Raw genomic sequence first — 72,089 nt, forward strand, 5'->3', positions numbered from 1 at the left:
TGAAATGCCTGGCCTTCCTAAAGGACTCTTCGATCCCTCACAACTGCCTTGGAGGACGAACCTGCCTGGGGGAAGGGAGAAAGAAGGGAGTTGTTCCCAGAGATAACAGGACCAATCTTGGAAGAGTGATCTGAGACTTAATTATGAATAAGTTGATAGCATATTAATGATAACAAATTTTGGTTTCCTTACCACTGATCCTTTACCATTTAGCATGAATTACACATTTCCTTTCCTCCCAAACCATAGTTTTTGCATCTCATTTTAAACCCTAGTCAGTAAGAGTCATATAGGTTTATATTACTCAAACTAAGCAAATCAGCATATTTTAAAAAATAGTTTAAAATTTAACTTTCTTGCTAAAAATTCAAACCATAAATTTTGGATCCTAACTATTTTCAAATGAAAGCATTAAAATGTCACAAACCAGTTGTGGGTGTGGTTTTCCAAGCAGCTAAAAGTGTGAACAACCGTGTGGGAAGAAACTTTTCCAGTGCGGGCACCTCATAGACGTGAACACCATGCAGGAAAGAATTTTTTTGTGCAAGCAAGGGAGCAAACCAGAAGCAAGTTTCAAAGACACTCTGTGATCGACCCTGAACGATGTTAATGCTTGGCTCTTGCCACAGGTCAGACTAGTGGTAGTGTGGTTAAAATCCACATCTTGGCCTCTTATACTGAACTCTGACCAGGGCAGCCTGGCAACCTCAACTACATTATGTCAATAATTTATTGATCTCTACTCCAATCAAAATTCCTCCCAAACCACAAAAAATATGGGGAGCACAAGAAACAATACAATCCTAATAAAAAAAAAAGGAGCAAAAAGTTCAGGACAAAGAGCACATTCCCTGAATCAGCTCAAGAGGTTGATTATACAATACACAGAAACACCATACTAATAGGTAATATCTAAGTGGGAAAGAAGAGATCACTGCCTATTAAATTCCCCCAGTATCCTCCCTGGCAGTGAGTGGGGAACACTGGTAGTGTATTGGAAAGAATCACCTCCAGACTGCCACAGGGATGAAGGAGAAACAGCACAGAAACTCCCACCACAAGAAATGACAAAGAGAAGCTCTGAAGCCTCAACAGTGAATATCCACCTACACAATCCCTCTGATTAAAAAAAAATTCAGAGACAAAATGATGAGGATGTTTAATGTGCTCAAAGAAACAGTGGAACAGAATACAATAAAATACAGGAGAATATGAGAGCAAAAATAAGAAAACTATAGGCAGAAATGTCATTATTAAAAAAATTAGTAGGTGAAAAGGAAAACTCAATGGACGCTCTCAATAATTGAGTACTAACAGCAGTTGAAGACAGATAAGTAAGCTTGAAGATGAGATGCGGAAAATCTCAAGGCAACAGCAGAAAATGGAAAAAGACCTCAAAATAAATCAATGGCAACCTCAAAATAAATCAACGGAAGACAAGAGAACTTTGGGATAAATTCAAGAGGAACATAAAAATCACCAGAATTCCAGAGCGACAGGAAGGCAACCAAAAAAATAAAGTTACCATTGAAGACAATTTTTCTGGAAAGGTCTCAGTGCTAGAGAACACAGGCATACAGATCCAGAAAACCTGAAGTTTACTAGCTAAAAGAGACCTTAATAAAAAGACTCCAAGACATACCATAATCATAATGGTGAAAATCATAGAGAGATACAATACTGAAAGCAGCAAGAAAAAAGAAGTGCCCTTAAGACTTACAGCAGACCTACTGAATGAGACCCCCTGGTCCAAGGTCAATGGTGGGGTACAGTTTTAAAAAAACCCAAAACTTAATGAAATGAAAGGGGCCCAAAGAATAATTTACCCAGCCAGAGTTTCACTCATATTTGAAAGACATTGATAGCAACACAATAGTAGTTGGTGATCTCAACACCGCTTTGTCATCTCTTGACAGATCAAAGAGACTGAAACTAAGCAAGGAAATAGTGACTTTTAAAGAAGAAATGGGAGAGAGAGGACTAGTATATATGTATATATATATGTATCTGTATATATGTGTGTGTATGTATGGTTTTTCGTCCCCCCAAAGGCAAAAATACACATTGTGCAGTATACATGGGGCATTCTCCAAGATAGAGCTCATGCTGGGCCACAAAACATACCTCCATTAAATTAAGAGGATAGAAATTGTATCAACTATGTTCTCAGAGTATGGTGCACTGAAAATAGAAGTTAATCACACACAGAAACAGAAACTCAAATCAAACACCTAAAAATTAAACAGCTCACTACTGACAACCAGAGTGTCACAGAGGAAATAAAAAAATTTCTGGAAACAGATAAGAATGATGACCCAAGCTACCAGAATGTGTGGGACACAGCAAAAACAGTGGTAAGAGGAAAATTTATAGCTCCACAAGACTTTATCAGAAAATAAGAAAGGACTCACATAAATAACTTGACTTCACAGCTTAAGGTCTTGGAGAATGACCAACAAAGAAACCCAAACCAGGCAGAAGGAAGGAAACTTAGAGCAGAAATTAATTAGCAGGAATAAAAAAAGTCCAAAAGATCAATGAAATCAAGAGCTGATTCTTTGAAAAAATAAAGATTGAAAAAACCACTAGCAAGACTCACAAAGAAAGAGTGAGAACCCTAAAACTGAATCAGAAATCAAACAGACACTATAAAAATTCAAAGGGTCATCAGGGATTACTTTGAGAAACTTTATGCCATGAAACAATTGAGAACTTTAAAGAAATGGATAAATTCCTTACTACTATAACCTCCTACAGCTGAACCAAGAAGATATGGAATACCTAAAGAGATCTATTGTCATTAAGGAAATTGAAATGATAATCAAAAGACTTCCCAAAACAGAAACCCAGGCTCAGATGGATTTACTAGTGAATTCTTTCAAACTTTTGAAAGGTTTAAAGACCTACTGTCAACTTTTTCAAGCTTTTCCAAAAAATTAAAGAAACAGAAATACCCCCAAACAATTTCTATGAGGCAAATATCATCCAGAATATCAAAAGCAGAAAGACATCCCAATAAAAAAGAGAATTACAGGCTGATATCTCCTATGAACACAGATGATGCAAAGATTCTCAACAAAATTCTATGAAATAGGATCCAAAAATCATCAAAAAGAGCAGAGATTATGACCACATAGAATTCATTGCAGGAATACAACTGTGGTTTAACTTAGTCATACCACATAATACACCATGGAAATAAAAGACATTATAAAAACTGTATGACTTATCAATAGATGCAGAGAAGGCATTTGATAAAATCCAGACCCATTTATAATAAAAAAAAACCTCTAAACAAAATGGGAGTGTAAGGAACATTCCTCAGTGTAATCAAAGCCCATGTAACCACAGCCCATGGCAAGCATTATTCTCAATGGGGATAAATTAGGAGCCTTCCCTCTAACATCAGGGACAAGACAAGGATGCCCACTCCTACTGTTCCTACTCAATATAGTACTGACAGTACCTGCCATAGTAGTTAGGCAAGAAAAGAAGTCAAACTCTCACTATATGCAGATGACATGATACTACACTTAGAAAATCCTAAAGACTCTACCCAGCAAGCTCCTAGAAACAACAGATTTGTATAGTAGAGTGGCAGGTTACAAAATCAATACCTAAAAGCCCATGGCTTTCCTATAGACAAATAATGAAAGAGAAAAAAGAGACATTTAAAAAACAATCCTGCTCACAATTACGCCTCAGAAAATCCAGTACCCTTGAATAAGCTTAACTAATGAGGTGAAGAACCTGTACAAAGAAAACTACAAAACACTGCTTCAAGAAATAAAAGAGGACACGAGGAAATGAAGACACATCCCTGCTCATGGACTGGGAGGATTAACATCATCAAAATGTCAATACTTCCCAAACCATTATTCAGATTCAGTGTGGTCCCTATAAAGATACCCATAATTTTTTTTCAAATAAATATATCAAACACTCCTGAAATTCATATGGAACAATAAAACCCCAAATAGTTAAAGCAATCCTTGGCGGGGGAGACGTTGGAAGGCATCATATTCCTCATCTTCAAAATGTACTACAAAGCAGTTGTAATTAAAACAGTATGATATTGGGATAAAGAAAGACCCACAGATCAATGGAAGAGAGCTGAATATATGACACAGACCCCCTAAAATGTTATAATTTAACCTTTAATGTGGAGCAAGAAAAGCCTCTTATATGAGTGATCCTGGGAAAACTGGGCACCTACATACAAAAAAAAATTGAACTTCTATCTTTGTCTAAATCCAGGCACAAAAATCAGATCTAAATGGATTAAAGAACTCAATATCAGACATGAATCCTAAGGTACATGAAGGAAAATATTGACAGAACCCTCCATGACATTGAAGCTAAAGACATTTTCAAAGATATTATGGACCATGCAAGTGGAAACAAAGATAAACAAAAGAGACTACAGCAGAGAAGAAATGAACAGAAACTTCCTCAAAGAAGAAATATAAAAGGTCAAAATTCACATAAAAAAACCTCTACATCACATATCATTATGGAGATGCAAATCAAAACAACAAGGAGATGTCATCTCATACCATAGAAACTGGCACAAATCAAAAAGAACAACTACTGCTGGCATAGATGTGGGGAGGAAGGAACCCTGATTCATTGTTGGTGAGAATGATAACTGGTCTAGCCTTTTTAGAAAACAGTATGTGAATTACTTAAAAAAACTAGAAATTGAGCTCCCATATGACCTAGCAGTACCACTCCAGGAAATATACCCTGGGAGTGAAAAAACACATAGTAGAAATTCAACCAGAATCTGGAAACAACTCAAGTAGCTGAGATTAGATGATTGGATAAAGAAACTTTGGTACATCTACAGTGCAACACTAGAAAAAATGGGAAAAAAATGTTAGAAAAAATGAAGTCATGAAATTTACATATACATGAATGGACATATAGAGTATCATGCTGAGTGAAGTGAGTCAGAGAGAGAGGGACAGACAAAGAATGATTCATGGGATATATATACATATATACATATATATGTATAGCATAGTTTGAAAGTATGTGAGTCTCTCTCTATACATATATAGCATAGTTTGAAAGTAATATCCAAAGACAGTAAAAACTAAAACAAGGAGTATGGGTTCATAGTTGTAACATGTGGATTTGGGCAAGAGTACTTAGGACAGAGAAGGGACCACTATGACAATGATACTTGGAAATGATCACTCTGGATCTGAACTGAGTGCTGAAAGGAGGTAAAGAGACATATAACTTAGTTATATAACATATAACTTTCAGTACCTGCATTGCAAACCATAATGTCCCAAAGGAAAGAGAGAGACAGAGAAGAAAAGTATCTGCAACAGCTGTATGGGTGAGAACTGTGGCAGGAGGGAAACTGGGGACACTGATAGTGGGAAATGCACACTAGTGAAGGAATGGGTGTTGGAACACTGTTTGACTGAAACCCGACCATTACCATCCATGTAACTGTGTATCTCGTGGCGATTCAATTTTTTAAAAAGTAAAAATAAGAAATAACAGAAGTCAAACTAAATAAATGAAACTTCACAGGTAATTTTAGAGTAAAAGAAACAAAAGCATTTAATGATCTGTCCTCTCTGTATCCAGGCAGTGAAACCTTCTCCCTCTAAACAGTACCGCAAAGTCATTTGTCCCTCAAAAGGTATTCTTGTTGTGAAAAGAGAATAAGTTAGTGAATAAAGAGAAGAGGAAGAGCTAATTATCAAAGTATTTCTACTCTGGAAGTTTCAGAGGTACTTCTTCAGAGACTTTTAATTTTAGAAACCATTTTGCCCTTTTCAGTTCTAAATATTACACAAACCTTGTAAAATCGTGTACTCATAAAACTATGAATCTGACTGGAACCTTTAAAAGTACTTTTAGTAGAGAAACTAATGGATTAAAGAGATTATGAAAAAAAGAGACCAGCGCATTATGATGAAATCAGTGTACCATGTTTATTGGATAATGTTAAATTGCTCTGATCTTTAAAACAAAAGATTGCATTTTATTATCAACTGAAAATGCCACTCGCTTGCAGGTATTTCACTGTTTCTGACCTGACCTTAAGAGTTCATAATAGAATTTATTTTTCATTAGTAAAATAATTTTAATTATTCTAGATTACATTTTCCAAAAATATATTTCAGTCAATCACTAAATATTAAAAATAATGGACAATGTTAAATCTTGGGGATCACCCAGTTGAGGATTGGTTGATGTCCTTAGAATTTGTTTTTTTCATACAAAGACATACAGAGTCACTGTGAAGAAAGATTGGCTGCATTTTCCAAAATTAAAGCTCTTAGTGAGAGAAACACCATTAAACTAGTGTAGTGAGAAGATAGGAGAGACATAAGAGGAGCAAAAAGAGTGTATTGGCTCTATTATCTGAGTGGTACACAGGTAGCTTTCAATTCTATCATAGTCAGCTTCACAGTTTAACGTAATGATACCTAGGATTTTGTTTTTCTCCATTACTCAGATTTTCTTTGTACTGGTTAAATATGTAAAGAAAGAAAGAAGAATGGTAAAGGGAAAGAAAGGAGGGAGGGAGTGAGGAGGACAGAAGGGAGGTTAGGGCAGCTACATGAAAAAGTGAACTCTGACCACTAACGCCAAGCACAAAAATCAGATCAAAACGGATAAAAGACTTCAACAAGACCTGAATCCATGGAATAAAACGTAGATAAAATCCTCCATGACATTGAGGCTAAAGGTACCTTCAAGGATGAAACACCACTGACCAAGCAAGTGGAAGTAAAGATTAGCAAATGGGACTACATTAAACAAAGAAGCTTCTGCACTTCAAAAGAAGCAGTGATCAGATACAAAATCAGCCCATGGAATGGAATAATTTATTTTTAATCTCATTACTCTATCTAGGATCATATGGCTGTCCAATGATTGCAGAAACTACTGGCTAGGTCTAGTCATATCCTACAGGACTCCAGAAATCAGAAGAGAGAGGAGAGGCAGTGAAGTCAAGGGCAAACCTGATAAGATTCGTTTACATTTGCTGTAACTGTGTGTGTCTCCTCTAAGTGCGGGTCTGGTCTTTATGAATTTCTGCTTAAATTCTGCTTTGGGGTAAATCATTCCTAAGTAGTCAGCCAGGTTGTGTTGCTATGCCATTGCCACATACCCAGTGTTATCACTTCCTCAAGCTTATCGCAACTTGAGTTGCCTTATATTAAAATTGGGCTCTGTGGAACACCATGATAATTTGGTTTGTTGTAGGAAAGGAAAACATGTGGGGGAGATAACATTGGAAAGATATATGAAGTTTTCCTTGAGGGATGAGTCTTATTTCTCTATGCATAAGGTTTAATTGGATTTTAAAATATGCTATTGCTGAAGCACAGGTATACAAAACTTTGGGGGGAAAGCATGAACTTGCCTTGCTGTTATTAACAGATAAAGGAAATAAAATGATATTAGTCTAGTTAGTAAACATGTCTATGTATGACATATTTCATGTTTCATGACAGGAGGCAAAGGTCAGCAAAGCAATTACATCAACGATGCTGCATCCAAATGCTTTCCAAGGTCTCGTGTAGCATGGCAATAATATAATTTGAACTTAGAATTATAAGGTTGAATTTGTGGCTTGAGACTACACTCTGAGATTTTTATTTGTTTAAATGCAATGTTTGCAATGCTTGTGGCCTTCAGATGCTTCTACAGAGATTGCTAGGGTGTGTACTGAGGTTCTCAGTGACCACCAGGCTTACGCTCATGCAGTTCCAGAGACTGAATGCAAGACCTTGCACATGACAATCATGTGTTTCACCACGCGAGTTATCTCCCAGCCCATGTTTTATTAAGTTTCGCTTTTATAAAAATTAAACTATATTATCAGAATGTGAACATATTTGAGTTTTAATAAATATATTTTTGAAAAATTATTAGGTGACATACTATTTTATAATGCATTTTGCCTAATTTCTTATCATTATTTTTAAAGAAGTAAACTTATATGCATCATATTCACCAAATAACAAAATTAAACTTAAGCTGATAACAGAAAAATAGCACAAAACTTTCTGAATATTCAGAAATTAAAAAATATACTACTATGCTGCTATTCTATGGGTAAAAGAAAAAAACTCTCACAAGAATTGGAAACTATTTCGAACAAAGTTTTAGAGATAAATCATAATATTAAATGCTTACTTTAAAAATGAATATTCTCCAGTCACTGTCACTCCATTGCTCATCGATTTGCTCGAGCGGGCACCAGTAACGTCTCTCATTGAGAGACTTATTGTTGCTGTTTTGGGCATATCCAATACGCACGGGTAGCTTTCCAGGCTCTGCCATGTGGGCGCGAAACTCTCAGTAGCTTGCCGGGCTCTCCGAGAAGGGCGAAGGAATCGAACCCGGGTTGGCCACGTGAAAGACGAACACCCTACCACTGTGATATCGCTCCAGCCCGTTCTCCAGTCAATATACTTAAATTCTCACTTCAAGAACCTACAAAGGAGGGGCCAGAGCACCAGTACAGCAGGAAAGGAGCTTGTCTTGTGTGTAGCAAAGGTGGAAATTAAGAATTCTAAATTAATTGTTCTCCTTTTCTACCACACTTCCATTTTAAACTTTCTTTTTCTTTTCTCTTTTTCATTGAGATACAGTGACTGTGAGATACAGTTACAAAACTTTTATGATGGAGATTCAGTCATACAATGTCCCAACACCCATCCTTCCACAAGTGTGCATTTCCCACCACCATGTCCCCTTATCCCTCCTCCGCCCCCATCCCAGTCCACCTCTACACCTCTATACTCTATGGAAGTCACTTTTCTTCTCTCTCTCTCTCTCTCTCTCTCTCTCTCTCTCTCTCTCTCTGTCTCTCTCTCTCTTCCCCTGGCCCCATTTGGGCATTATGGTTTGCAATACAGATACTAGGACAACATCATGTTTGGTCCTTTGCCCACTTTCAGCCACATCTCCCATCCAAAGCGATCCCTTCCAACTATCATTGTCATAATGGTCCCTTATCTATCCCAACTGTCCTTTCCCCCAGCCCTTGACACAGGCTTCCAACTGTGGATCATTTGTCCTGACCCTTGTTCTACTGTTCTTGGGTGTTAGTCTCATACTTTGTTTTTATTTTTGTTTTGTCATTTTAATATCCCACAAATGAGTGCAATCATTCTATGCCTGTCTTTCTCCTTTTGACTTGTTTCACTTAGCATGATACTTTCCATGTCCATCCATTTATAAGCAAATTTCATGACTTCATTTTTTCTAACAGCTATATAGTATTCCACTGTGTAGATATACAATAGTTTCTTTAACCAGTTATCTGTTCTCTGGCACTCAGGTTGTTTCCAGATTCTGGCTATTGTGAACAGTGCTGCAATAAACATAGAAGTAGAAATGTCATTTCTTTTGTTTTTGGAGAAAAATAAAATTTAATAATATACATACAAAGAATTTACGGGAATGTATATTTGAAAGCCAATGGAGGCAAAACAAGGTTGTACCCTTATTTATTGATTGATTGATTTTTTGATTTTTTAATTTTTTTCTCCTGCGTGTTTTTGAACTAGAGTGGTATATTCCTAGAAGTGGTATTGCTGGGTGAAATAGGAGCTTACTTGCTAGTTTTTTGATGAATACCCATGGCAACAGTACTCTTTATCCCTGCACCAGCACTGATTGATTGTTCTTGTTCTTTTTGATGTGTGCCAGTCTCTGTCATGTAAGTTGGTCTCTTTGTTACTTTAATTTGCATTTCCCTGATGATTAGTATAGAGCATTTTTGATGTGCATTTTGGCAATTTGTATTTCTTCTTTGAGAAACTTTCTGTTCATTTCTTCTTACCATTTTTGATGATGTCAGAGGGTTTTATCTTTTAAAGTCCTATCAGTGCCTTATATATCTTGGATATTAATTCCCTATCTGATGCATATTGGGTAAATAATTTTTCAAATTTCATAGGCTATCTCTCTCTGTATCTTTGTCACCATTTATTTTGAGGTGCAGAAGCTTCTTAGCTTAATGTAGTCCTAAAGGCATCTTTAAAGATGAAACACCACTGCCCAAGCAAGTGAAAACAAAAATAAACAAATGGGGCTAAATTTTGCTTTTATGTAATTTACTGGGCTGGAGTAATAGCTCAGGGGATAAGGCCTTTGCCTTGCATGCGGCCGACCTGGTTTGATTCCTCCACCCCTCTCAGAGAGCCCGGCAAGCTACTGAGAGTATCTCGCCCACATGCAGAGCCTGGCAAGTATCTGTGGCATATTCGATATGCCAAAAACAGTATGGAGACGTTACTGCTGTCCGCTTGAGCAAATCGATGAGCAATGGGATGACAGTGATACAGTGATACAGTGATGTAATTTACTACCTTAAAATGGAGCTTCTTTTCCTTTTATAGAAAAATAAAAAAAATTCTTGGTAGAGTATTTTTAGTCAGAGGTCTTTGTCATTCAGTATTTTGTATTCATGATGCCAGTTCTAACCTGTTTGGTTTCTGTGGCAAAATCTGATGATAATGCCAATGGGGCTTCCCTGAGGTTCTCCGATGTGCAACTCTTGCGTCTTTCCTGTTCCTTAGGATTTTCTCTTAATCTTTGACTTTTCTCATTAAAATATGTTTTGGTAGGTACCATTTAGGCTTACTTTGGAGATTGTATTTTTATTTCATTTAAACACTGGCTTACAAAGTTGTTCATTAAACAGTTGTTTGGGTCATTAAATTTTCCACCAGTGTGACCTTCCCATCACCAGTGCCCCTAGTAAGGCTTCCAGGATAGAGTTGTCTAATTTCTTTCTCAGCTGGGTCAAGTTTATAAGCTTTCCTTATTTGACCACCTTGCCTTGGTTCATTTCCACACTCACTATTTGTAAGACCTATAATGAGAAGTCACTTACTCATCGAGTAATTCTCTGTTTTCTTAATTTATTTAGCAGATGGAGTAAGATTAGCTTCACTCAGCATGATACTCTCAAACTCCATCCACAAAGCAGCAAATTGCATGATTTTTGTCTTTTCTTATAGTCAAATACTATTCCATTGCATGTATGTAACATAGTTTGCACTATTCTTTCTTATTCTCTTCCCTTGTGGTTTAAAATTTGTTATATTTGTAGTGGCCAGGTTCTATTTGTTTCTTCTTCTTTGCTTCATCATCTATATATTTTTTTTTCTAAAGCTTCCATAAGGTTTATATCTAAGGTTATAATAATCTTACATTATATTGAAAACAATTAAATATTTGTTTATTACTCTTCTCTCACAATTCTATTATTCTCTTTCTCTCATAATCTGTGTTTTTCAGATTTCTAACTAATTCCAAGTGGGATTTCTATTCCATTTATAGAAGGCTTATAAATATTTCCTGGAGGGATAGACTGGTGGTAACTGATTCCATTAAATGTTACTCTGAAAGTCCCTTTATTACACTTTCAAATTTGGATAAATAGGTAGGCAGAGTGATCTTGGTCGGAGACCTTTTCCTTCAATATTTTTTATACATTATACAACTCTCATTTTTGACTTGTAGAGTTCTGTGGATAAATCTGATGTTTTAGTCCTCTAGGGATTCACTTACATATAACTCTTTTTCTTTTTGCTTGCTGCTTTTGGATTTTCTGTGTTTGCTTTATGCCATTTTCATTATGTTTGGTGAGTGTCTAAGTTTATTTTATTTGGAACTCTTTGAGCTTGCTGGACCTGGTCTTCTCCCAGTAATTTGCAGAGCTCTATTACATAAGGAGTTCTTCTTGGGCTTTTGCATTGATCCACTATTGCTTATGAGTTCCTATCTCCCCATTATGTTTGCTCTTCCCTGGGGGTCTTCACAAGGGTCTGCTGGGGTCTGTGCTTGACTAGGCAGTGACCAGAATTTTGTCATTGAAAGTGCTTTAAAAATCTTGTCCCAGTGCAGCTTGTTATCCCAGGGTTCCTTTCCTCTTGAGGGATTCTTTTTCCCCAAGCAATATGCTAGCTCTCCTTTTGCCCCTTTGAAGGGACATGTCTATATTATATATGTGTGTATATATATGTCTACCTTATATTCAACTTCCAGGTTGGTTTCTGTGTCAATTTATCAAAGCTTTGGTGTAGATTTGCTGTTTGTAAAGCAGAATGCAAGTGCAGTTTCTCTCTATTCTGCCACCTGGGTCCCCTGTGGTTAGATCTGAACATTTTACGATTCATTGAAAAGATGAGGAAGAAGATTGCACTGCTGGTAGGGATGGAAATAGATTTTTAAAAAACTGTTCAGGATGAGGGAGGTGCTGCATGGTCTCTCAAGCATCACTAGGCAGGGTCTTAGAAGTGCCTTGAGCATCATTGGGTGACTCTCATGCCCCTGGTATTCCAGAATCAGACCACCTCCACATCCTCAGTCCCTGGCCCAGTTAGTTAACTATCTAGGAGCTGCCCCTAGGCTCCATGAGCACTCCCTAGGAGACACAAAAATGTATTGTAAAAATTTATGTATTGCCTCACAAAGATGAACAAAAAAGTTTCAACCCTTTCAAAAAATGGGGAGAAAATGAACACACTTCTCTGAATAAGTGAATGTCAATAGGCACATGAAAAAGCGCTTATTTCTTATGAAACAGATCCAAATCAAGGTGAAAATATCATCTCACAACAACTAAAATGGCACATATAAAAAATACTGAAACAAAGTGTGTTTCTGGGGATGTGGTGAAAAAGGAACTTTCATCCACTGCTGGTGGGAATGTTGTCTGTTTCAACCCATATGGAAAACAATGATTTTTTTATTCTTTCTTTTTTTAATTTTTCAATTTTATTTTCATAAAGTTGTTCACAATAATTGATTACATTCAATATTTCAATACGAATCCCACCACCATTACACCTTCCCATCACCATTATTTTGAATTTTCCCACCACCACTCTAGCGTGCCCCACAGGCAGATAGTAAATAATTTATTTTGTACTGCTTGTTATGAATAGTATGAGATGTCCTGTGGCTGCAAACACATAAGTGGCTGCATGCTCCTGGAATTTAAAATTTTTAAATAATTGGAATTCAGAGGAATCTCTGTGGCATGCTTCTCTCATCCGAGATTCATTTGTGAGTTTCTGAATCATGGCTGTTAATGCCCTTAAATGGCACCCAGAGGCAGTTCTTGGACATGACTGCCAGGAAACAGGAATGGTTGGGAGATGGGGGGAGGTCACCCACCCCCAACTCTGTGAAGCCTGGAGTTTTCAGTCATAGCTCCCACACATCTGGGTTTTTCAGCAGATTCATTCTCATCTATGGGAGGCTCGGCACAAGCCTGTGAAGATGGCCTGTGAGCATGGCAACGATTGGGTTCTGGAGGTTTGCAGCTGCCTGTGTTCATTTGGAATAGACAGAGGGACATACCTGCCCAGCTACAAGGCTCCCTGGTGAAATCAGCCTGGCATGGGCAGTGTGGAGAGACACATCTGCATGAGAGCGTGCTGCTCTCCTCTAAGATTCATTTGTGAGTCTCTGTTTATTTCTTATCAGTGATAAGAAATGTAGAGATTTCTTAGTAAACTAGTAGTTGAGCTGCCATACAACTCAGCAATTCAACTTTTAGGTATCTACCCTCAGGACACAGAAACTTTCATTTAAATGGACATGCACACACCATTATTCATTGCAGCATTTAGTAGCTAAGGTAATGAAGACGTGGTGAATATACTAAATGGAATAGTATGAAGCTACAAGGAAGGATGAAATCATGAAATTTGTTGCAACTTACATGGAATTGGTGTTAATTAAAGTAAGTCAGGAGGACAAACACAAGATGATCTCATTTATCTGTGGTTATTTAGAATAATTGACTGAGAAAATTAAATTATTTAAAAGAGGAATGCCTAGATCACGCTTGACCCCAGAGTATAGGAAAAAGAAATATATAGAAGGAAAGAAATTGAGGGGAAGTGAGATAAGGTGGACAGGAGCTAATGGGGTGTGGGAGGAGTGGAGGGGTTGCAAAGGTCAATGGCCCCAGGTGCACTGATAGTGAAAGGAGTATACTTCTATAGCCAAACCTCAGAGGCAAGAACACTAAGAACACGAGATCCAAATGACAGCGACAAAACTGGAAAATATGGCTGTGAATATCAGAGTGGAAGAGGTTTTGGGGGTGAAGATGGAGAGACACTCCTGAGAACTCCAGTGAAGGGAAGTTGAAACCCACAGGACTTGAATCTATGTTCAAACTCGGTCTAATATCCCTTTGCCCTTGCAAGACGATCAAACAAAGCATCTTCATTATATATTCATGCAAGATTCATGCACCTAATGTGAAAATATATTAGTTACCTCACAAATACTTGGACACAAGTACATAGTACAGGAGATAAGGCATTTTTCTTACATACAGTCAATCTTCCCTAGCATCGCTTATGGTCCCCAAAACATTAAGAACAGAGACAGTACACTCTGAGCACTGCTGGGTGCTATACAAAAATAAACTAACAGCACCAAAAAAAGTTAAGAAATATTTAGAATCTATTTTTCAGTCCTAGGCTCACTTTTTGTTCTACTAGACTAAAGGTTACTGAAAAAAACGTCTTCAATTCTTCTTTGCTTTATTGGCCTCCTAGTAGGCGCTACCAGTAGGAATTTCTAAAGGAAAATTCTAAGCGGCAAGAAAAGGAAGAAGGGTTTACTTTCCACATTCTACCGCTAGCAATAGTTAGTAATAACCTGCATCTAGTAACAACTTGCACCTTCTTCCAGCACTCACGGTTCCAGTCTCACCAAATTGCCTAAAAGCAAACCAAATCAAAAACTTTGGCTGTCCTAGTAAAAGCTCCACTTCATTCATTTACCAACTGGTCCTCCTGCTGACCTTGGAGAATCCATGGGGCCAGCCCTTTCTCAGAAGTTCAAGTACTGATGCATGGAATTTTCCCCAAGAAAATTCTGTAGGGTCCCTTCCCCTAGCTTAGGTGTTCTGGTAAACGCCTTTTCATTCTGATCTCTAAGTCTTAATAGCAGTAATTACATCCTACTCTCACTAATCCCTGGATGTCTATACACCATGTTGGTCTTTCAGCTTTCTGACAGGCAAGACAAGTCCCTTATAATTGTAATTCTAATTATTGTTCTATTTTCTCATGATTTTCCTTCCTGTTACATCATCATAGCAGTAACTTGATCTGGGGCCTCCTATTTTGGTCAATGTTCTTCCCTCAAGGGACATTTATGCTCAACCCATTTAAGTCCTCGAAAGACACATATCTACCTTCCTACTTGCTAATTATTTTTAGAAGTCTACTATGTACTCCAAACATGTCTTTCCAAAGTGTATGTCCTCACTCCATACAATTGGCTTGCACAGCCAACCGTATTGGATTCCAGGCACTGTATATAACACCCTAAGCAATGCCAGGAGTGATCCCTGAGTACAGAACCAGGAGTAAATCCTAAGCACAGTTAGGTTTTTTTCACTAATCCCAAGCACCAAAAGAGATAAACTCCAGATGCATCTAGCTGTTCCTGCCAGAACTCCTCACCTCAATCAACTCACATGCTAAATCCAAAATATTAGACACCATCATTGCCAGTCCCTCCAATTTCCTACAATAATCTGTCCACACGGTGTGCTTTACACTTAGGGCCTTTGTAATGCCCATGCCACACTCACTCATCTCTGCAGCAGAGGTTTTTGAATCCGGGGACTCTTCAGCTTCTCTGATTGCACACAGTTCACATGCCCTGACCATAGGAAGGCTTTCCCTGACCACCAAATCTGTTTGATATTTTTTTTATAAATAATAAATGACTGAGTCAAAAATGACGGTACACAAAGATCTATGATATTTTTTGCAACAGCAGAATTCATGGCCTTTAAAAATATGTATAATGAGACGAAACAAATGTTTTCTGTAGAAATTCAGGTGTTCTTTTCTAAAAATAACATGCATAACCACAAATCAATGCTTAAAGGCAGATGGGTAATGAAGGGCAGCCAGGAAATTTCTATAATTCACTGTAATGAGTATGGTAATGACTCCCATTATAAACCAAGCTGCAGTTTGACACACTGATCTATTTCAAATAGCAATAATATAATTATTTTATATATTTTTCAATGCTCCAGAGCTTAATTTAAAGGGAGAAATTTGAGAAAGCTTGATTGATGGCATTAATCTTGCTCGGTTATTCAAATGAAGGTGGACTAAATTTTGTTAACAAATACCTATTCAAATGTTAGATGTCATTAGAGAGAAAACAGTCCTGAAGTCCAAATACAAGTAAATATCTTTAAAAGTATGAAAGAAGTTCCATGATCATGATTGAAAATAAATTTTTTTAGCCCCGACTCTTTCAAGTCTAACTTTTTTGATAGGGCCTGATGCAGGATGTATTGCACTGGGCAGAATGACATAGGATGTTGTCACTATATTTTAAAAAATTCAAGGATTGAATTTTATTTTGCTATCAAAGCACACACTTTTATCCTTAATATTTACTTGCTCCCAGAGGTAGTATGAAAGAGTATTTCCACAAAGTAATACAAGCAGAAACATATTGCAAATCTGTAATATCACAGACAACAAAAATGCTCTGTGTTGCTATGGGTCATATGAAAGCTCAGTTCTTCATTTTTTGAGGAAAGTACAAATCATTTTCAGGAATCACTGGATCAGTTGACATTCTCACCAGCATTACCTGAAGGTTTCTGTTTCTCCATGTCCATGACAACACTGGTTGTTCTATGTGCCAGTTTCAATAGTATGAAATGCTGTTTCATTGTTGTTTTGACATGTATTTTCCTGATGTCAAGTGATGCAGAGAATTTCTCACACACCTTTTGTCCAACTGTATGTCTTCTTTGGTATATGTTCATATTCCCCATTTTTAATAATAATGTTTAAGATTAATACTTAAATTATTTTATTTATAATTACTAGAAATTCAAAGCAGAGTTTTCACTAAAAAGGACATGAGTCAAATGTTTTGGACAAATTCTGATCTGTAAGACTTCTCAATAGACTTCAGAAAAATGTGCTGGAGACTTATTTTCCAAAGTTTATTTTTGGAAAGATTTATCATTATTATTTTGGGAGGTTTATTTTCTAAAGCATATAAAATAGGAATAAAGATGATCTTTCATACTACCTCTGAGAATAAGTGAGTATTGAGCATAAAAAATGTGTGCTTTTGATAATAAAATAAAACTCAATCCTTGAATTTTTAAAAAAATACTGACAACATTTGGTCTTGGAACAAAAAAGATAAAACTGAAAGTGTGGTTAATGTTTATAAAATTGAAGAGTTAAATGCTTTAACCATTCCCCAGGGCCCCAATTGAAGGTTGCTGTAAAACAATTCCAGCTAAAGAGGAATGTTCAAAGAATTATATACAGGAGAAACCATTATTAATAGCATTGTAAACTATAGAATCTAAATTAAAAATTTTAATGAAATAAAAACAAAGAAGTCGGCTAATATTTAAAAAAAGATATTCTGATATAAATTTCAATAGCAGTGACTGGAGAGATGTGTAGGGGTTAGGGCACTTCCCTTGCATGAGGCAAATCCCAGTCAAAGATAAACACTGCATCTACCCCCACCCCCTATCCCAGCGCTGCCAAGAGCGACTCCTGAGCACATAGTTTGGAGTAAGCCCTGAGCACTGCTGGATGTGGCCCCCTTCAAAAATGAATTCTATAGTGTATGCCCTGACTACAAGGAAATTCAGAGTAATAAGGTCCATTAATGCTTTCTAAATTTTTGTATTTATAAATTACTAAAAATATATAAAGATACATATCAAATATTATGACAATAATATCTGTGTGCATGTAATTCTATAAAAATATAAAAAGACAAGGTTTTCCAAGACATTGGATGCAAGTATATTTGAAAGCTAGAAACCTAAATAAACAGTTCCAAAAAAATATGTAGAGAACAGAAACCATGCAAGAAATAAAAAAAAGTCAGAAAGTAGACTAGAGACTGAACACAATGGCCACTCAATACCCCTATTGCAAACCACAACACTCAATTGGAGAGAGAGAACAAAACTGAATGCCCTGCCACAAAGGCAGGGTAGGGTGGGGGAAGATGGAATTGGGGGGTGGGAGGGATACTGGGCTTATTGGTGGTGGAGAATGGGCACTGGTGGAGGGATGTGTTTGCGAACATTGTATGAGGGAAAAACAAGCTCGAAAATGTGTAAATCTGTATCTGTACCCTCATGGTGATTCACTAATTAAAGAATAAAATAAATTAAAAAAATAAATTAACAAAAAAATTTAAAAACCTAAATAAAAATAGAAACAAAACACCATTAATATCTACAGAGATAAATGATCATGCCATCAAAATAAAAACAAAATACTATAATGAATATTTAGATTACAAGGCTTTCATAATTTAAAATATTTCAGTTGAAAATGAAAACATGATAATCTTCAGAAAGATCTTAGAGAATAGTCAGACAATTGATGAAGTATGAGGTTGACTATGATAAAACACATAAAAAGTAAAGCAAATAAAAATAATTATTACTCTAGAGAAAGCAAGATGTGTGGGAATGAGATGGCACTTATAGCTTACTGAAGGTCTCAGCTAAAAGTATAATTTCATGATCATAAGAACCAATTAATATGTATTAATTTAACCAAAATAATTAATACAGGAGGAAAGAGGATTGAACAGACTATGCACATGGAGAGATGGGAGGGGTGAATGGGCACAGCTTTTCGGCCTCACCTTGCACAGTGGACAGCCAGTTAGATTCTAGTACCAGAACCCCCCCAAAGCAGGAAAAACAATGAAAAGTGCTACCTGGAGCTGTAAAGCAAGTGAACACCATTGACTAAAAAATGGGAATGATTTATCCTAAGGAGAACAAAAAGTAAATGGAGGAACACCATTGTTTCATGATAAAGCTTGCAAGAGCTCTTGTTTCACCTGATTACCTTTAGTAACAATAACTGCAACTAAGTTGCAAAGGCAACTTGTCTGCAAAGGCAGAGTCTGCAACAGGCCTAGGGAACAGTCCATTCAAGAAAGGATGCAGGCTGGTCCAGTCGGGCATCTCCTGGGGGCTCCAGGGCAGGGACTTATGGAAGAGTCAATGCTCAATGGGTAAGTGGAGGCACACTGCACACTACAGTCAATGATGAGACTAAAGAATTCTTGGTTTGGGGATGGGAAGATAAGACAGCAAATAGGGTGCTTGTCTTACATGATAACCCCAATCTCTCACGGGAACCACATATGATCCCCCGAGCTCTGCCAGGAGGGATACCTCAGTATCCAGTAGAGCCAGAGGTTTACTACACTGTTGCTGATAAGGTTTCATGCATAACCTTTCAGCTCGCCCTGCTCCTCCTCCATTGTCTAGTGTTCCCTCTCCTGTTCCCCCACCCCACCAAGTGACATGCTTCCTTCTGATATCAGTTCTCATGCTCTATTGTCTTTGAGCATTTGTTATTCTCCTACTATATCTCACACATATGAGAGCAATAGTTCTGTGTCTGTCTCTGTCCCTCTGACAAGCTTTAATCAGCATAATCCTCTCCAGAACAATCCACATTGCAGTAGATTGCATGATTTTATCTTTTGTATGGTTGAGCAATATTCCATTGTGTTTATGTGTCATTGTTCCTTTATTCAGTCATCTGTTCTTGGGCATTAGGTTGTTTCCAGACTTGGGCTATTATGGATAATGCTGCAAGGAACACAGGAGTACAAATCTCTTTTATCCATTGTGTTTTGGGAACTTTGGGGTGAAGTCCAAGAAGTAGAATTGTTGGGCCAAATGGGAGCTCAATTACTAGTCTTAGGTGGTTTTGTTTAAGTAATGTTCATAGTGTCTTCCAGAAAATCTGGGCCAGTTGACATTCCCACCAGCAATGAATGAGGAATGAATGAGGGTCATTTTCTCCCCACATATACACCAATTTCAGTTGTTCTTGTTCATTTTGATGCATGCCATTTTCTGTGGTGTGAAGTGGTATCTCATTGTTGAGATTTACATCTCCCTGGTGATTAGTGATGCTGAACACTTTGTCATGTGCCCTTTGGCCATTTGTATATCTTCTTTGAAGTAGTTTCTATTCACCTGTTCTCCCCATTTTTTGATGGCATTGGGTATTTTTATGTATAATTCTGTCAGTGCTTTATATATCTTGAATATAAACTCTTCATCAGGAGAGTGATATGCAAATAATTCCCCCCACTTTGTTGGTTGTCTGTATTTCGGTCACCACTGCCTTTGAGGTTCAGAGGTACAAAATCGTCTTAATTTAATGCAGACCTATTTATTTATTTTGGTTTCTGTGTGTTTTGTCAATGGCACTGACTCCTTAAAGACACCTTTAGACCTCTAGCTTCAGTGTCATGGAGAGTTCTGCCTATATTTTTCTCAAGGTAGGTAGTGAATTTAGTCTGACATCAAGTTTTATTCCATTTTTATATGACTTTTGTGCATGGTGCTATAAAAGTACTGAATTTTGGGGGGAGGGGGGAGGATATGTGGCCAACCAGTTTCCTGAATACTGTTTGCTGAAGTGGCAGGCTAAAAAAATCAACACACAAAAGCTCAGGGCTTTTCTATACACAAATAGTGAAATAGAAGAGAGAGACATTAAAAACAAAAGAGAACAATCAATCCCATTACAACTGTGCTTCAAAAATTATCAAGTACCTAGGAATCTTCTTAATGAAAGAGGTAAAAGACATGTACAAAGAAAAGTATAAAACACTATTAAGGGAAATAAAAGAGGACTGGAGGAAATAGAGACATTCCCTGATCATGAATTGAAAAGATTAATGTTGTCAAAATTTTAATACTCCCCAAAGTATCATATACATTCAAATAAATCCTTTAAAAATACTGATATTTTTAAATTTTTTAAATTTAATTTAATTTTATTTTTGCTTTTTGAGTCATACCTGGCAATACACAGAGGTTACTCCTGGCTAATGCACTCAGGAATTACTCCTGGCAGTGCTCAGGGGACCATATGGAATGCTGGGAATGAAACCAGGTTCGGTCGTGTGCAAGGCAAACACCCTACCCACTCTAGCCCCAGATAATGATATTTTTTAAAGAGTTATATCAAGAGCTTCTGAAATTCATATGAAAAAACAACACCTCTTCCTCTCCTTCTCCTGCCCATTCCAAGTAGCCAAAGAAATCAGGAAAAAAGAAGATGGGAGGTATCATTCTCAACTTCAAACTTTACAATGCTATAGTAAGTAAAGCGGTATAGTCACTTGTCATCACTTGTCATCCCGTTGATCTTCAATTTGCTTGAGTGGGCACCAGTAACGTCTCCATTCATCCCTGTCATGTGCTAGTGTAGCCCAATGATATCTGCTGGCTCCAAAAACAGGAAGAGCCTCAAACTTTTCACTCAGGGTTTTGACGAAGAAGTCTGCCCATCTCATTGGTGGGTGGCCACGAAGTCTTTTGACGTCCCATGGAATCCAGTCGGTAACAGCTCTAGTCCAGCGGTCATCTCTGAATCGTATTATGTGTCGGGCCCATCTGATTTTTGATGCCTTGGCAAACCAGACAGTGTCCCTGGTTCTTGACCATCAACGGAGGTCAGAACTCTGGATTCCTTCTCTCACTTCAGTGAAACGTGATACTCTAAGCATAGCTCTTTTGATTCCTCTTTGGGATACCTGAATAGCGTTCTCATCGTGTTTTCATAGGGTCCAGGTCTCTGAGGCATGTGTTAGTGCAGGAAGAACAGTGGAGTCGAAAGATGTGCCCAGAGCCAGAGATTCTTTGTCCTCTTAACCACTTCTTCGACACTCTTAAAGGCGTTCCACACTGCTCTCTTCCTCCTTTGAAGTTCTGGCGCCAAGTCATTCCTCATGTTGAGTTCTCAACCCAGGTACACATAGCTGCTGCACTCGGAGATGTTCATTCCATTGAGAGAAAATGGAACGTCAGGGACTTGTTCATTTTCCATAAACATTGTTTTGCTTAGATTCAGCTGCAGTCTGACCTTTCCACACTCACGGTAAAAGTTGGCCACCATTTATGCCACTTGGCTAATGTTTGGTGTTATGAGAATGATGTCATTAGCAAAGCAGAGGTGGTGTAGTTGCCGACGCTCTATCTTCATTCCCATTCCTTCCCATTTTAGCGGTATGGTACGGTACTGATATAATAGACAGACTCTCAGATCAATGGAATGGAATTGAAACTCCAGAAACAGATCCTAGCTAACCTTCCATAAAGAAAAAATAAATATGAAGTGGAACAAGAAAATACAAAACATTTTAAAATCACCCTGTTTTAATTACCTTCAAAAGCCAGATTACATTTTTTAAAATTTGCAAATATTTTTGGAATTACAAAATAATGCTGTTTTAGTGAAAACTTAAAAAATACAGAAACACAGGATCAATGTTAATTATAACATTCAAAAATAATTGTAAAATAGTTTGTATATTTATACCAGTAATTTAATTCAGATTTATGTGTATGTATTCTTTTTGCAAATTTTGAATTATACTATACTATACTGATGTTTTATAATCTTACTTTTAAATTAAAGAAATTAATAGCTTCTTTATTATTAAATATATCTCCACTATCATTTTAATGATGGCATATGTTTAATAGATGTGTTATAATTTATTACTGGGTATGATAATTCCTTCTGTGGTTTCTTTTATACAGCTATCAGTACAATATTATACATAAATCAGGTAAGCACAGTATAATATTAATTCCTAGAAATTGTGCTAATTCCTAAAGGCAAAGAATGAAATAACAGTGGAAAGAGCAGACACTCTGGTGTAAGGTGCAGTATTGGAACACTGTGTGCGTGAAACCCTCCCATTAACGGGACTGTAAATCACAGTTCCTCAAACGAGATTTTTAAAAATAATCTAACTCACAGAATTTCTGGAAAAAAAGAAGATGCAAAAATTTTAAGCTCATCAACTTCCAAATTTCTCTCCAATTGACACAGACCAGTTGCCTTCATTTCATACTTCTGGTAACTCGATTTTAAAAAATTTTTGGAAGCATTTAATTTCTAACTAAATAGCTTACCTTTAAAGGAAAAGTAGATTTGTACCTAGTGAACAAAAGTTATGATAAATTGGGTCATACAGTTGGAGTCAAAATAATCTGATTACAAGGTAACAACTAATTTGCATTTCGCCAACAGGCCTTGGAGAACAGGTATATTCTCTAACAAGAGAAGAGGCAGGAGCAGAGCTTTCTGGCAAGTGTATTGCATGTGTAAATTATGCAATCCCCAGCATTGAAAAGAAAAATATCTGTGGTGGCATATTCAGATTGATGGTTTTTTTTTCAGAATGTGTGAAAATGATTCTCATTAAAATGAATTCCCAAAGTATAGAGCATAGAGATGGTGACAGAAGTGTACACTGGAAGGCGTTGCAAAATTAAGTAAATATTGCAGACTAGATTATTGAAGTAATCTCAACTAAAAGCCAGCAGAAAAATAGGTGTTGTTTTTACTGTTGTTTTCACTTGTCCCTTAGTAAAAAGGGCAACAATCAAAGTATGCTTTTCAAGAAAGCTTCCTTGAAAGTGTGAAGACTGCTCTTCAGTTATTTTTGCATTTTTTATTTTTTGGTTTTTGAACGACACCCAGCCTTGCCCTGGATTTGCTTTTGGCTTTGTGCTTGGAGTCACTCCTAGCAGGGCTCGGGGACCCATATGGGTTGCTGGGGTTGGAAGCAGGGCGGGCTGCGGGCAAGGCAAGTGTCCTCCTAGATGCACTCTCCAGCCCTGAGTGGATCTAACTTTAGCACTGAAATGGGTGCTTAGGATGTTTGCACAAAGATGGAACAAAAAGGAGTCTAACTAAAATCTTTCCAAGTCAGGTGAGTATAAACCAGGCACAGCTGGCAGTGATGACCCCATCAGGTCTCCATCAACGGTCAATCCTGCTATCAGAGGCGCTGGAATTTGGCCTCTATTTCTCATCCATCTCCTCTGGAGTTTTGTCCTTGTCTGACCCCCTCCACCTGAGGTCACCAGGTGACTCACCCTCAGAGCTGGGGGCACAGACTTGTTTCTGCCATTAAGAGCTTCCTCCCTTCATTCGATTTCACCACCTCCCAGGCATAGCTGGCGGAACAGGAGATAGTGGCCACCGTTCACGGCGGAGAAAGGGCAAGGCAGACTCTGCAGTGCCAAGGCCATCTCTGCACTGGGAGTTGAGCCTCCGTGGATAGCGCTGAGCTCCCACAGCTGGTAATATTTGAGTTAAAGTAGTGGAGAGGACAAAGTATGTCTGCAGCAGGAAGTGAGGCGAAACCGGCAGAAGCAGCAGTGCGGAGAGTTGCCCTAGCAGCGACTGACCAGGCCTGGATCCCAAGCCCATGAGAAATATCTGAGCAGAGTCGAGTAATCCCTGAACACCGCCAGGTGTGACCCCAAACCAGAAAAATTAGAAGAAAGAAAGTGAAGGGGAGAAAGATCAGTCAGCACCTACTCTTGGTAAGGGCCTTTCATGATTCCCAGCCTGATTAGATTCCACAGCTTTCTCTGAAGAACTGCTATGCCCCCTTCAACAAGTGAAGTGAGTTCAGATAAAGGAAGTAACAGTCACAGAAAGCCAGCTAATCACTGGGAAGTCAAAATGTATCCTTGGACCTGAATACTTCTAGTAACCCTTTCAAATGTACACTTTTCGTTTTCTGTTTGCTCTTTCTGTCAGATTTTCCTCTCCAAATCGAATTTAGACAGCGAGCAATTAGGAGTTTGATATATTACTTAGGAATTCATACTCTTTCTAACAATTTAGAAGGAGTTTAATACACAATTCATATGCAATAGTATATTACCTTTTAAAATTTTGCTTGCATCTGAACAAGGAAAAACTATGGAGTGAAATCAGAGGGGGGGGGGGGCGGGTGCCACACCTGGCTGGTTCAAAAGTAGCTCTTGGCTTTGCACCCAGAAATCACTCCTGGTCGAGTGCAAGGCAAGGGCTTTACCCACTGTTCTACCTCTCTCGATCCAGCCATGAAATGAAATTTTCAAGTACAATTTTAGATAGAGTGATAATTCTCTATAGAAGACACTTCAAGATTATATCTCAAAAGAAAAGGTTGAGTTTTCCAGGGGTCCTCCTAATGGTCTCTGTTCTGGAAGAACCCAAAGCCAGGGCATGTGTCTTTATCATTTGTTTTAAAGACACGACAATTGTGAGCCTGAATAAAAGAACTTTTGACAAGAAGGATTCAAAAAGTGTCAAGACTTCAAATATATATGTGAAGAAGAAGATGATAAATGAAGATTTTCTTTGTATGGAGAGCAATATAATTTTCTTCCTTTAATCAGTTTCTCAAAAACATCACTGTAAACTTTAATACTCCTTTCAATCCCCATTTTATTAACATGAACACAACATAGAAACAAAACATTTTTTGTTAAACATTAACAATATTTTGTTAAATAAAATATTGTTAGGCAGTCTTCTGCATGCAGGTTCTGAGAATGCTCTAATTGTGAATTTTACTAAAAGTATATTTTCTGAATTTGAATACTAAATTCTTAGTTTTGACATTATGCTGATTATGCAGCTTAAAAGCATACGTGGTTATAGTTCCTGAGCTCTTGGGGGAAAAGAAATACGTGAATTCTGAGCCTGAAGAAGCATTCGGTTTTCATCCTCAATGACCAAAACACATATTTATTTAACATTTATTATGAACAAAAATCTGAGTAGGACAGTGAAAAGGTGAAAGGTGAAAGTCCAAAGTCTTAAAATCTAGTTTGGGGGCCAGAGAGATAGTACAGTGGTGAGGCACCTTGGTTCAATCTCTAGTGCGAGTTGGTCCCCTGAGCACCACTGGTGCAACCAGGCTCACCCCACATCCTCAGACCCTCACATTGGATGGCAGAAATAGGTGGCTGAGAATTGAGAGGAGAAACTTCCAGGCCTCCTGAAAACTCTTTGAGAGCTCCAAAGAACAAAAAGCAAACCAAGCAAAGCTGTTTTGGAAAAGAGAGATGACCATTCATCTACCTGCATTGTAAGAGCTCACAGCAATGCCAATGGCATTCTGCTGAGTCACCCTTCAGTAATTTCATTTGAACCTGTGACTCCACATAAAGGAAAAATATGTCTCCACTTTAGCCTGTTTCTCCATGCAAAATTAAAATATGCTTTTTCAGACATTGGGGCTATGTCATATTCAATTTCACTTTTTTCCTGCTCAAAGATTAATTCAAACATGAGGTGAAAACTCTTCAAGCTGCCAAAACATTAGCTTTTAACATTGCAATGGGGGATGTTCTTTGTAAAGGTCTTATAATATTTTTTTAAAATAACTTGGAGCAGGAAGTGAGTCAAATATGATTGTGTGGTAGGAAGTGATCTTGGGAGGACTTCAAAAACTTATATTTGCAATCATGAGTGTCCACGCTAGTATTCCATTTGAAGAGTACTGTGACTTTACTTAGGGAAGAGTGTTGGGTTAGAGACAGTTCTATTGATCTTTTATTAATTCACATGAAGAGGTGTTGCAAGATACAAAATTGCATTTTACATTCACTAATAAAAGTTGTGCCACAGTCATTAGATATTAAGGAGAATAATTGCCTGCTCAGTGGGCAAGCTGCTCCAGAGGGAGAAATACATTTGTCAGGCAGTTGTGTTTTCAGCTCTGGCAGATGGAATGTCACATTCTTTGGTGAGTTCCTCCACCCAGTAAAATTTAATGGCCTGCCCTCCTCTCGGATTGCTGAACAAATTATTGTCCATGATAGTTTGATGTCGATTTGCTTTCCAAAGCCTCTCAACTTTAACTAATAGTTGCAATCCAAATTAACAATAACCAAGGAAGTATGGAAATTATGGGTGCATTCTGGTAATTCACTCCAAACTAAGCTTGTTATCTGCATGAAATACAACTGTGGCTCCATGAATAATTCTCAGAAATGTTGAATTTAAAATGAGCAGAGGGTAGGATAAACAGTAGTTGAATAATACTTAAACTCCACCATCTGGTATTCTAGTATTTTAATGCAAGCTGAATTTCTTTTATTAGGTGTTTATTTGAGACTCTTTCAGTATGGATTCTTTCCTCATGCAGAGGAAGCCTCATAAATTGGAAAGAGTAAAAGTAAGGGTTTAGAACAAACTTCTTTATAGTAATTCTCTTAAAGAGAAACACAACTTTCAGAATCTCTGTCATTTTCCAGAAAAAGCAGTTATAATTCAGAGCACTTATTTATATGGTGAATGTAGAGGAAAGAAGTTACTTAAGTAGTGGCATCTTTTTAAGAATAGAGGGTTACTAATGATAAAAAACAAACAAATGAAATAATAGTAGAAGAAAGAAAAATAAGAAAACTAATAAATAATGAAAATATAGTAACGGTCATGGGGAGAAAAACAAGAGAATAGGATCAATAATTTTTGAAAACTGAAATGATATTATGAAAAATATTTAATGGGCTGGGGCACCGTGACTAAAAAGTAAATCAATGCTATCTCCACTCCTACTACACGTTATATTGAGCTACACCAGTGTCTTTAGATGAAATATGTATGAGAATTATTTTTTCTTCCTCCTGGTGGGAGAAATGAATTATCAAGTTATACAGAGGAGACAGGAAACAATAATAATGACATTCATACCTAGTTCCTGCTGCTTACCAAAATATGTTCACATGCATTATTCCTATTTTAGAAAAACACTGTATAATATAGGGCTAACTGATCTTTTGATCTCCATTCTGTATTTTACAAATATGTTCAGCTGAGGAGGGACAATACTATGAAATTAGTTTTATTTTTCAAAGCTCTCAGCTTTCTTATATTTCAATTTAACTCTAAATCAAAGTATCAAGGATAACCTTGGCACATTCAAAGACTATCAACTTGAAATGTACCTGCTTTTCATTCAAAATTCAGTCTTTTAAATTAATTTATTGAATCCCTGTAAGTTTCCTTTTAGGCACTGTGGTTTATAATACTGTTGCTGAAAGAGTGTCATGCATATCAATTTTTCTTCTTTCAGAGCCCAGTGCCTGTTCAGAATGACCATGTCCTTCTATCACTGTTGTAGTGGCTCCTGCCCTAGCCTGTCCCACCTCTCCCTCCAGTGGCAAGCTTCCTACTAAGGACCAGTTCCCCTGCCCTTTGTTTCTACTGTCTTTGGACATTAATACTTCCCTTACTATATGTCTTCATATCCTGCAAATGAGAGTCATTATACTGTGTCTGTCCCTCTCCTTCTGACTCATTTCACTCAGTAGGAAACTCCAGATCCATGTATCAGCAAATTTTATGACTTCATCTTTCCTAATAGCCACATAGTGTCCATTTGTATTGACTGTATGTATCATAGCTTTCTTGGACACCTGGTTTGTTTCTAGATTCTGGCTATTGTGAATAGTGTTGCAATGAACCACAGGAGTAAATAGATGTCTTTTCTGTATTGCATGTATGAGTCCTTGGGGTACATTCCCAATAGTAAAATTGATGGGTCATATGGAACTGATGGGTCATATGGTAGCTCAATTCCTAGCTTTTTTGAGAAATGTTTATATTGTCTTCTAAAAAGGCTGGACCAATTGACATTCCAACTAGCACTATCTATCTGCATCCATGCTCACACTGAATGTTTTCATTTGTGGTGAGAGCCAATGTCTGTAGGATGAGGTGATATATCATTGCTATTTTGACATGCATTTCCCTGAGAGTGATATAGAGCATTATATCATATCCCTTTGGCCATTTGTATTTCTTCTCTGAGGAAGTTTTTATTCATTTCTTTTTTAAAAAAAATTTTATCTTATAAGTTAGTTCACAATATTTGATTACATTTTATATGCCTTATATATCTTGGTTATTAACCCTGTATTCAAACATAAATCCCACCATGGCTTCGGCTGCCAAGCCTGGGTCCCTTAGGGCAGGGAGGGCTCTCATCCGCCCCCATATGGGGTGCCCCGAGTGAAACAGCCTGGCATGGAGTCCGCTGGCATGGTTATGGGGACCTCATGTTATTCTCCCTTCTGGAAGAAGTAGCTGTGTGATCTGGGTGGTGGCCGATGATGAGATTATCTGGCACTGGCGGGAGGTGGCTTATGGGCATGAAACCTGGGTGGCCAGAGACTGGGGGAAGCAGGCAGAAGATCTCCACTCCTGGTTCCACTGAGCCCAGAGTCCAAGGTCACAAAGTTCCACATTACCTGGGTTCTGTAGGACTGCATTCATGCATGAGGCTCAGCCTGAGTGTGTGGAGTTTCTGTTCATTTCTTCTCCCCATTTTATGATGGAGTTGGATTTTTTTTTTTGTAAATTTCTACCAGTGCCTTATATATCTTGGATATTAACCCCTTATTGTATAGGTATTTGTTAAATAACTTTTCTATTTCTTGTACTGTCTTTGTATCTTGGCCACCATTTCTTTTGAGGTTCAGAAGCATTTAAGTTTAATGTAGCCCCCACTTTTTTTTTTGCTTCCGCTTGCTTGGTCAGTGATCTTTCATCTTTGAAAATGCCTTTTACTTCAATGTCCTGGAGAGTTCTGCCAAAACTTTCCTCTATGTACCTTATGGATTCAGGTCTGATATTGAGGTCTTTAATCTGTTTTGTCCTGACTTTTGTGCCTGGCATTAGAAAGAAGTCTGGATTGTTTTTCTTTGCCTGCAGCTGCCCAGTTTCCCCAGCACCACTTGTTAGACAGGCTTTCTTTATTCTACTTCATGCTTCTTGTTCTTTCATCAAAGATTAACTGGTCATATATCTGAGGGTCTGTACCAGTATATTCAACACTTTTTCATTGCTCTGTGAGTCTGTCTTTATTCTAAACTATGCTGTTTTAATTATTACCAATTTGTAGTACAGTTTGAAGTTGGAGAATATGATGCCTCCCATCTTTTTTTCCACCAAATATTGCTTGCTACTTGTAGTGGTTTATTGTTCCATATGTATTTCAGGAGTATTTGATCTACTTTTTTGAAAAATGTGACAAATATCCTTATAGAGACTGCTTTGTATCTGTATAATGCTTTGAGGAGTATTGCCATTTTGACAATTTTAATTCTCCCAATTCGAGTGGGAAATGTGTCTCAATTTCCTCACTTCCTCTTTTTTAACTTAAAGCTTTTGATATCACTTTCTTCTATTTAACTATTTGTATATTTAAAAAAGTCATGGATTATTGTGAATTGATTTTGTAATCTACCACTCCACTATACAAATCTATTGCTTCTAGGAGCTTTTTGGTGGAATCTTTAGGATTCTCTAAGTATAATATTAAGTCATCTGCAAATGGTTATAGCTTGACTTCTTCTTTTCCTATCTGGATGCTCTTACTATCATTTTCTTGCCTAATTGCTATGACAAAAACTTCCAGTTCTGTATTGAATAGAAGTGGTAAGAGAGGGCAACTTTCTCTTGTACCTGATCTTAGTTGAAGGCTTTTCATATTTTCCCATTGACTATAATGTTTGCTGTATATTTGTGATAAATGGCTTTATGATAAATGAGTATGTTGAGGAAAGTTTCTTCAATTCCTATTTTGTTGAAAGTTTTTATCATGAATGGGTACTAGATCATCTCAAATGTTTTTTCTGCACTCTTGATAGGACACATGGTTTCTGGTTTTTTTCCTTTTACTGAAATGGTGTACTACATTGATTGACTAGTTAAGCCATCAATTCATCCCTGGGATAAGTCCCATTTGGCCATGGTCTATAGTCTTTTTTGGGATTTGATTTTCTAGTGTTTTTTTCCTTTCCTTTTTGGGTCACACCCGGCAATGCACAGGAGTTACTCCTGGCTCATGCACTCAGGAACCACTCCTGGTGGTGCTCAGGGGACCATATGGGATGCTGGGAATCGAACTTGGGTCAGCTGGATGCAAGGCAAACACCCTACCCGCTGTGCTATCGCTCCAGCCCAGGTTTTCTACTGTTTCTTTAAAGGTTTGAAAGAACTCGCTAGTGGGCCCGAGCTTTTGTTTTGTTTTGTTTTGTTTTGGGGGAGAAGGGGATTTTTCAAATTTCCATTTTGATTTCTTTAAAAGTAATAGGTCTGTCCAGGCATTCCATATCTTCTTGATTCAGTCTTTGGAGGTGATACAAGTCCAATAATTTATCAGTTACTTCTAGATTATCTCATTCTAGAAGTAACTGATAAATTTTTACTAATACAATAACTTGAAATTTATAATTTGTGTATTGTCTAAAAGCATGCTTATACAAGAACAAAAATGTTTTTCTTTCCCCTTTCAGATTCTTTGATGGGCTTAATAGTAACATTGACATACGACAGATTAATAGAAGGGAAATGCTAATTTTATATCGAAGGCATCTATATATATATTCATTTCTATGCTCGTAGACATATGAAGAATGGGAGCAGGGAAGTGGCACAAAAATCTGGATTATGTGCTCTGCATATGGGAGGGCTGGTTTGGTCTTTGGCTCCACGTAGTCCCCTGATTACTGATAGCCCCTTATCACTGCTAGGTGTGACCCCACAAACACAAAACAAAAAGAGAAAGTAATAGAGTGGGGTAGGAAGAAGAAGGAGGAGGAGGAAGAATGGTGAATGGTGATAGTGGAGAAGGAGGAGGAGAAGGAGGAAGAAGTGGAGGAGAAAAGAAAAAGAAGAAGAACAACAACAACAAGAAGAAAGATTGGGACTTGTAGATTAGCTACAAATTACAAAATATTGTTTATGTGTTCTCTTGGACCCCTATCTCCAATTCTTCTGCCCATCTGTCACATGGAGGATACTATTTCACATGGGAATTCAATAACAGAGAAGTGATTCAGTGATTCAGTCCTCTATTTGTGCTAGCTGTTTCCTACATAACTAGAAAAACTCAAAATAATTAATATGCTAAGGTAGTACATTTGGGGACAGTCTTCTTTGAATCTAATCACTAACAAATATCAGGTCCAGATTTCCTGTCAAGATTTACAAACCACGACCTGACTATGGCAGCCACAATCCCATGATGATCACACTAAGAATCAGATTAGACGCTTTCTGAGGTCACACCAAAACTCATAGGGATAAACCATTCATATTATTTAGCATATATGTAGTATTTCACAGATAAATTATTTTATATTTCGGTAAACATAACATATAATTATTAACAAAATATCTGACATATTCTTCTTACAAGTGTAATGAGAATAAATGACAACCCAAAACCTTGTCCCTACCTGTGATAAGGACATGCTCCAGTTTGCATTATAGTACATAATATTTGCTGCTTGGAAGAGCTCTACAAACAAACTCTAAAGTCAAAGTTGTGCTGTGAGCTTATACTTTAAACCATAGAGTGGGTCTAAACATTGAAGTGTCAGAGCAAATAAAGAAGATAATAATCCAGAAAAATATTCTGCATTATATACTAAACTAGCATACTCCTCTTCATCAAAAAAGACATTACAATGGATTTTGTTGTAAATGTTGAAAGCATTATTGTCATCTTTGTTGTTATTCACTAATACAGGCTTCCTGTATTAAGTTTGGCAATATTCATTCAATTGCTGACATATGATTAACATATTTTTATGTATGAATGTGCACTGAAATCCACAGAAAATCATAAATATAATATAGAAAGCGGGCAAATTTCAGACACCAGCTTTATTCATTCCTGGCTTCAGAGAAGAGGTTATTTTCTCTTCTTTATGATTTTCTTAATACCTCTTACCTACTTTATTAGAAGTATATTAGAGTTAAAACATAAAATACACATTTTTACTATTTCTGTTATCAGAAAGACTTCTAGTCAGAGTAGATAATCAGTTATTAAAGTTTGCAGAGTCAAAAGTGACAGTCAGATTTTTTACCGGGAGATTCAAGGCAAGCAGTCCTATTCCCCTTGTTGCTCAATGGTCAACTATAATATTTTCTTTTGTTTAATTGTTTTTATTAATATCTACTGAAGTCATTTAAGTAGCCACCTCATATTGTATGTACTGTATAACATCATAAATTCTAAGAAAATACATAATGGGGGAAATAGCAATAAAGGACTAACACAGTTAGTCCCTGAAAAATTGAGGTCTGATAAACCTTCCTGCTGCTGCATCAAGTTGTTCCCTGTGATGTTATTCCAATGCCAAAACAACTTGCCCTTATATTTACTTTGTGACAAGCTACATATTTTTTCCATGTAGCAAGTAAGATGGATATCAGACCAGATCTTGGAATATATTGAAAACTAAGAAGTTGATAGTAGATCTCTCTGGCAGCTGATTAAATAAGTAATGCATGAGCATCAATTTTAAATACTCTTCCCATTTAAATTTCAGCACTGCATCAAACACCAGCCAATTGTGTAAGATAAAATGGAACCAAAGCAGAAGGAAATTATAATAATGTAGATTGCAATACAACTTCATTTCAAATAACATCTTTCATATAAACTGTTGTCCAAAGTGCTTCACTGAATAAAATAGTACAAGAAAGTGGACAGCAAGTGGTATAAATCACTGAAAACAGTGACGCAAGGATACTTTATGTGGAACAAATTAAAGCATTCCATCATAAATCCATAGCATGGAGAACATGTAAAGAGGTCTGGCAAAGTATATAATTTTAAATGAGGATACAAAACTTGGACATTGATAAGAAAGCTACTTTTATTCTCACTTATGCTTTAAAATTGAATACTTGCCATTATCTTTTAGTAAAATATCTTTAGTTCTGGGTTTGATAAAGCTGGATTTCAGAATGCTTAGCTTGATTATTGCAATCAATCAGAGAGAGATTCTGGGTGAAGAATCAACTCATGGGCTGGTTGCCCAGAACTGGCAAGAATACAGGTGGAAACACCCATTCCAGCCCTTTGGAGACTGAGTATCGTAGTCAAATCAGTTGGATCCACACTTTAAATCACTAACTTTATACCCCTGGACACTATTTCTTTGCCTCAGCTACCTCCTCTCTAAAATGAGAATACATAGAAAGATTTTCCCCAAAGCAATGAAATCTATAAGAGAAGTTTATCACAGGTTAAGCAGTACCAACTGTTAAAATTCTAGGTATTCTTGGGTGGCAGAGGAGCGTTCAAGGGCAGAAAACACCTGCATTGCAAGCAAGAGGCAGAGTACAATCACTAGAGTTGCCCACCTGTGCTGGGACCTAAGTTGTTGGGAACAACCTAAGAGCCTAAGACAGCAAGGTGCGTGCCAGCATAGCTAACAGTATAGCAAACAGTTGGGCATCAAACAGTAGCAAAAATGAGAAAGAGATTTAAATATATATTTATATATACATACACACATATACATATATGTACATGTATATATGTATATAGCTTAACGTCGAAGTTAAAACGTTTGGTACTCCAAATGCTAGAGTTCCATAACCTCTAGACTACCTCTAGATTTGTAACATCTCAGTGGTGTTGAGATTAAGATGAAGTAGCCAGTATGAATTTCAGGGCACTCCCCACAAGCAGGAGCTCCCCACACGCCCTCCTCAGAGGTGCTACTGAAAACAAAAAAAACAGACACTCAAGGATATTATTCCTCTTATTATTTTTTTGAAATTCTAGGGATTGAACATACAAGTCATGTGTTCTACCTCTGAGATATATTCCTGGAGCCTTCAAAGATGTGAATCTTTGAGGTGACCTGACTTGTATTTTTGTTTGTTTGTTTCTGTGTCACACCTGGCAATGCTCAGGGGTTACTCCTGGGGTTACTCCTGTATCCATACTCAGGAATTACTCCTGAAGATGCTCTGGGGGACAATATGGGATGCTAAGGATCAAATTGGTGAATTTTATGGGATATGGTGGAGGAGGCAATGTTAGTGGCTGCCTGCTGGGAAAACCATGCCCAACTCTGGTCTGACGTGGGAGTGATAGCACAGTGGGTAGGGGTGAGGAACATTCACTGAAGAATATGGGTTCAGCCACCAGCTTCTGGCCTGCAGGAAAAATTTTCTTGTGGAGTCGATAAAAAAAAAATTAAAGAAACTCAGAAACCTGACATCTCAAGAATTACAAGATCTAGAAGTTTCTTATTAAGATGTTCATGAGACACTCTCCCATCTGTTCCGGGCAGCAGGGGCTCCCCTGGAACCCCCCCAACCCCCTGCGCCACGTGGACACGGCTCTTAGCTCCTCTGTAACGCTGGAACTCCCAATCAGGTACTCACAAAAAGGACCCCGCCTACCCCACCCTGTGCCCAAAGACATTACTGGGGGCATGGTCTCAAAAGGGGGCATGGCCTCAAAAGGGGGCGTGGCCACTTGCCTGAGCTGCAGGCGGCCGCAGTTGTAATTTTTCTTACATTATACACTCTATGACCTATTTCTTCAAAACTCACCCTGGCCATCTAAATCATTTTTTGCCAATTAGTCCTTTAGCTGACTTGAACTTCACAAAAACTATCAGTGAACAATAGAATCTGCACAAACTCCTCGTAAAGACAGCATAGCCTTAAGTCATCACTAGAGGCCCCACATAAACCAAGAAAAGCACCTGAGAATAAGGAAGTATTCTGGAAATGGAACAAAGACACCATCATCAACTTAGCACAAACACAATCCCTCCAGCAAAAAGAGGGAATAGGGATAGACAACTAGAAGGCTACAACTCTAGACTTCCATAACAATATGAAGAAACGGCAAAAATTCCCTCCACAAAGAGAAGATGAAGAAAAGATTCCAGAAATCTCCACAGGTCTACCCACATACTGGACCTCTCAGAAAAAGAATTCAGAGAAGAAATCTTGAAGAGAGTCGCTGTACACTAAGTAACCATGGAACAGACATCCAATAAATTAAGGGAGGATATGAATGATGCTTTGGAATGATCAACCAAGAAAATGCAAGAAGAAATGAGATCAGAAATTTCAAAGCTACGAACAGATATCACAAAGCTACAAACAGAAGTCACGCAAATAAAGGATTCGGTAGATGAATTAATAATCTCAGTAGGTGCCCTCAACAGTAGAATGACTAGAGCCGAAGACAGAATCAGTGAGCTTGAAGATGAGCTGTGACAGCTTACAGAAAACAACAAATAATGGAAAAGACCTCAAAATGGCTATAGAGTGAATCAGAGTCCTTGGGCATGACTTCAAAAGGAGCAACAAAAGGATGGATCATAGGAGTACCAGAAGCACAGGGAAGTAATCCCAATGAAAAAAACACAGTAAAAGACATCATTGCTAAAAAATTCACAGAGCTAGAGAAAGCAGGCATCCAGACCAAGGAGTCCAAAGAGTACCAGCAAAAAGAGACCCGAATAAAAAGACTCCAAGACATATCATAGTCAGAATGATGGATGCGGTGGATAGAGACACAATCCTGCAAGCAGCAAGGTCAAAGAAGAAAATCACATACAAAGGAGCACCCCTCAGATTTACAGCAGATCTATCAGAGGAAACCCTCCAAGCCTGAAGACAATGGTGGGACATAGTGAAAAAACTTAATGAAATCAACACTCACCAAGAATACTTTATCCGGCTAAACTCTCACTAAATCTTGAAAGAACCATACACTATTTCTCGGACAAACAACAACTCAGGAACTTCATAGACTCAAAACCAAACTTAAAAGAAGGACTAAAGGGACTATTATAAATCAAGGAAGAACCCCACAAGAACAAACCCCACAGAAAGATGACACAAAACCCCATGACAATAATCTCTTTCAATGTCAATGGCCTAAATGCACCAATTAAGAGTCATAGAGTGGCAAAATGGATTTGGAAACTAAACCCAACATTCTGCTGCCTGCAAGAAACACACCTGAAAAGTCAGTACAAACACAGACTCAAAATCAAAGGGTGGAAAACAATCCTGCAAGCAAACAACTCCCTCAAAAAAGCTGGGGTGGCAATACTAGTATCCGACAACATAGATTTCAGTTTGAAAAAGATTAGGAGAGACAACGAAGGTCACTTCCTATTTATCAAGAGATATGTGCAAGGTCACTTCGTATCACACACTCAAACATATATGCACATAATGAGAGACCGGCTAAATACATAAAACAACTTCTAATAGACTATAAGGAAGACATCACTAACAGCACAATAGTAGTCAGAGACTTCAACACTGCCCTATCAATTCTGGATACATCAACAGGAACAAAACTCAGCTAGGAAACACAGACTCTGAAGGAAGAAATAGAAGAGAGAGGCCTAATAGACCTCTACAGGGCTTTACAGCCCAAAAAGAAAGAATACACAGTCTTTTCCAGTGTACATGGAACATTCTCCAAAATAGACCATGTACTGGGCCACGAAACATATGTCAATAAAATCAGAAAAATAGAAATTGTATCAAATATCTTCTCAGACCACGATGTGCTGAAGATGGTAGCTACTCACACACAGATGCAAAGAATCAAAACAAACACCTGGAAATTAAACAGCTCAGTGTTGAACAATGAGTGGGTCAGGAAGGAAATCAAGGAAGAAATCAAGAGATACCTCAAAACAAATGAGAATGAAGACACAAGCTACCAAAACCTATGGGACGCAGCTAAAGCTGTGTTAAGGGGAAAATTTATAGCTCTGCAAGCATTCCTTAGGAAGGAAGAAAGGGCCTACATACATAGCTTGACTTCACAGCTCAAGGCCTTCGAAAAGGACCAGAAAAAAGGAACCCGAACCAGACAGAAGGAAAGAAATAATAAAAATTAGAGCAGAAATTAATGACATGGAAACCCAGAAAAAAATTTGAAAGGTCAATGAAAAAAGAGCTGGTTCTTTGAGAAAATAAACAAGATTCACAAACCACTAGCAAGATTCACAAAGAAAGATAGAGAGAGAATGCTAATAAACTGAATCAGGGATGAAAAGAGGGACCACAACAGAAACCAATGAAATTCAGAAGATCGTCAAGACTACTTCGAAAGCCTGTATGCCACGAAACAAGAGAATTTAAAAGAAATGGATGAATTCCTTGATTCCTACAATCTCCCAAGACTGAACAAAGAAGACTGGGAATACCTGAATAAAGCCATTAATATTAAAGAAATTGATACTGTAATCAAAAAACTCCCCAAAGACAAAAGCCCAGGTCCAAATAGATTCAGTGGCGTATTCTTCCAAACATTTAAAGAAGACCTGTTACCAGTTCTCCTCAAGCTTTTCCAGGAAATTGAAAAAAAAGGAACTCTCCCAAACAGTTTCTATGAAGCACACATCTCCATAATACCAAAAGCAAACAAAAGACACCAACAAAAAAGAAAATTATAGACGAATATCCCTGATGAACACCAATGCAAAGATCCTCAACAAAATATTAGCAAATAGGATCCAACAACTCATCAAAAAGATCATACACCATGACTAAATGAGATTCATCCCGGGGATGCAAGGATGGTTTAACATTCTGAAATCAATCAACATAATCTATCATATGAACAAAAGTAAAGATAAAAACCATATGATCATATCAATAGATGCAGAGAAAGCATTTGACAAGATCTAACATCCGTTTATGATGAATACCCTCACCAAAATGGGTTTTGGAGGAACTTTCCTCAAGACAGTCGAAGCCATCTACCACAAGCCTACGGTAAGCATTATCCTCAATGGGGAAACACTAAGGGCCTTTCCTCTAGGATCAGGCACAAGACAAGGATGCCCACTCTCACCACTTCTCTTCAATATAGTACTGGAAGTACTAGAGATAGCTGTTAGACAAGAAAAAGAGATTAAGGGCATCCATATAGGAAAGGAAGAAATCAAACTCTCACTATTTGCAGATGATATGATACTACATCTAGAGAAGTCTAAAGCCTCTACTAAGAAACTCTTAGAAACAATAGACTTATACAGAAAAGTTGCAGGCTACAAAATCAATACCCAAAAATCCATGGCCTTCCTATATACAAACAATGAGGCAGAGGAAAGAGACATGAAAAAAGCAATTCCATTCACAATTGTGCCCCAGAAAATCAAGTACCTCGGAATCAGCTTAACCAAGGAAGTAAAAGACCTCTACAAAGAAAACTATAAAACGCTACTCCATGAAATAAAAGAGGACACGAGGAAATGGAAACATATACCCTGCTCGTGGATAGGGAGAATCAATGTTGTCAAAATGGCAATACTCCCCAAAGCATTATACAGATTCAACGCGATCCCTATAAGGATACCCATGACATTCTTCAAAGAAATGGATCGAGCAATCCTAAAATTCATATGGAACAACAAACGCCCACGGATAGCTAAAACAATTCTTGGGAAAAAGAAGATGGAAGGCTTTCCCCAACCTCAAACTTTACTACAAAGCGGTAACAATTAAAACAGCATGGTACTGGAACAAAGGCAGAGCCGAAGACCAATGGAACAGGGTGGAATATCCCTACGCACAACCCCAAATGTATGATTATCTAATCTTTGATAAGGGAGCATGACATGTGAAGTGAAGCAAGGAAAGCCTCTTTAACAAATCGTGCTGGCACAACTGAACAACCACATGCAAAAGAATGGGCTTAGACCTCGACCTGACACCATGCACAAAAGTCAGATCAAAATGATTATAGACCTCAACATCAGACCACAAACCATAAGGTATATTGAAGGTAAGTTCAGCAAAACCCTCCACGATATTGAAGATAAAGGTATCTTCAAAGATGACATGCAACTGGCCAACCAAATGGAAACAGAGATCAACATATGGGACTACATTAAACTAAAAAGCTTCTGCACCACAAAAGGTACAGTGACCAGAATACAAAGACTATCTATAGAATGTGAAAGGATATGTACACAATACCCATCAGATAAGGGGTTGATATCAAGGGTATATAAGGCACTGGTTGAACTCTACAAGAAGAAAACATCCAACCCCATCAGAAAATAGGGAGAAGAAATGAACAGAAACTTTCCCAAGGAAGAGATACGAATGGCCAAAAGGCACATGAAAAAGTGCTCTACATCACTAATCATCAGGGAGATGCAGATAAAAACAACCATGAGATACTACCTCACACCACAGAGACTGGCATACATCCAAAAGAACAAAAACAACCGCTGTTGAAGAGGATGTGGGGAGAAAGGGACCCTTCTACACTGCTGGTGGGAATGCGGACTGGTTCAGCCCTTTTGGAAAACAATATGGATGCTTCTCAAAAAATTAGAAATTGAGCTCCCATTTGACCCAGCAATACCACTGCTGGGAATATATCCCGGAGAAGCAAAAAAGCATAGTCGAAATGACATCTGCACTTATATGTTCATCTCAGCACTGCTTACAATAGCCAGGATCTAGAAAACACCCGAGTTCCCTAGAACAGATGACTGGTTGAAGAAACTTTGGTATATCTATACAATGGAATACTATGCAGCTATTAGTAAAAACGAAGTCATGAACTTTGCATATAAGTGGATCAGCATGGAAAGTATCATGCTTAGTGAAATGAGTCAGAAAGAGAGAGACAGATATAGAAAGATTGCACTCATCTGTGGAATATAGAATGTAGACTAGGAGACTAATACCCAAGAATAGTAGAAATAAGCACCAGCAGGTTGACTCCATGGCTTGGAAGCTGGCCTCACATTCTGGGGAGTGGGCAGCTCAGATAGAGAAGGGACCACCATGTAAAATGTGATTGAAGGCCATGTGGGGGAAAGGTGATGCGGGCTGAATGTGGTCTAGAGACTGAACACAATGGCCACTCAACACCCCTATTGCAAACCACAACACCTAATTAGAGAGAGAGAGAACAATAGGGAATACCCTGCCACAGTGGCAAGGTGGGGTGGGGGGCAATGGGATTGGGGGGGTGGGAGTGATGCTGGTTTATTTGTGGTGGAGAATGGGCACTGGTGAAGGGATGGGTTCTCGAATTTTTTATGAGGGAAACATGAGCATGAAAATGTATAAATCTGTAAATTTACCCTCATGGTGATTCAATAATTAAAAAATAAATAAATTTTTAAAAATGCACAGTAGTAGCACTGTAAAAATAAAATAAAATAAAAAGGTGTTCATGAAGGGGAACTTGAGGGCCATGTACTCATCTATCAACAAATGGTTATTAAGGTTAAAGAGGCAGATTTCTGAGGCTTTCTCTTCCTTTCTGCTCTCTTGTCTCTGCTTTGTGGTCATGTTCATGCTCTCTGTCTTAAATATATTTCAGGAAGTTATATTCTGTGGGGCCAGAGCATGTGCCTAGTGTTAGAAATAGATGTCAGTGCAACAAACTACCTCCAAACTTGAAACCGTAAAAAAGCAAGCATTTAAAAGAGCAAACACTGGATGCTGAGATGGTTCTCAGGTTACTCTTATGACTGTTGGGAGGAGGCTTCAATTTATTGTATAATCTCTTCATAGAATAGCACATTGCTGTGATATGTGATCTAGCTTTCCTTAAATCATGTGAAACAAGTAAGTAAGAGGCTGGGACAAAAGCTGCAGTGTCTTCTATAACTAATCTCAGAAGCAACATAACCTTACAGTCACATGAACCAATTTGAACAAGAAAAACAATAAGAGTGCAAACATAAGGGAGCAGTGTGGGATCAACTAAGCTGTCCTTAGTTACTTTTCTTCAACGCCATCATTTTTGGTCACACTTAGCCTGCAGTTAGCACCATCCCTTTTCTGTCTATGCCCCTCTCCCTTTCAAGCTAAACCAGTGGAAACTTATCATGTGATACTGGTTTACCTTTCCCAAAGTGTAAGCCATGTGCCGGATTGCACAGGAGTCCTTTGAGCATTTATCAATTCTTCCATGTAAAGCTGAATATATTTTGGGGAGAGCATCAGCTTCTGTTCTCAAGGTTCACATACCTATTGGCTCACTATATTTTGGCATCTCACATATAATCCAATTTTTGAGAAATTGAATATGATTAAAATATAGTACAATTATTATGCAGCATGATTATGATCAATTGATGTAGCTGCAGGGGAATAGTTTCCTTGAGCTTTTGTGTCAAGCTTTAGTTTATCCCATTGATTCTTGGTTTATTCAACTGAACAGTGCCAAGTATCCTTTCTCATGGCCTAACTTCAGTGACATTCTGACGGGGAACTTCCTCTGATCCTGCATCTGTCCTTTCTTCATGCTATATTTAGATTTTATCTGTATTTCTCTCTTTTCCTTGCCTTTATTTGAGAACAACAAAGTATAAGCTGCTACTCATGTGATAGGACTTCAAGAAGTTCTTCAGCTATGAGTGAAAAGATTGACAAATCTCTGCCAAACACAACCACCAATTTCTCAACAGTTAAAGGAGTTGTCTTCATGATTCTAGTTTCCTGCAGTTCCCTGACTTTCAACATGACAGTGTGACCTTCTAAAGCTGTTTGCACAGTGACCAAATGTGGCTTTGGCTGAGAGCAGAGTCTAGCAGTTGTCAAGGAGGCAAAAGGGAGGGACTGACTCTGGCTTCCTGGGTTTACTAGTTTAGCACTTCTCAGGAACTGAAATTCTGAATATCTGCTTCTGTGTGCTGCTTCTTCTGGTATCTCTTGAAATGTTCTTTTTATATTGTGAAATACAAAAATGTAAAAATAGCTATACCCAGGATGGACATTGAAGTCTGTGATTTCTGATCATATATATTCTGTACATTTACTAAATGAGGTCATGTTTTCTAAATTACCTTCCTGCCCTATTAAAACTATTGAATAAATAAACTAGATAGAATTATATATATCTGTATTACTTTAAGAAATCTCCTGATCTCTTAAAAATGTTCTCTTTAAAAAGGATGTTTTGAAAGCAAGCAGAGCATGAAATGTGTTGCCTTCCAGAGTTTTGTCTTAATGTGTATAAAGTTTCACATCACTGTGTGCATATAATTTTCTACTTTTCTTTTGACATTTAATGTAAAAACACATGAAATGGCTAATTGTTGTTGCAGAGCCTTTATGAGCATATAAAATTAGGTGTCTCACAGATCTGGGGACAGTTTCCACCTCTATCATCTAGCACCTTGGACAATTAATTAACATCTCAGAAATGCTTTGTCTCTAAAACAGGGCTAGCAATATTTGCCCTTTCAGGAGTGCTGTCAGGAGTAATAATAAATGAGTTTTAGTCTTAATGCTGTTCTATACTAAATGCTCAATAAATTTTAGCTAATAATAATCTTCATAAAATATAAATGTTATGGTGACACACTGTTCCATCAAGTGGAAAATGCAAATTATTTTTGAGATATTAGCTTTCTGACACATGATGAAATGTTTATTATGTGTCCATGTTCTCCTTAAATTCCAATTTTTCATTTCACAATATAAATATACATCAGGACAGGGGCAATATCTTAAAGGCCTGAAGTTAATGTTTTGCATGTGGGATTCCTGGGTTCAGTTGCCAGCATCAAAAGGATCACCAGGTGTGACCCGAAGCAGACAAAAGCCAATGTATAGCAAATCATCACTTTGCACATAAACTCTGCTCTGTATCAAATATACCTCAGTAAAGATGGAAAACAAAAATTATCATTTGCATCAATTTAAGCCTATGGCTTGTCTATTGTTGCTGGTTGCCAGTGTTCCCATGTCCAGTTGTAGTCATTTCCCATGAGAGTCTCTTTCCACGGACTCTTCTCTATCCTTTTCTTCCTTCATTCTGGCTACACACTGCTTCCCAGAGAGTTAATACTAACATGTGCCTATCAGAGCATTTATGTTCACATTAAAGATATTTGTGGGCAAATCCCTGTGTTTTGCCTCATAGTCAATGGTGCATACAATATGAAGTAGAATTTTAGGGTGTTTGTACATCAGGAAAATAAGTGAATGAATAGTAGATGAATTGAAATTTTTCATAGATCAAACATGTGATAATGAGGAAGTTGTCAACTTCACAGGTTCTATCTGAATTCTCAAATAATTTGTGAAACCAGGAAAAGAGGAAGAATGAATTTTTGCTGATTACTGCAGAAAAGGAAGATACTTTGGACAGAATCTTCTTGTTTTTATCATGCTCTGCAAAAAATTAAGTTGCAATGATTTGCATTTTTAATTTGTTAACATCTGTATGTATTGTCAGTCTTGGTAGTAATTAAACAACAAGCAGTGAGATTTTTCCAAACATCAGACTTTTAAAAAATTTTCTTTATTGTCCTTGAGGAGGAAGGAAATGTGATGATGATTGGGATGATATATGTATATATGTGGATCTTATATATATATGTGCTTATGTATATATGTGCTTAATAGTTATTTATAAATTATACAAAATCTACTTGTGCAAATGTGAACAGAAAAGAAAGTAATAAGAATATATTAAACAGTCCACAAAAAATCAAGTAGAATCAAAGTATCCACAAGTTGAACTGACCACAGATCTGACAACCATTAATAATAGTCCACCATTTCTAACAAAAACACCACTGACATTACATTTGCTCATGACATGGTGTCAAGACTAGATTCCAGAAGCAATACCACTCCCCTCAGCCCAAGGACAAGATCTTTCCAGCATGTTGTAAAGTTGGGCATACCTAGGTATACCTCATCCCCATCTCTTGCCTCCAATTAGCATCAAATTATGCCAGGAGTCAACTTTTCTGAGTTCCTCTTTGGAAAGGTAAGATATATATTATGTAAAATTATCACAATGTCAGGAAGGTGTTTAAAAGATGTCATATATTGGCACAGCTCTCTCTCCTAAAAATGAGCAATATGATGCCCACCATAACCATGCCACGTGACCCCGAGCCAGGCTGTCAGGGTGACCCAAAAAGGGGCAGGTGAGAGTCCTCCAGACCCCCAAGGGACCCACCCTCGGCAGACGAAAAACTACACAACCCAACCACTGCCACACTCAAGGCCACTCTCCACAAGCGTCACACAGTAGTGAGCCTATTCCTGGTGCGGCTGTGCGACACATCATAAGACACTCCCTACCCATTCTCATACCACATTTGATGGGGTTCAAATATTAAGCAACCAATCATAGAGGGAAATATGTATATATATGCATATATTTTTTTCAGATATATGCACGAAATTTCACATCACTCAACCTTTAACAACATGTTTGTGATATCCTAAAGGTCTTAATGGTCCCTGCCAGAAATAGAACAATCTTCACACTATTTCCTCTATGGATTTTTGTAGCATTCTCAGCAATTTTTCATTAAAAAATACAAAATATAGTATTTTGGTTGTGTTTTGGGACAGGGAGTGAGGCTTGGGATGAAAATATCCTAAATATGGTGGTGGGAAGGTGTAATAGTGGTGAGATTGGTGTTTGAATATTAAATGTAGTCAAATATTGTGAACTTCCTTATAAAATAAAATTTTTTAAAAGGATGTCATATATTTTCTGTGCCAACTTCTATAGAAAACCATATGACAATTTCTTAAAAAAAACTTATGAATTGAATTTTTGTATGACCTATTATTCCATTTCTTGACATCTACCCACTGAACACATAAACATTAATTCAAAAAGATAAATGCACTCCCATGCTTATTGCTATGCTTAATACCATAGTCAGGATATGGAAACAGTCCAAACGTCCAACAACAGATGAATAAAATAAGATAAAAAAGTTGTAGTGCATTATGGAATACTAAGCAGCCAGAAAAAGATGAAATCATGCAGTTTTTCTAAAACTTGGATAGAACTGAAGGTTATCATGTACTCGAAGCAAGTCAGAGGAAGACGAACAAATGTTGGATGATTACATTTGTAATCATCCTGTCCTATGTAGAGAAATAACACAAAGAAAGGCTAAGTATCAAATGGTGTTTATCCTTGGCCCAAATTACAGAATGAGAATGCCTAGTAAAATGTTAGTGTGTGTATGGACAGGGATGGTGGTGGGACAATGAAATGAACTGTATATAGCATAGGGACATTGGTGAGTGTTGGGTACATTGTTGGTGGTGAGGTGAGACAACTGTGTATACTAAAAAGGCATTAATGTTAATGTAAATGTGTGACCCAAACTATAATAATTAAATATTTTTAAAATGAGTTTGCCAGCAATGTGGGGTGGGAAATAATCTATTTTTTCTAATTTTATTTCATTAAAATACCATGAGTTACATATGAATGCAATCTTTCTATATCTGTCTCATATGTAACTCATGGTATTTTAATGAAATAAAATTAGAAAAAATTACATATAAGTGGATAAACATGGAAAATATTATATTGAGTGAAATGAGTCAGAAAGAAAGAGACAGACATAGAAAGATTGCACTCATATGTGGAATATAAAGTACCAAAGAGGTACGAGCTAGCAATGATGCAACTTCTGGCAGAAATCCCTCTGGACATAGTTACTAAAATACTAAAATACAGAAATCCAGAACCTCGAGGTCGCTATTGTGGCCACACGACCTCATATCTCTTCATTCTCAGCAATGGAAAACAAATTATCAAATACTTCCTTTCCAGCAGGTCCGACTCTGGGGATGGGGCAAAACTCCAAAGAATAATAGTGAGTTTTTTGTTTGTATGTAATGAAAGTAAAGAGAAAGTAAAGTGAAATTTATCAGCTACTCAGGCTGGGTGGGGGGCTGGGGGGGTTGGGGGGGAGGTTTACTGTGGTTCTTGGTGGTGGAAAATGTGCATTGGTGAAGGGATGGGTGTTCGAGCATTATGTAACTTTCCACGTGGTGATTCAATAAAAAAAAAGACAAACCTCAAAAAAAAGGAAGAGTAATAGAAAGAAGAAAATATGCTTGATCTATAATTTATGTATGAATTTATAAATGTAATAACTATTAATATAATCACAATTATATATATGAGATGAATGATGAGATTTACCAAGTCCTAAAATTAAAAGAAGGAAGAAATTTTAAACTAAAAAATAAAATACCATGAGTTACAAAGTTAATCATAGTTGCGTTTTTGACATAGAATGTTCCATCACCAATCCTGCCACCAGTGCCAACTTCCCCCACTCGTGTTCCCATGTTCCCTCTCCTATCCCCTCCACCTCCCAAGCCCCAGCCTGCCATTTTGACAGACATCTTTTATTTTTTTATTTTTATTTTCCCCACCACCTATGTCCCAAACTTCCCTCCCCCAACTTCCCCACCTGCCTCCCAACCCCCATCGCCCAAACCTGCCTCAATGGCAAGCACCTTTCTTCTTTCTCTCTTTATCTCACTCTCTCTCTTTCCTTCTGGGCAGTATGGTTTGCAATATAGGTACTGAGAGGTTATCAAGTATGTTCATTTTAAATTTGGTTATTAAAGTTTGAGTCTTGTGATTTCAGTGTTGTTGATTCTGTGGTTTGTATATTTAGTTTGATCATTCCTTAACACCATTGATGGACCTGAATATCCTTTTCCCCTGCCTTCATTGCCTCTCATCTATCTCTCTCCCCTACCCCATCACTCTATCTATATCCTTTTCCTAACAATATCTGGGGGCCAAGGGTGATCTGGGCATTCCTCCTTTAAACCATTGAATTTCCTCAGTCAGAAGAATGTCACGTATAGGTGATATCATCCTACGTTTGTCCTTCTTCTGGCTTACTTCAGTTAACATAATAGAAACTGCAAAACACCTGATTTAAAGGATCTTAGGACACTGGTGGACAGATGATGGCACTGATGGTGGTTGTGGAGTTGGAACAACATATACTTTAAATTTTATTACTAGCAGTTACAAATCTTGGTGCCTAAATATAAATTAGGTGTGGCGGGGTGAGGAAATATGGCAGGGTGAGGAAATATGTTAAGTAATTAGCTCAAGAGATGAATGATAGGTCTGCCTGTTATACACTTCTCATGAGCATTTCTCTGGAGACAAATTTCTTGTGACCAAGTACAGTTGACTCTTGAATAACACAGGTTTGAATAGGGAAATGGACTACATAAGTATCTTCAGTAAAATGTAAAAGTATATTCTGTTCCTTAATCTCTCTTTTATCTAGCTTACCCTACTGTACGAATTCAATACTTAACACATATAGCATACAGCATATGTATTAATGTTTTTTATGTTATTGGTGAGGCATCTGATCAGCACTGTGCTATTAGCTGTTAAATCTTAGGCGGATCAAAAGCTATATTCAGAGAGCCAGGGAAGGGCCAAATCTGTGTGAGCCCTGGGCACTGCATGGCCTCCAGCACCACTGATAATCACTTTGGTGGCTCCAAACACTTCCAGGCTGAGCACCACCACGATTTGCCTCCACAAGAAGAACAAAAACTACACTCAGGTCTCTGAGTGTCAAGGAGGTATGGGCCTAGGAGTCCTAACCCAGGGTATCCTAAGGATCTAAGGATCTAGATCCTTAGATCTGGATCTAAGGATCCAGATAGCACCCTTAGATACCGCATTGAGAAGCTTGCCCATAGGTCAAGAATCTCATGGAGTTTGCAATAAAAATACTGAAAAGAAAAGTTATCATGTATACCCCTTTACCTACTTTCATCACTCTGTTTTTATCTAGCATAGAGGCAGCTGTGCAGGGAGTTGGCGGGAAGGTGATGGTGGGAGGGAAACTACAGTGGTGGAGGGGTGGGTGTTGGAGCACTGTAGGACTAAAACTGATCATGAACAGCTTCGTGATGGTCTATCTCATGGTGATTAAATAAAATAAATAAATAAATAAATAAATAAAGACAGCTATACTCTTTCAGGACAAAGAAAAGAAGAAACTCAGGGAGGGGGTTCTGAGGTTTCTGAGTACTTTAGGGACTCACACACACAGAAATTAAAAAACTAAAAGCAAAACCACAACACCCAAAAGGAGAGAGAGAACAAAATGGAATACACTGCCACAGAGACGGGGTGGGATGGGGGGGGACCACATTGGAGGGTGGGAAGGATACCGGGTTCATTGGTGGTGGAGAATGGACACTGGTGTAGGGATGGGTTCTGGAACATTTTTGTGCTTGTGTTTGAGGGAAACACAAGCACAAAAATGGGTAAATTTGTAACAGTACCCTCACGGTGATTCACTAATTAAAAAAATAAATTAATTTTAAAAATCTTTACACTTTTCATCATAGTAATTCTTTTCAGCTGCTGATCTATTATTTACTAAGAATAGTAGAAGCAGCTTTACTTTTATAAATCTTATTGTTTTAGCATGAAATCATGAATAAATGGACATTTTCATTTCAAGGAAAAAAAACCTAAAACCAAAATTACACCCAGAATACCTACTCAGAGAAGAATTAATGCATCCAGTCTTTGAGTTCCTCAACAACCAACTGTATTTTCCAGTACTCTAAAGATGAACTCCAAGTTCTTCAGATCCCAGAATTGTTTAAGATATTTCTGTCACAAAAGAAACTTGAGAGCGAGCAGGAAGAAGAAGAAGAAGAAGAAGAAGAAGAAGAAGAAGAAGAAGAAGAAGAAGAAGAAGAAGAAGAAGAAGAAGAAGAAGAAGAAGAAGAAGAAGAAGAAGAAGAAGAAGAAGAAGAAGAAGAAGAAGAAGAAGAAGAAGAAGAAGAAGAAGAAGAAGAAGAAGAAGAAGAAGAAGAAGAAGAAGAAGAAGAAGAAAAGAAAGAAGGAAGGAAGGAAGGAAGGAAGGAAGGAAGGAAGGAAGGAAGGAAGGAAGGAAGGAAGGAAGGAAGGAAGGAAGGAAGGAAGGAAGGAAGGAAGGAAGAAAAGTGTCTGCCATGAAGGCAAGCTGCGATAGTGGGGCAAGAAAGGGCATGATGGAGAGAAACAGGGACCACTGGTGGGAAATATGCACCAGTGAAGTGATGGATATTGGAAATTTGCATGATTGAAAATCAATCATGAGTCTTTTTCCCATTTTCTTCGGTTGACTGGAGGGTCTCTGCACTTCATCTTTGAGCTCACAGATTCTGTCCTCTGTTACTCTGCTGCTGAGACCTTCCACTGAGTTTTTCAATTCGCCAACCAGGTTTTTCAGATCTAACATTTCCGTTTGTAATTTTGTTAGCATTTTCCACGTTTCTACTTCCAAACCCTCTTGTATTTTATTGGCTGTGATTTCCATTGCTTCTTTTAGCTCCCTAAGCATCCTCTGTAGCTCCCTTCTAAATTCCTTGCCAGAGACATTGTCTAGCACTTCATTACTGTTGGGGTCTTCTGGGCTAGCCTCTTCAATTAGTAAACGTGGTGGGCTACTACGTTGCTTTACCATTGTGGCCTGTGTGGTTTAGATCTTCATGCTCACTGTTACTATCCTGCTTTTGGTGCAGTATTAAGTGAGGTGGGCTGAATGAATTATTGGCTAATGTGTTTCTGGTGTTTAAGCTCTCAGTATCTGCATTGCAAACCATAATGCCCAAAAGTAGAGAGAAAGTATGGGGAACATTGTCTGCCATGGAAGCAGTGGAAGGGTGGGAAAGGTGGGGGTATGCTGGGGATATTGGTGGTGGGGAATATGCACTGGTGGAGGGATGTGTGTTTGATCATTGTGTGATTGTAACTCAGACATGAAAGATTGTAACTACCTCACGGTGATTCAATAAAATTTAAAAAAAAAGAAAGTCAATCATGAACAACTTCATGACTATATCTCACAGTGATTCAATTTAAATATATATGTGCATTTGCTTATATAAAAAAAGAAAACCCCCCCTTTTTAAAACGCTAGTCCTTCTTCTACCACTCCTTTCCTGACCAATATATCTAGTGTGTTAGCAAGGGATTTAGAGATGAGAGAAATGATTCAATTATAATCTGTGTGAATGGGCAGACTTACTAGATAACACATGTTGCCACAAAGGAAACCTTGACCTCACCTCTGGTTAATGGTCAGATACATTGTAACAAAAGAAAAAGAGAAAACTATGCCTTAGAAACTTGATGGTATGAAGGGAAGTAGAATTGATGATAATTAGAAATGCCCTGCAATGCAAGAAAACATTAATTTTGCCATTATTGGGCATGAAATCCTAAGGCAGAATGCTAATTATTCACTCTAATTAGAAATATGATTGAAGTTGTCTGTGCTTCCAAATATTAACTGTAAAGTAGTTAAATGGGGAAGGAAAAACCCTTGGTTTTCAGGGATATTTAGAAATTCTATCAATTTTTGACACTTATAGCTAAGAAGAATTCAATCTGTTTTTTAGATCTAACTGTAGGCTAAAATAAAGTATTAAATGGAGATAATTAATAAAGATATATCAAAAAATCACAAACCAATTTTTAATAAGTGAGTTAGTGATTTCCCTATTGATGTGTTTCTGGCTGAATCACCTGTATGCATTGCAAATCTCAAAAATTATTTAACAAATTTTATATGTTCAAATTATGTATGGCAGACAATTCATAAATAAAAATAAGTGTGAAGGAAAAAAATTTTATTACCCTATATGTATTAAAATATCACAAGCTGAGTAACTTAAAACAACAGAGATTAATTTTCTTACAGCTCTACAGCTGGAAGCTCATTCAGTCCTCGTGAGAATTCCCTGCGGGAAAGCCCATCCCCTGTGCCCCTCCCCCCCAGTTTTTAAGTGGCTGCCTTGTCACTGTGAACTCTCAGGCCAGAAGAGAGAGAAGAAGCTTTGTGGGGTCTCCTCAAGAGGTATTACCTCCCATCCTAATTCAATCTGAGAGCCCTCGCAAAGACACCTCTCTGAATACCGCATTGAAGAGTTGGATTTCAGCATTTGAATCTAACAGGATTCAAATTCAACAAACTTTAGCCCTTAACATCACAGTTTAGAATATGACTCATTCTGAATATTCAAACAATGTTTTGGTTCTGGGCCACAGTCAGCAGCTCTCAGGGGATCCCTGGCAGTTTTTTTTATTGAGGTCCCTGTTAGCTGGCACCTTTTGGGCTCCTTGGATCTGGATGCCTGCATTCTCCAGCTCTGGGCATTTCTTAGCAATGATGTCTTTAACTGTGTTTTTTTCATTGGTATTAGTTACCTGTGCTTTTGGTACTCCATTGATTCTTATGTTGTTCCCCTTGAGGTCATCACCTAGAACTCTGTTGTTGCCTGTAAGCTTTCTGCAACTCATCTTCAAGCTCACTGATTCTGTCTTCAGCTGTAACCATTCTACTGTTGAGGGCTCCTACTGAGTTTTTTATTTCATCTACCAGTTCCTTTATTTGTGTCACTTCTGTTCATAGCTTTGAAATTTCTGCTCTCATTTGTTCCTGTATTTTCTTGGTGGTCCGTTCCAATGCTGCATTCATATCCTACTTTAATTTATTGATTGTCTGTTCCATGGTTGCTTTGGGTTCGTTGACCATCTTCACGTTTTTCTCTCTGAATTCTTTATCTGAGAAGAGGTCATATTTGTGGGTAACCCCTGTTGAGGCTTCTGAAATCTTTTCTTCATTCTCTCCTGGTGGTGGGAATTTTCGCTGTTTCCTCATGTTGTTATGTGACTATAGAAGTGGAACCTTTCAGTTCTCTATTCCGTTTCCACTTGCTGCAAGAGGGGATTCTGGATGAGCTAAGTCAATGATGGTAGCCTTTTTCCCCTTGTAGAATAGTTCCCTTCTCTCGAGACTCTTTCCTTAGGCTCTTCCTAATTTATGTAGAACCTCTAGTGAAGACTTGAGGCTATGATCTCTTTATGAAGGGCTATGTGCAGCTTCTTGTGTTCACTGACAGTTTTTGTGAAATTATGACAGGCTAATGGACTATTGTCATGTAGTGATTGAGATGGCCAAGGTGTTCTTCAAAGAAATAGGTTATACAGATTGTGACCTAAGTGCACAGTGCAGGGAAGCCTTAGCAGCTGCATACCCCACAGGAGGCCATGCACCTTTTTGAGGCCACGCCCCCTGACATAGAGGACATGCCCCCACCAACCTATTGGCGAAGCAATTGGCCAAGGGGGGGGGCACTTGCACTTCGGGGCTATCCTTATCATATTCTTGACTACCAAAATAAGTTTGTTCCTGAAGTCTTACTCCTTAACCTATATAAATACAATAATAACAGCATATTTTAATTTTACTAAAGATAATAGTTTATTAATTTTCTTTTATTCTATAAACACCTCCCTCTTTCATTCTTTCCATCCTTTCTTTTTATTTATTCCTTCTTTTCTTTCTTCTTTCTTTTTGTTTTTGGGTCACATCAGGCATTTTTAAGGGTTTATTTCTTGTTTTCCACTCAGGGATCACTCCTAGCAGAGCTTAGGGGACCATAAATGGTTCTGGAGACCAAACCCAGGGCACTTACATGAAAGTGTTCTGCCTGTTGTACTGTCTATGGAAGACCTTTACTTTAGAGCTTCTGTCTGTTATTTGAAAGGCTTTCCCATTTAAAATTAAAGCCTTCAATCAGACCACAAACCATAAGGTACATTGAAGACAAGGTTGGCAAAACCTTCCATGATATTGAAGATAAAGGTATCTTCAAAGATGACATGCAACTGGCCAACCAAGAGGAAACAAAGATAAACAAATGAGACTACATTAAACTAAAAAGCTTCTGCATGGCAAAAGATACAGTGACCAGAATACAAAGACAATCTACAGAATGGAAAAGGATATTCAACCAATACCCATCAGATAAGGGGTTGATATCAAGGGTATATAAAACACTGGTTGAACTCTACAAGAAGAAAACATACAACCCCATCAGAAAATGGGGAGAAGAAATGAACAGAAACTTTCCCAAGGAAGAGATACGAATGGCCAAAAGGCACATGAAAAAGTGCTCTACATCACTAATCATCAGGGAGATGCAGATCAAAACAACCATGAGATACCACCTCACACCACAGAGACTGGCATACATCCAAAAGAACAAAAGCAACCGCTGTTGAAGAGCATGTGGGGAGAAAGGGACCCTTCTACACTGCTGGTGGGAATGCCGACTGGTTCAGCCCTTTTGGAAAACAATATGGACGCTTCTCAAAAAATTAGAAATTGAGCTCCCATTTGACCCAGCAATACCACCACTGGGAATATATCCCGGAGAAGCAAAAAAGCATAGTCGAAATGACATGTGCACTTATATGTTCATCGCAGCACTGTTTACAATAGCCAGAATCTGGAAAACACCCAAGTTCCCTAGAACAGATGACTGGTTAAAGAAACTCTGGTATATCTATACAATGGAATACTATGCAGCTGTTAGAAAAAACGAAGTCATGAACTTCGCATATAAGTGGATCAACATGGAAAATACCATGCTAAGTGAAATGAGTCAGAAAGAGAGAGACAGACAAAGAAAGATTGCACCCATCTGTGGAATATAAAATAACAGAGTAGGAGACTAGTATCCAAGAATAGTAGAAATAAGTACCAGGAGGTTGGCTCCATGGCTTGGAAGCCAGTCCCACATGCTGGGGGAAAAACGCAGCTCAGATAGAGAAGGGAACACCAAGTAAAGTGTGGTTGGAGATCCCCAAGGGAAAGGAGATGCGTGCTGAAAGTAGACTAAAATCTGAACACAATGGCCATTCAATACCCCCATCAAAAACCACAACACACAATTGGAGAGAGAGCAAAAGGGAACACCCTGCCACAGAGTCAGGGTGTGGTGGGGGGGAGATGAGATTGTGGGGTCGGAGGGATACTGGGTTTATTGGTGGTAAAGAATGGGCACTGGTGGAGTGATGGGTTTGCGAACATTGTATGAGGGAAAAACAAGCTCGAAAATGTATAAATCTGTAAATGTATCCTCATGGTGACTCACTAATTAAAGAATTAAAATTTTTTTAATTTAAAAAATAAAAAAAATAAAATTAAGCCTTCATACATATTTTAATCTTATATTTTTGAAACCTAGTTGTAGACAAATTTATTTTTTAAACCAATTGCATTTTAGAATTAAACAATCTTTTAATTTTTCCAAGTATCCAAATGCGTTTTTAATTCGACTAAAACTATACATAAATGTCTTACTTCCCATGAAAAATATTCTAGTTAGTAAAATATAAAGCTAGGCCTAAACAATCCCTACCTTTTAAGCAATCCTTATGGATTCAGAAGATCATATTACCAGATCAATAGATTGGCTCTGGTCATCAGAGAGTAATGTTTTTACAACATTATATGGACATTTTTATGATAATTCCCTGGATAATAATCCTGAAAATTAAATATATACAACATAATTTAGCTTGGGCATGGAAGCTGTACATCACTTTTTCTGCAAGCATGCCTCAATTCTAATTTTTAAATATTTAAAAATATTTAGAGTAGAAGCATAATTAATTTTACGTGTAAAATTAATGTAAACTATTTCTTAACATTTCCTACAAGGATGCTACTGATTACTCTCTAGGTTATTTGTTTGTTGGTTTGGTTTAACACACACACACACACACACACACACACACAAGTAGCCATCCATGGAAAACAGAAGAACATTTTTACCACTTTGGGTATAATGAAATTTAATATGTCAAGGTAAAAGATCTGTAGTGTTGTACTTAGTGTTCCTATGTGGCTGGCAACTATTAACTAATTATTAGATAGCCATGAATTGAATTAATTGAAATGAGTAGAAAATTTATATTTTGACTCTATTGTATTGACAACTATTGCAATTTCACCTTAGAGGCTTTTTTTCTTAAGATAGAACATAAAAAGTAAGAGCATTACTATATATTTAAAATTGAAGCAATTGCTTGGAAAGTATATGAGATAACCCCATTCAGAATAAAAAGAAAGGGTAAAAGGATTCAGGAGTGACTCTTACAATAAATGTCATCACTGTGTCACTGTCATCCCATTGTTCGTCGTTTTACTCGAGCAGGCACCAGTAACGTTTCTATTCCTCCCAGCCCTGAGATTTTAGTAGCCTCTCCTTATTTGTCTTTCCCAACAATTGGAGGCACTTTCAGGGTCAGGGGAATGAGATCTATCGTTACTGTTTTTGGCATATCCAATACGTCACTTGGCAGGCTCTGCCTGTGTGGGCAGGATACTCTTGGTAGCTTGCTAGGCTCTCCGAGAGGTATGTGTGTATATATAAATATTATAAGTAGATAAAATTGTCAATCATTATTAAATTATTAAAGCCTGAAGAAGTAGAAAAAAATATATACAATGTTCATGGATGAAAAAATTTAGGACTATAAAGCTGTAATTTCCCCCAAATTTATCTTTAGGTTAGATACAGTTACAACCAAAATTAATTGTGTGGCTTTTAATAATTTGATACTAAAGTCATGTGTAATAACACACAGCAAAACAATCTATTCTATTTGAAAGACAATATGGGCCTAACTTGCCTTAATCATGGAACATATTAGAAATCCAAGAAAAAAAACACCCTATAGTGGTATTCCCCAAATTATAAGAGAATCCATCATTCATGTGAGAAAAGACTATCTAAGTAAAGTAGATCTTTACTTCACATGATCCAAAAAATAAATTTCAGGAAAACTTAGAACTATAGTATTAAAAATAGACAGAAGAGTATAAATTTTATATTTATCATCCAGGAGAAGGGAAGAACTTCTTAAGCATCAAAATCACAAAATGAAACGTTACAGGTTTTACTATATTCTTCATCTCAGATTACAATACACATAGGAGAAAAGACAAACAGATAAACCCGGGATCTAAATATTACAATCACTGTATTAATGTCATCCCATTGCTCATCTATTTGCTTGAGCAGGCACCAGTAACGTCTCCATTGTGAGACTTGTTACTGTTTTCGGCATATCAAATACACCACAAGGAGCTTACCAGGCTCTGCTGTGCAGGCAGGATACTCTCAGTAGTTTGCCAGGCTCTCTGAGAGGAACGGAAGAATTGAACCCGGCTCAGCCACGTGCAAGGCAAACATCCTACCCGCTGTGCTACCGCTCCAGCCCAGATATTACAATACACATAAAAATACATATGCTCCACTTCAGATTAACTTTTTTTCTTAATTATCTAACCTATGCCCTCAACTACATTGGAAAAGGTATATTTACTCCTAGCTTCCTACATTTTATACATTTCAATAATGAATTAATGTCTCATTTATATTGAATGTTCTATGTCTGATCAGTTTTCTTACACCCATAGATATTTTTATTGTAATTTTTAATTATTGATGCAGACACTTAAGCAGTATCTATAATACAATATTTTTTAATAGAAAACTAATGTTCTCTTTTTTAGAATAAAATACTTTTTACCATTATAGGACTATTCAGATTTTTCCCCTTAAATTTTCTTAGTTCTATTTTCTTACTCAGTTTTATAATTTTAGGATTTTCCTGTTTTATGTAAATTTTATATGAAATATATTATTTTATTATATTAAACAATATGATTAAATTATATCAAATGTATTAACATATTAGTACAGAATTTTTTAATTTTGTCATATTTATTTATTTTTAAAACATGAAAGACATGATAATTATCACAACAAATTCTAATACAATATAAAGTTTGCTCCCATATATTTCATGAGCCAGAGTTCAAAACTTATTTACATAAATAAGAATAGCCAATTATCAAAAATTGACTTTTATTTGTTTACTTCATGGTAATTCAATTTTACATTTTTTTAATTTTGGTGGGAACAGCAATGTAAAATGAATTTATTATATGCCAAGGGGTGACTGGGGGTAGGAGGGATCCTGAAGACATTGGTGGAAGGAAGGTAATATTGAGAGTGAGATTGGGTTTGAACATTGCAGGCCTGAAACAATCTATTAGGAAGAGTTTTGTTAATCATGGTGTGTTAATAAAAATAAATTTTAAAAAATAATTTATCTAATTTTAAAATGATCCATTTACAATGCACTTAAAAATAAAAGGCCAATCAGCAAAGGAAAAGAGATTCACCATTATTAAAAGGAATGCAAATTAAAACGACAGAAAGTCAAGAGTTCCACTGGTGAGAATTTAAAATCTGGTAATCTAAGTTTTGTGAAAGTGAGTATAAACTAAAATTCCTAAGTACTTCTTTCAGAATGTAAGTTGGTTATAAGTCTCTAGAGCAATATGTTAATTCCAAGTAAGGCTCACGATGCTCATATTCTTCCCAGAAAATCCACTTTTAAGATATATATTACAGAAGCAACATTAATATTTTATGGCTAGATTAATAGATATTTTTTGTTGTTGGCCTAATTATCACACAATTATTTTTTAAAAACGTAAGTCAGTTAAAATAAAAGGTAAGGAAAGTAAATTATCATTGTAACCTGTTCACAGTAAAAATGTCATTCTGCTGGCTAGATTCATTTTAAAGTCAAGGAAAATAGATTATAATTGTACCATGTGCTCAGTTAAGATGGCATTCTGCTGATTAGATTTCTCTATCTTGTGTTTCTTGCTATTGAATACATGTTATCTGCCATTTTTATATAATAAATTTAAATCTCCAACTAACAAATAGGCATTGAATTGTACATTGAAGATGAAGGGGAAAAATAACTCTAGGTCATTTGTAGCAAACAATAAATCAAGCTGTAATCAGACTTCACCAAATAATATTGCTTATAAAAGACTTTTAAATTTGTTTTACCCCAGTAACCTAAAATCATGGAAAGAAAATTTTAGTGATTCATTTTTATTTCATGAAAAATAGTGTGATATTTTGATCCCTTTTTACATATCATCTCCCTTAATAAACATCCTCTATAACATTATTCTTCAAAATCATAAATTTCATATACCTTGAAATCAGAGCACAGAAAGATCTCAAGGTGTAAATGTCATCTGTTCCCTAGCTTAGGAATTTTCCCCCAAAATGGAGAAAAACATGAGAAAAAAAATCATTGAGAAGGTAGTTAGGCAAAGAGATAAGCTTACTTTTACACACTGTTCTGAGAACATTCACTTGCTTGGGAAGGAAATGCACTGGTGTGCTGATTCATCTCTGGCTGCTGATTAGAAGTATGTGTGTCCCAGCGTCCTTTTATCAGTATGCATAAATTGCTAGTGTTCATATTAGAATGAATACGCATGCAGTCTTTCCCATGTAAAGTCTTCAGCTTTACATAGTTATGCTGAATTAAGAGTAACTATGGGTCAGATCTATACAGCTAAATACATTCAAAGCACTGCCAGTGGAAGAATTATTTATAATAATTTTTGTCATTATAGGACATTTGGAAAATAGGGCATTTGCCTTGCATGCAGCTGACCCAGGTTCTATTCCTCAGTGCCTCTCAGAGAGCCTGGCAAGTTAACAAGAGTACCCCACCTGCACGGCAAAGCTTGGCAAGCTACCTGTGGCATATTCGATATGCCAAAAACAGTAACAAGTCTCACAATAGAGACGTTACTAGTGCCCGCTTGAGCAAATCGATGAACAACAGGACAAGAGTGCTATAATGTTTCACTTAGCATTTATAAGCTCATAATATTATATCAAAGTTGAAAAGTTGAAATTTTTATACTTGAAAATTGACCCAAAGGAAATAAATTTTTGACTTTTCTTGTTTTTGTTTTTTGGGGGCCATACACAGCAGTTCTGGCTCTGCACTCAGGGCTCACTCCTGGAGAACTTCGGGCACCATATGGTGTGTTGGAGATTGAGCACGAGTTGGCCACATGCAAGGCAAACACCTCACCCTCTGTACTATCATATTGGCTCAAATTTTTGTTTTTCAAAAAATCATTATAATTAATGCATTCTTTTACAATGGCACCAATGTTGTTGCTAGATGATTGCAGAGCTGCTATCCTCGCCCACCATCAAAGTGCAAAGTTCCTTTCACCATGATCCTACCCTTGCCCCTAAACATCATTATATTTGAGTTCTATTGACCTGGTGTCAGGGTTTGTTTATTCCAATGGAAATACTGTCTTGAACAAAATTTTAAAATCTTGTTAAACTGAAATCATAGAATAAAAGTTATTAAGTTCAGAAAGATATCCACTCAATTCAGACTTAAAATATTGCTCAAAAATCATTCTAAACAATATCCTAAATAGTCAACTGGCTTTGAAGCAATGCAATAATTTTTGTCGCAGGATTAAGCAAAAATACATTTTTATCCCCCTAGAGAGTCATAAAGAAAGATAAATCAGGGATCCATATATTAAGTTCTATTTGGTGTTAGTACCAAGTTCCATTAGAATCTTATTAATCTTGTACCCTGGTCCGATGCTAGGTTACAGGGTGCTTTTAAACTGTCCACTCAAACACTTCCTAGAACAATACAGAATAGAACAGTTCAAGGCCACAGTGCATTCCCGGAATTCTCACCATACAGAGGTCTGTGGAAAGACACAGCACTTTTGTTCCAGGACCAGTGACAGACCTATATAACAGGCACAAAAACAAATATAATGTGGCCATTTTTTAGCTCACTTGTCCCTAAAGCGAAGATTCAACCATGGAAATATATCTATAATAATTTATAGTTTAAAAAGTCATATTCCACATCATATAAAATGGGATGAGGCATCTATCTACCTTGTTGATTACATAGTGTGCAAATGTACTTATAACATATTAAAATATCAAATTCACCTATAAAACATTGATCATAAGTAAACAATAAATATAACCAACAATGTCTTCCTGTTTCTTTTTAGAATTTTGTAAAAGAGGACAATTTGTTTTTGTTGACCTTGATCTCTTTGATCTCACTCACATGGCTCTCTTCTTTTGCCTTATAAATTCTCATCATAGTCATTTAACATCACTCCACAGAGTAGAAGGGACAGTTTAGTAAATGGTTATTTGAATAAAGATGACAATGACAATGGTGAGGACCCCATTGAAAATGCCTATTTCTTTTGACTTCTCGTAGTTTCTGATTTACTCACCCATTTGTGGATGTTTTAACCCAAACTAATGCATTTTCTGTCTCTAATTATCAAGCTACAATGTGGCCTATGGCCTTTCTTTGAGAATCAGAATCACTGTTGGGGTATACAACCAATGAGCTGTCCCATGAGGGTCTGGGTCTAGCTGGATTTCAGGGACATGGCACGGATGAGGACTAAGAGAAGGTCATTTGTTATGAACATTTTGAATTTGTTTTTAATTCATCTGTTTGCCTATAGCTGGTGAACAGAAAGTGTCAAGAGAAAAGGTTGTGGTGGGCCGGTATCCTGAAACATTTGAGAAACGGCTCCTGCATCTGATAATGTTTAAGTCAGTCTGCTTAATGTTTACCTAGAAGCTCAATGTGTAAACTTATAGACAAGACTAAGCATGTCTGACTCAATGCAGGTTCCGCCTATCACTACAGAAATCTTAAATCATTCTTATATCAAATCTTATATCCCTGACTCACTGAAATAGTGTAATGTTTCAAGTTTGGGTAAACAAGTAGGTAATGCCTTCTCTATGACAGAATGCACAGCAAGGATAAAGGTGAAAAACTGATTAGAACAGTGTGGAAAAACCTGGCTATATAAAAAGCATTGCTAGGGTGTAGTGAAAACTATAATTTAGACTTTATTTACTCATTAACCATAGTACAATTTTCCCTCCTATAAAGTAAGAAAACCTAAAATCGAATTAAATTTATAATGAAATACAAGTATATTGAAGAGGAAAATCTTTAAATATTAACAGATTATTATTAATTTGTAAAAACAATACACTCTCCACACTCCATACTCCACTCTCCACATGTTCGGATGAGCCTCACTCATGAAGGAACTGGCAGAGGAACCCAGGTGTTCGGGACCCAGGGGCTGATATCTCCAAGGCTGCTCAGATCGGGACTGGGCCTCTTCCACCCGGGTTCCCCATTTTCAAGTAGCTAGGCAGTCACACCCAGAAACTGCCCCCAGCGCTGTGTAATCCCATCAACGGCCAACATCCAGAGAATATAAAACCAAGCTCCCGAAAGAGAGAGACACAGAGTCTCTAGCCTCTGTGCCTGGCTGTCTTCACCAGGGACCCTCAGAGGGGGTGAGTTAAGTTTCCCTCCCTGCCCCGAGCAGAGCCCTGGCAGTTGAAGACCTCCAGAACCCAGTCACTTGCTCAAGGCCACTCTCCACATGTTCAGACGAGCCTCACACATGAAGGAACCCGTAGAGGAACCCAGGTGTGCAGGACCCAGGGCCAAGATCTCTAAGGCTGCTTGGATCAGGACTGGGCCTCTTCCACCCAGATTACCCATTTTCCAGTAGCTAGACAGACACACCCAGAAACTATCCCCGGGCTGTGTTATCCCATCAAAGGCCATCATCCAGAGACTGTAAAACCAAGCTCCCGGAAGCTTGGCCACTATGCGGCCATGCGACATCTGATAGCCTAGTTCTCCCTCTTGGAAAACCTGGCAAGCTACCAAGAGTTTATTGCCTGCACAGGAAAGCCGGGCAAGCTCCCAATGGTGTATTCATATGCCAGATACCATAACAATGATAGGTCTCATTCCCCTGACCCTAAAGAGCCTCTAATGCGGCACCGTTGGGAAGGACAAGTAAAAAGAGGCTTCTAAAATCTCAGGGCTAGGATGAATGGAGACATTACTGGGCCTGCATGAGCAAATCATTGATCAATGGGATGACAGTGATACAGTGATTATTAATTTATGAAAGTATATTCAAATTACCTTTATAAGATATGAACTATACAAATTATGAAATGATCAGTATTGGTCTTCAGGTTTTCAAGGAGGACATCTCCTAAATACTTATAAAATAGTTTCATTTAAAACTAATACTTCCCTTTGGACCCTGCTGTGGAGCGAGCATGATGGAAGAGCCCAAGGAAGCGCCCTTGGACTCCAAACAGCCCACTGAACTAACTCCGGCATGGGACCAGAGACCCCACGGTGCGCTGAAACAGTGGGAGCCGGGCATCCCCCAATTCTTTTAACCTCTCTCTCTCTCCACACCTCCCCCCTGAGCACAGCGCAGGATCCGCGGTTTTCCTGAGCGCAAAATGGAGACGCCGAGCCTCTCTCTAGGCTTCTCCATCTTATGCGCACCATAAAAGGGTAAAAGTTTGTAGTGATGTTATTTCTGGTTGTACTTTCCCTGGACTTTATACAGAAACCCAAAACCGCGCGGCCGCGCGACCTAATGTCATCTTAGCATCAGCAATATGTAATATGTCCCTTTTTAATGGGTCGGACTTTTGTGGGAGATCCTAACAAGAATAGTAAGTCTGTTGCTGAAATATTGAAGGCAATCAAAGTGGTAGCCATCTCTCTAGACTGAACTAAGCTATATCCCCACGCCGGCTGAGAAGAAATATCCTTCTTTCTCGGGAAGAAACGCGGCGTGGTGTCAAACATAGTGTGATGTCCATTAAGCAAACAGACCTGGTGGCGTGGGAATGGGATATAAGGGGAAAAATTATGTACATGGAACAGTGGGACGCTGGTGGAATCTCGAGCCGGAGCCGATACCAGCGCAAGCCCTTCGGTTCCAGAAACTGCTGGCAGAAACTCTACTAGTCTATCAACTAAGCCAGAGCCCCACGCCTGCCGATGACGGGAAATAACCATCCTTTTCAGTTTTTTTTTCCCTTGTCAGGCAGCGTGGTGATTACCAAACAGGCGTGAACTCGGTGGCGCGGGGCAAGGGGGAAAAAGAAAAGTTATGTAACAAACAGCGGGACTTAATATCTCTATATTCTTAGCAGTGGAGAACTATCAAATGCCTCCTTGGCAATAGGACTGCTTTCCTTTTTTGGGGGAAACCCCAACAACGGTAGTGAGTTGTGTGTTGAAACATGGAATGTAATCGAGATAAGGCATAAACGAAGTGGAACTTATCATGTACAAGGGTGGGGACTGGGGAGGTGGGAGGGGGTGGCAGGTATACTGGGGGGGTTGGTGATGGGAGATGGGCACTGGTGAAGGGAAGGGTGTTTGAGAATTGTATAACTGACATAATCCTGAGAACTATGTAACCCTCCACATGGTGATTCAATAAAATTATTTAAAAAAAATAAATAAATAAATAAAACTAATACTTGTTTTTATTCTTGCCAGATTTGAGGGGCCATACAGAGATTGTACGTCTAATCAATGTGCTGTGAAAGTAATTTTTATGTAAATATATGAGCAAAAAATTGAGTAATAATACTCAATACTCATATTTAACAAAAATCAATATATATTGTCTAAAACCAAGTCATAGAATCTTAAAATTGTCAATAATTATATAGCTATTAAAATGTTGGCTTGGAGCAAAACAAACCCTCTGCTCCTAAAGACTATGATCCTAGAGGTCTTCTAACCCATTTTGGCACCCAGAGCAGCCTCCTACAGAAATGCATCTAGACTGTGAACTGTGCTACAACCCCGTGCCGCCTGGGGAGGGATTTTCCCTCTCTACCCTGTTTTTCTGCGTGGAAAATGGTGGCAGCAGCAACACCATGTAACGAGAGCCACCTCCTAAGACTCCAAACCCAGAGGTATGAGTTTGCAGTGACATGGCTTGTAGGCTGGGAGGGGGGCATTACTGGCACGCCCTCCACCCAGATGAGATCCAAAGCTGCCGCACATGAAACAGACCCTCTACTCCTAAAGACTATGATCCGAGAGGTCTTCTAACCCATTTTGGCACCCAGAGCGGCTTCTTACAGAAATGCATCTAGACTGTGAACTGAGCTAAAATATCAGAAATCCAAAAGTTCATAGTCTTCTTTCTCAGCAATGAAAATAAATTATTAAATGATGCCTTCTCAGCAGGCCTGATTGTTGGGGGAAAATTCTAAACAATAATAGTGAGTTCTCCATTGAAATATTGAATGTATTCAAAGTATAGGGAGAATAAAGTAAAGATCATTAGCTACTTAGGTGGGGGGATGGGAGGGGGGTATATTGGGGTTCTTTGTGGTGGAACATGTGGACCGGTGAAGGGATGGGGCTTTAATCATTATATGACTGAGACTTAAACCTGAAAGTTTTGTATTTTTTCATGGTGATCAAAAAAATAAAAATTAAAAATAAATAAATAAAAGGTTTGGCTTGATTTATGCTATTTAACCATATAATACAATTATATGAAAATTAGCTGCCTCTTCTCTAAAAAAAGGTACACTCCTGAATAATATGACTCTAAAATAACTGCAAAGGTAAACAATTGCTGAAAAATAAATAGAATTCCAACTTTCCCCCTTACTTATAGCTTATTCTGTCAAATAATTTCCAAGAGAGAACTTTTATCAACACTTTATTGAGCAGGAAAGGTTTACATTTTGTGCACCATCCACTTTGTTAAAGAGGATTATGGGAATTATTTTTAAAGTACATTATGAAATAGACTCTAAAGTTGAAATTGGAATTATTTAATCTTTTCATGTGTCAAAAAGTTTTCAACACACAATTCACCAAGTTTCTCTAGTGAACCAAAAGTTGATTTATTTTTATAACACTTAGCTTTTTATGGAATGACTTTCATCTTTTCCAAAATAGGTCAAAATAGAAAAAAATACGAATCTTCTTTGTATGGTCTCCCATCATTTGTATACGGTCTCTGTATATACACTGCATGAATTGGTAATGAATGAGACAGGAAGGGAAGGAGGAAGGAAGATGGGGAGGGAGAAGAGAGGACCTGGAGGAGGCTGCTTTTGTATCCATCAGAAATTACTTTAAGACTCTCCTACTCCAAGTAATTAAAACAGCATGGTATTGGGATAAAAACAGACCTGCAGACCAATGGAACAGAGTTAAATATCCTGTCACAGACCCCCAAATATATGGCCACTTAATCTTTGACAAGGGAGCAGAAGTGGTAGTGGGAAAACTGGATAGATACCTGCAAAAAAATGAACTCTGACCTCTGTCTAATGCCAGGCACAAAAGTCAGATCAAAGTGGATTAAAGACCTCAATATCAGACATGAATCTATAGGGTACATAGAGGAAAATGTAGGCAGAACCCTCCATGACATTGAAGTTAAAATCATCTTTAAGGATGAAACACCACTGACTAAGCAAGTGGAAACAAACATAAATAAATGGGACTACATCAAACTAAGAAGCTTCTGCACTTCAAAAGAAACAGTGACCAAAATACAGAAAGAGACCACATAATGGGAAAGAATATTTACCCAATACCCATCTGATAAGGGATTAATATCCAGGATATAAAAGATACTTGTAAAATTGTTTAAGAAAAAACCTGCAACACCATCAAAAAATGGGGAGAATAAACAAACAGAAGTTTTCTCAAAAAAGAAATACAAATAGTCAAAAGGTACATGAAAAAATGCTCCACATCACTAGTCACCAGGGAGATGCAAATCAAAACAACAATGAGATATCATCTCACACCACAGAGACTGGCACATATTCAAAAGAACAAAAGCAACCAGTGCTGACATGGATTTGGGGGAAAAGGGACACTCCTTCAATGTTGGTGGGAATGCCAACTGGTCCAGCCTTTCTGGAAAACAATATGGACAGCCCTTCAAAAACTAGAAATTGAACTTCCAAATGACCCCACAATACCACTTCTGGGAATATATCCCAAGGATGCAAAAACCTCACAGTAGAAATGACATCTGTACCTATATATTCATTGCAGCACTGTTCTCAATAGCCAAAATCTGGAAACAACCGGAGTGCCCTAAAACAGATGACTGGTTAAAGAAACTTTGGTACATATACACAATGGAATACTACACAGTTGTTAGGAAACACGAAATTTGCTTATAAATGGATAAACATGGAGAGTATCATGCTAAGTGAAATGAGTCAGAAAGAGAGGGACAGACATAGAGGGACTGCACTCATTTTTGGAGTGTAGGGTAGCATCACATGAGGCTGACACCAAGTACGGTAGATACAAGGGCCAGGGTGATTGTCCCATAGCTGGAAGACTGCTTCATGAGTGGAGGGGAGAAGGCAGATGGAATAGATAAGGGATCACTAAGAAAATGATGGCTGGAGGAACCATTTGGGATGGGAAATGCATGCCCAAAGTAGATAATGGACCAAACATGATGACCTCTCAGTGTCTGTGTTGCAAGCTATAATGCCCATAAGTATATAGAGTATGGGGAATATTGTCTGCCTTAGAGGCAGGGGGAGGGTGGGAAAAGGGGTGGTATGCCAGGGATATTGGTGGTGGAGAAGGTGCACTGGTGGAGGGATAGGTGTTTGATCATTGTGAGATTGTAACCCAAACACGAAAGCTTGTAACTATCTCATGGTGATTCAATAAATTTTTTTAAAAAATTAAATAGACTTTCCTACTCCATAGGCCCTCCTTCCAAAAAAAATGCAAATATTCTCTCAACCCATAGGATAACACATCTTAGGTTATTAAGATGTAAGTCAATAGAGTAAACCTAGTTCCAAATACTCAGCATGTCTTCTCTCTTACTGCTATGACTGGTAACTGTATTCACCTCATAGACCTTATGGAACCATTTCATTTAGGGCCAGCTCCTAATAGCTGTTCTAATGATCTAGTTCTTGCTGAGCTCTGATATGGAAGATATGATGGACAGAGAACAACTGCTTAGCATTCAGCTATTGTGACTAACAAAATGTTGGATAGATTTTGCTTTCACATATAAAGTTTTAAAATATAGGTTATATGTTTCTGAATTTGTTCTCTGTAGTATATAATATCAAAACAGCTGACTGATAGTGGTAGTATTAGCTATAACAATTATCACAATAACCACTACTTGATGAGTGATTGCAGTACCAGAAACTTTGCTGAAGGCTTTTAATTATAACGTAGCACTGTAGCACTGCCATCCCATTGCTCATCAATTTGCTCGAATGGGCACCAGTAATGTCTCCATTGTGAGACTTGTTACTGTTTTGGGCATATCAAATACGCCAGCGATAGCTTGCCAGGCTCTGCCCTGAGAGCGAGATACTCTTGGTAAATTGCCGGCTCTCTGAGAGGGACGGGGAAATAGAACCCAGGTCTGCCACATGCAAGGCAAATGCCCTACCCACCGTGCTATTACTCCAGCCCCTTTTATTATAATACTAAATTTAATACATTAGTACTACTTGATCAAGTTGGCATCACTGATTTGTTTGCGTATGTGATTGTGTATGTGAAGATAGTTGTGAGTTTTTTTTTGTTCTTAAACAGTTGAATCACTGTGAGATGGACCATTACAGAGGTGTTCATGATTTGATTTCAGGCATACAGTGTTCCAACATCCATTCCTCTACCAGTGTACATTTCCCAGCACCAGTATCACCAAGTTCTCTCCCATTATTCACCAGCCCCAACCCTGCAGTCCACCTCTATGGCAGGTGCTTTTCTTTTCTCTCTATCTCTGTCTCTGTCTGTCTCTGTCTCTGTTTCTGTAATTATTCCATTGTGAATAGTGCTTCAATGAACATAGAAGTGAGGATGGTGTTTCTACTGTGTGTTTTTGGGCCCCCCGGTAAATTCCTAGAAGTTGCATTACTGGATCAAATAAATGGTCACCTTTTAATTTTTTGAGGAATATCTGTATTGTTTTCCAAAAAGGCTGGATAGTACACATTTTCTCCAACAATAAAGGAGACTTTTTCTCCCCACACCCGGACTGGCACTAGGTGTTCTTATTCTTTTACATGTGACAGTCGTGACAGTCTCGGTGGTGTTAGATTCTATCTCATTGTTGTTTTGATTTCCATCTCGCAGATAATTAGTGGCAAAGAACATATTTTTATGTGCATTTTGCCATTTGAATCTCTTCTTTGAGAAAGCTTCTGTTCATTTCTTTTTTCCATTTGTTGATGGGGTTGAATGCTAAAGTTCAACTAGTTAATATATTTTATATTAACCTTTTATCAGAAGAGTTTTAGGTGAATATCCTTTCATATTCCAGAGGCTGTCTTTGTATCTTGGTCACTGTATCTTTTGAGGAACAAAATCTTCTTAGTTTAAGATAGTCCCATTTGTTTATCTTTGCTTCCACTTTCTTGGTCAGTGGCATTTCATCTTTGGGGATACCATTTGCCTCAATATTGTGGATGATTTTGCCTACCTTTTCTTCCATGAACCTTTATGAATTCAGATCTGATGTTGAGGTCTTTAATATATTTTGATCTTACCTGTGCATTGCATTCGACAGAGGTCCAAGTCCTTTTTTTGTCTGCACGTAGCTGTCCAGTTTTGTCAGTACATCTTGTTACAGAGGCTTTCCTTACTCCATTTCTTGCTCCCTTATCAAAGATTAAATGATCATATATTGGAGAAAGTGTGTCAGGATATTCAACCGTATTCCATTGGTTTATGGATCTGTCTTTATTCCAATACCATGTTATTTCAATTACCATGGTTTTAAAGTTAAGTTTGAAGTTGGAAAAGGTGATGCACCCTACGTTATTTAAAAAAAAATTTGCTTTAGCTATTCGTGGGGATTTATTGTTCCATATGAATTTCAGAAGTGTTTTGTCTATTTCTTTGAAAATCACCATGGGTATCTTTTTAGGGACTTCATTGAATCTGTTATAATGCTCTGGGGAGTATTGCCATATTGAGAATGTTAATTTTCCCAATCCATGAGCAGGGCATGTTTCTCCATTTTTCTATGTCTTCTTTCATTTCATGAAGCTGAGTTTTTCAGTTTTCTTTTTATAGGTCCTTTACTTCCTTAGTTAAACTGATTCCAAGGTACTTAATTTTCTGAGGAACAATTGTGAACAGGATTGGACTTTTAAACACTCTCTTCTGCGGACCCAGCCTGCTCCTCGGCCCTGAGCGCCCCAGGCTTCCCTTCCCTCTGGACTGCCAGCCGAGTGGCCGGCACACCACCCTCAAACCCCTAACCCGCTGGGGTTGTGGGAAAGGGGCGTGGCCTAATCATCAGGGGCGTGGCCTAGGCAAAGTGGGCTTGGCCTCTTTTCCTGCCGGCCAATGCTTACGCAGTGGCAGATAGTCTCCTCAACATCGTGTCCAACACTAACATCCTAGCTATTCATAAACAGTAGGACAATAAAACACAAGACTGCACATAAGGATTGAAGGAACATCTCAGTGGGAGGCCAGGTTCTAGAAGGGAGAAATAAAAAGGCAACCACCATTGACTGAGCCTATCCACAATCCTTTTTCGCAACAAGAGGGAATAGGGATACTCATCTTCAAGGTCCCTCTTCCATACCACCACCACAACATGAAGAAACAGCGCAAATCCCCACCACAAGCAGAGGACAATGAAAGGAGCCCAAAATCAGATGACTGGTTAAAGAAACTCTGGTATATCTACACAATGGAATACTACGTAGCTTTCAAAAAACATGAAGTCATGAAATTTACATATAAGTGGATCAACATGGAAAGTATCATGCTGAGTGAAATGAGTCAGAAAGAAAAAGACAGACATAGAAATATTGCACTTATATGTGGAATATAAAGTGGCAGAGAGGTATGAGCTTGCAATGATGCAATTTCTGACAGAAATTTCTCTAGACTTAGTTACTAAAGTACTAAAATACAGAAATCCAAACCCGTGCGGCTGCTAGTGTGGCCTCTCGACCTCATATCTCTTCATTCTCAGCAATGGAAAACAAATTATCAAATGCTTTCTTTTCAGCAGGTGGACTTTAGGGGAGAGAAACTCCAAATCAATAATAGTGAGTTTTTTGTTGAAATATTGAATGTAATCAAAGTAAAGTGAAAGTAAAGTGAAATTTACCAGTTACACATGCGGAGTGGGGGGCTGGGGAGGTGGGGGGAGGTATACTGTGATTCTTGGTGGTGGAATATATGCACTGGTGAAGGGATGGGTGCTCGAGAATTGTATAACTGAGACTTAAACCTGAAAGCTTTGTAACTTTCCACATGGTGATTCAATAAAAGAATAAATTTTAAAAAATAAAGAAGAAATTTGAATCAACAAAAATATATATACACAACATTTTTAACAATATTGATCAAACACTGTTGAAATTTTATTTTTCTTTTTGGGTCACACCCGGCGATGTGCAAAGCTTACTTCTGGCTCATGCACTTAGGAATTACTCCTGGCAGTGCTTGGGGGACCATGTGGGATGCTGGGAATCGAACCCAGGTTGGCCACGTGCAAGGCAGACACCCTACCAGCTGTGCTATCACTCCAGCCCCACATTGTTGAAATTTATATAGAGAAATAAAATCCTCCAAATAGCAAAAGCAAAAAAAAATAAAAATAAAAAAATAAACACTCTCCTCTTTTTCATTGTTTGCATATAGAAAAACCATTGGGTTTTGGATATTGATGTTGTAGCCTGCCACTCTACTATTCAAGTCTATTGTTTCTAGGAGCTTCTTGGTAGAGGTTTTAGGGTTTTCTAAGTATAGTATTATATCATCTGCAAATAGAAAGGGTTTAATTTCTTCCTTTACTATCTGGATGCCCATAATATCTTTTTCTTCCCTAACTTCTAGGGGAAGTACATTCAAGACTATATTGCATAGATGTGGCAATAAGGGGCTCCTTGTCTTGACCCTGATGAAGGAAAGCTTTTAGTTTTTCTCCATTGAAAATAATGGGCTTGAGATAGATGGCTTTGACTATATTGAGGAAAGTTTGTTCAATTCCCATTTTGTTAAGAGTTTTCATTATACACAGGTGCTGGATCTTGCCAAGTGCTTTCTATGAATCACTTGATATGATGATATTTTTTCTTTTATTGATATGATGAATTCTGTTGATAGACTTGTGAATGTTCAACCATCCTTGCATCCTCAGGATAAATACTACGTGTCATGGTTGTACGATCCTTTTGATGACCCTTGGATTCAATTTGCTAGTATCTTATTAAGGATCTTTGCATCTGTGTTCATCAGAAATATCAGCCTGTAATTTTCTTTTCTTGTGGTGTCTCTGTCTACTTTTGATATCAGAGTGATATGTGCCTCATAGAAACTGTTTGGGAGTGTTTCTGTTTCTTTAATTTCCCAGAAAAGCTTGATAAGGACTGGCAATAGGTCATCTTTAAAGGTTTGGAAAAATTCACTAGTGAATCCATCTAGATGTGTGATTTTGGTTTTGATAAGACATTTGATTACCATTTCAATTTCCTTGATAAGGATAGGCCTATTCAAGTATTCCATATCTTCTTGCTTAAGCCTTGAGAGATTATAGGGATCTAGGAATTTATCCATTTCTGCTAGGTTTTCATGTATCATGGCATACAGCTTCTCAAAGTAATCTCTGATGCTCTTTTGAATTTCTTTGGTTTCTGTTGTTATGTCCCCCTTTTATTTCTGATTCTGTTTATTACAGTTCTATCTTTCTTTCTTTGTGATTCTTGCCAGGAGTTTATTAATCTTGTTTATTTTTTTAAGTAACAAGCTCTTGGTTTCATTGATCTTTTGGATTGTTTTTTTTTTAATCCAACTCATTGATTTCTGCTCTAAACCTGGTTTGGGTTCCTTTAGGTGCAAAGTCAAGCTATTTATGTGGGCCCTTTCTTTCTTCCTGATAAATCCTTACAGAGTTATAAACTTTTCTCTTAAAATTGATTTAGCTATGTCCCATAAATTCTGGTGGCTCATGTCCTCAT

This window comes from Sorex araneus, chromosome 1 (genome assembly GCF_027595985.1).
Source record: "Sorex araneus isolate mSorAra2 chromosome 1, mSorAra2.pri, whole genome shotgun sequence".
Taxonomy (NCBI): domain Eukaryota; kingdom Metazoa; phylum Chordata; class Mammalia; order Eulipotyphla; family Soricidae; genus Sorex; species Sorex araneus.